This window comes from Lactuca serriola, chromosome 4 (assembly GCF_051521515.1).
Source record: "Lactuca serriola cultivar US96UC23 chromosome 4, Lser_US96UC23_V15, whole genome shotgun sequence".
Taxonomy (NCBI): Eukaryota; Viridiplantae; Streptophyta; class Magnoliopsida; order Asterales; family Asteraceae; genus Lactuca; species Lactuca serriola.
Genome location: NC_136411.1, coordinates 99799207 through 99871295, shown reverse-complemented (window position 1 = coordinate 99871295; position 72089 = coordinate 99799207).

The following is a 72089-nucleotide window of genomic DNA, read 5'->3' as shown; positions in this document are numbered from 1 at the left end:
ATGACATTTGTCACCCCAGACCTGCAGGTATAACTGTAGCTAACAGTTTAGGTGTGGGATTGTCAGTCCCGTATAGATCTATACACAAGTATCATGCTATCCCTCCAAGAGATTATGGTTTATAATACAGGACTTGAAATACGTACTTGAGAGTACGTTGAAGGCGAATGTCTCACAACACTTAGTATTAATGAAAGAAAAGTCTATATTTCATGTAGATGAAAGTATTTCATTTTCACAATGTTTACGTAAAGATGTAACGAATAACTTGTAAACTATATCCATTATAGTTTTTCCGAAAGTGTGTACCATTTGGTGATAAAAAAAACTCGATGTGATACTAACTTTGTATATAGTTTGTACGCTGATATCAAAGTTGTTTAACATTTATAAAAATTTAGGTGGTGTATTTGAATCTGTATAAAACGATAAGTTTTTCTCGTATTACACTTGTATTTCCCCCCTCCCCTCCCTAAAATATGAAAAAAGACGTGAAAAGAAAGTAGGGGTATGAACTCACTTGGAAAGTGTGACGACTCGAAGGAAGCGAGCGTTTTCTCGGGCGACACTTCGACCGGAAGGTGGCGAGATTCTCGGGAATCTCGGGGCTTCGGACCTTCGTCGGGGCTGGGGTATGAAACTGGGTGTCACACCCCAAAACCATGAATGACGGAAACGTTCTGGGGCGGAGGACGTCATGTATAGTATCACAACAATGAAAAGTAGTAAACAAGCAACAACATCATCCATTGCATTAATAATATAATTTTAATACAAGTGTGTTCTGTCAAATTCTGATAAACACTAAAGCATAAATCAAAATGAAAGATGCGTCTTGAACGAGCACCATCTTCCCTGAACCTTGCATCGGTACCTGTCTATGGTTGACCTGAGGATACAAGTTATTTTGAAAGCGAGTATCAGCATTAAAGCTGGTGAGATCATAAGTATTTTAGTGTCTTAATTTGTATATAAGTACTTGTATGTAAATGAACTGTAAATATTTGTATGTGAATGAACTGTAAGTATGTATATGTATATGAACATCCTAGAAAACCCTATGTTTCCTACTAACTGTATCCTTCTACCAAGGCATCTAGTATCTATGTGTGTGTCTCTTGTAAGAGTGTGTATTTTCCCAAATCCGGCTATCATTAACCAAAAATATAGCTACTACATTACTGTGCATCGTGTGAATGTTCACGAAGTGAATGTAATGAGAAAAAGAAATAGTACAATGGTGTAGTTTCGAACTACAACCGTACTAATTACCTTAAGTCTAGGGTAATCTTGTGAGTACTGTAGTATTTGTAATAAGGGACTACTTCTATACTCCTATTGCCTTATTTGAGGGATAAGGTATAATGTGATGGCTAGATCCCAGGCTAGACGCTCCCCTGTCAAAGGGATTTTGGGACCTTTACATGACCCCTGCCTATATGCAAGCCGTGAACATCCACATTACTATGATCATGTATACCCGATATAACTATCACAATGCGTTGTGATTCATCGGTATAGTTAGATCCTGAACTTGTTCTATGCTATAGCACCTAGTGATGTCTGTCCTACTAACGTATATGTAAGTGCACTCATGTAAAAGTATCTATTTATACGTACTCATGTAAGCGTAATCATGTAAAAGTATACGAACGTATGCCTTTGCTACCCAAAGGTACTGAACTGACTGAAAGGAACTATTATGTCCATATATGTACACATGATATATAACTAATATTTAAACGACCTTCGGACGGGTACCCGATATCCCACCAGACCACATCTCAAGCGCGAAAAGGAAATAGGGTGGATAGCCTTCCTAAGTCCTTTAAACATTACTTATATAACTATACATATATAGGCATGTGTATAACCGGGTATCTATGTAAACGTATCTATGTAAATGTACTCGTGTGAATGTAATCATGTAAACGTACTCATGTAAATGTTATCATGTAACGTACTCATGTAAATGTATAGTAGTGTACTGTAATGTTCTGCGTGTGCTAGCTGTAATGTGTGTTCTCTCTCTGTCTAGCATGTATAGTAATGTACTGTAATGTTCTGCGTGTGCTAGCTGAAATGTGTGTTCTCTCTCTATCTAGCCAGTATTGACTCATGAATGAACTGACTCATTGTATGATTTCGTGTTCTAGTAATAGTTCTAGTATATTCCTGAACTACCCCTATGGTAGCTTACTAGTAATGTAACTGGTACGTATGAACATGGATGTATACCTTGCTACCCAAGGGTATTGAATGAACTGGGAGAACCTTTATGACTATATATGTACACATGATATATAACTAATATTTAAACGACTTTCGGACGGGTACCCGATATCCCACCAGACCACATCTCAAGCACGAAAAGAAAATAGGGTGGATAGCCTTCCTAAGTCCTTTCAACATTTCTTATATAACTATACATATATAGGCATGTAATTTATAATATAAAAGCATAAAATAAGTTTTGTAAAACCTTTGAACATAATTATTATCTAAGAAAAGATCGACTTGATGTCAGTCTATAAAACGGGTTGAAAGCATTTATCTAACAAAACAGTTTTAATTACAAAGAAACATTTGTTTGAAACACAATTGTAGATGAGCTTGAATGAAACATACAGTGTATAATGAACAATTAAATCAGGAGTTTTAAACATATAAAACGTATATGAAAATCCTTTAAATAACAACTGTTTGGTAAAACAGCTAATGTGTAGTAAATCATTTGAATGCTGCTTATTAATCACATGTGATTAATATAATAACTAGCATGATTCTACTTGTACCCCCCCCCCCCCCCCCAATAAAACATTTAAAACATTGATTAAGGGTATGAACTCACCTGTTGTGGGTGATACGGATGAACTAAAGAGGTAGGACTACTAGGTGTCAAGTGAAATCTTGAACACTCTCTATGATCCTAGTTAACATATAATATCACATATATGTAACAAATTAGTCTAAAAACAACTAATAAACAAGTCAAGACACCCTAGGACATGCTAAACACGTTTATCAAGTGTTATTAGCCTCTAGGATTGCATCTAAGTGTTTGTACGGGAAGCTATTATGTGTAGGGCTCAAGAAAAACTCCACCATGAGGTTCACGGCCCTAATGACACTACCAAATGAGTTTAAATTCGTAAACTCATGAGTTTATGGCCGTAAGCTCATACTTAGGTTACCATTTGATGTTTGATGCTCTATAAGGCCCTAATAAGCATTTCTACTTAATGGCTTGGTCTATGGAAGAGTTTAGGGCATTATATAACTCCTTTTAAGAGTTTACGGCCCTGGGACCATATCCCAAGGAGATTACGGCCGTAACCTTCCTTGGATGGGTGTTCTTGGTGTTTTCAAGTCCCTAAATTTACTAGGAATTAAACTAAGCTAGTGTACAAGGATTTAGAAGAGTTTATAACACCATTTGGCACTATTGTTTGGAGTCCACGGCCCTAGAACTTCTTGGGCCGTGAACACCTTACTCTTGGTGTTCTAATGGTTTTTGCTAGTCCTAAACACATTATGGTACATGTCTAAACTAGTCTCTTGGCTTAAGGAAGGCTTTTAAGGCATTTTGACACCTGAAAATGGAGTTCACGGCCCAAGAACATCCTTGGCCGTGAACTCACTTCTAGCCATTGATTCTTAATGATTTTGTCGTCTAAACATGTAATGGTAGCTTCTAGGTTGAGTTCCAAGGCTTGGAGGGGCATTGGGCACACTTTGGCCCTTAAAAAGGAGTTTACTCCCCAAGGTGTTCTTGGGCGGTAAACTCACAGTTCTTAGTGTTTTCCTATGATTTCTAGTGTATTAAGCATATAAGAAGCTTTACAACAACACTAGATAGAAGTACTCACTTTCCAGAACGAAAGCCGAAGATCCTTGAGAGAGAATTCGGCTTTTCTCTAGTTGGAAATGTAACTAATGAATAAATATGGTTCAGAATTCTATATATAGTCCTGAGATTTTTTGCAGAAAATATTTTATTCCCGAAATGAACTCTAATATCATAGAGTTTTGGAATAACAGTGTTGCAGAAAACCCTAGTGCATCCACTCTCCTGATATCTCCTTAAGTGTAAATCCAAAAAAACTGTCAAACTTATACCCAAAAGTCTGGAAATTCACTGTAACTGTTCTAATCTTCTACTGACTTGATATGGTTTGTACAGAATGGAAATTTCGGGTTGTCACACTGGGGTGTCGGGGTCGTCTTGGGATGCTAAACAGGGAGAAATTGTGAGAGAGAATAGAGAAATGAGCAAGGAAAGTCGGAGGTCTCCCAAGGTATTTATAGGTGGGCTGCCAGGCTTCGTACGATGGGTGTACTCTGAAGTACGTTGGGCGTACCCTCGTACGCGGGGCATACGTCAGCAATGACGTCTCCGGTCTCTGGTCTTCGGATGGGACTGCCGTAGAGGGTGTAGGGGCGACGTGGCCGGTCCGAGTCCATGCATCGCGTACGCTGGGTGTATTCCGAAGTACGCTGGGCGTACTCCTTCAGATAAGCATTGAAATGCGTGCCAAAAACTTCAAAAATGCGTAAATTTCGCATACGTGCTCCGTTTTTGACGTTCTTTATATCCACGCGTAAGTGAGAAAATATTCTACAACTTTCATTTAGACTTCGTCGGCTAACTTTGACTTAAATTTTTAATATTTTATTTTAAATAGGTCAGGACAGGATAATTTCGTTAAAAATCCATAACTTCTTTATGTGATGTCCGTTTTCATCTGTCTTTTTACCATTGTACTACTATTGTAGAGACCTTCAACTCTCGTTTAGGTTGCGTCGACTAAAAATTGCTCGATCTTTATTTCGAGTTTTTAGCTGTCTACCACTGTTACGAAACTTAGAAAATTTGTAACTTCTTCATACGAAGTCAGATTTGGGCGTTCATTTTATGCACGCTCACGGTTTAACGTAATCTATGACTTTCGTTTAGGTGTATAGTGCTAAAAAGTATTTTATTGAAGTTTCACCTTTTACGTTTATCAGTGTTTTACTAGGTGTGTCGATTTTCGATTGGTCATAACTTCTTCGTTATAACCCGGATTTGAGTGTTCCTTATATTTTTGGAAACCTTGGCACGATATCTAACACTTTATGCATCCTAATTTAGATTTCAGAACACTTCATTTTTTACACTGATTTCTTTGATTCTAAATAGTTCATTATATTTGACTTTTTGAATGTTACATTGGTTTGAAAATATCGGGTTGTCACATCATCCCCCTGTTAGAGGGAATTTCGTCCCGAAATTTAAACTAAGATAGAGTGCTTGGAAAAAGACGCAGGTACTTCTGTTTCATCTGATCCTCACGTTCCCAGGTGTATTCTGGTCCTCGCTTGGCGTTCCAACGGACCTTCATAATGGGTATGCGACTTTGTTTAGTTCTTTTAATTTCCCAATCCATGATCTCTACCGGCTCTACTACGAATTCGAGATTCTCATTGATTGCAATTTCATCCAGAGGGATAACGAGGGTCTCATCGGACAAGCACTTCTTTAGGTTCGATACGTGAAAGGTAGGGTGTACGTTGTTGAGTTCCTGTGGTAATCGAAGATTGTAAGCCACCGGGCCGATCCTGGCAAGGATCTCGAATGCTCCGATGTACCTTGGGTTTAGCTTTCCATGCTTTCCGAAATGTATTAATCCCTTCCAGGGTGAGACTTTTAGTAGTACTCAGTCTCCAACCTGGAATTCCAAGGGTTTCCGTCTTTTATCCGCATAACTCTTTTGTCTGTCTCTTGAAGCCTTCAGTCACTCCCGGATCTGAACAATCTTCTCCGTAGTTTTTCTTATGATTTCTGGCCTAGTGAGACTGTTGTTCGTTGCCTGTCCTCTTGCTAGTTGTGTGTCACCCACTTCAGCCCAACATAGAGGTGATCTGCACTTTAGGCCGTAGAGGGCTTCGAATGGGGCAACCTTGATGCTAGTGTCGTAGCTATTGTTGTACGAAAACTTGACCAATGGTAGATGGGTGTCCCACGCCTTGCCAAAATCGATTACGAAAGCTCTCAGCATATCTTCTAAGGTTTGTATGGTTCTCTCACTCTGGCTATCAGTCTGCGGGTGATAAGCGGTACTCATGTCCAACCTTGTTCCTAGAGATCTTTATAGCGACTGCCAGAACCTCGAAGTGAATCTACTATCTCAGTCGGAGATAATGGATATTGGCACACCTTGCAGTCATACAATCTCCCTGATGTATGTTCTAGTTAGCTTCTCCAGTTTATCCGTTTCTTTGATTGGTAGGAAGTGCGCGAATTTAGTTAACCTATCAATGATCACCCAGATGGTGTCGAGTCCGCTTGCCATCTTGGGTAACTTGGTTATGAAGTCCATGGTAATACGCTCCCACTTTCATTCGGGTATTTCAGTTTTTTGCAACAGTCCCGAGGGCTTTTGGTATTCCACTTTGACTTTGGCACAGGTCAGACATTTGCCTATATAGGTAGCAATTTCGGCTTTCATGTTCGACCACCAATATAGTTTATTGAGGTCCAAATACATCTTATTTGAACTGGGATGTATGGAGTATCGTGTCTTATGGGCTTCGTCCATTACAACTTCTTTGAAACCGCCAAACTTCAGCGTCCAGATCCGATTCATGAAGTAACGAACTCTGTCATCCTTGACTTCAAGATTCTTATCCATTCTTCTTAAGGCTCCCCTGCCATATTTTCGAAATTCAAGGGTTCTATTTGATCTTCCTTGATTTTCTTGGACATGTGTGAATGGATTGTCATAGTTAATGATTTCACTCGGCGACCCGAGTATTCCTTCCGGCTGAGTGCATCAGCTACCACATTAGCCTTTCTGGGATGATAACGAGTTTCGCATTCATAATCGTTTAGTAGTTCTACCCACCGTCTTTGTATCATGTTGAGTTCTTTCTGGTTGAGGATATGCTGGAGGCTTTTATGATCGGTTAAGTTGTACACTTCGTGCCGTAGAGATAGTGCCTCCAGATCTTTAGAGCGAAAATAACTGCTCCTAGCTCGAGATCGTGCGTCGTGTAGTTTACCTCATGCGTCTTCAGTTGTCTTGAGGTGTAGGCGATGACCTTGCCTCGCTGCATTAGAACACATCAAAGTCCTTGGTTTGATGCATCATAGTAGACCACAAAGTCTTCTGTTCCTTCTGGTAAGGTTAAAATAGGTGCACTGCATAAAACTCGCTTTAGTGTTTGGAATGCGATGTCTTGTTTTTCTCCATAGTCGAAGTTTATACTCTTCTGAGGCAGGGTGGTAAGCGGCTTAGAAATCTCTGAGAAGTTTTGTATGAACCTTCGGTAATACCCGGCGAGGCCCAAGAATTGTCGGATTTCCAATGGAGTCCTCGGAGTTGTCCAGTTCTCGATTGCCTTGGTTTTGGATGGGTCCACGTGTATCCCCTCCTTGCTAACCACGTGACCTAGGAAATCTACTTCCCGAATCCAAAATTCGCACTTTTAAAGGTGTTGGCTATGTTCTTCCTTGCTCCTTGAATAGATGAGTATATCATCTATGAACACGATCACAAATTTATCTAGGAAGGGACGACATACTCGGTTCATCAAGTCCATGAACACCGCTGGTGCATTTGTCAATCCAAAGGCATCACTACAAACTCGTAGTGACCATAGCGATTCCGGAATGCCATTTTGGGAATGTCTCCTTCCAGGACTCGCAGCTGGTAATACCCAGATCTTAGATCGATCTTTGAGAAGTAGCTTGCTCCTTGTAGTTAGTAGAATAGATCGTTTATGCGTGGTAAGGGATATCAGTTCTTGATCGTCAGTTTGTTCAGTTCCCGGTAATTGATGCACATGCGAAAAGATCCGTCCTTCTTCTTTACGAACAGGACTGGTGATCCCCATGGTGAGAAGCTCGGTCTGATGAAGCCTTTGCTCAACAGCTCGTTTAGTTGACTGGACAGTTCCTGCATCTCTGCTGGGGCTAGACGGTATGGCGATTTTGCTACTGGGGTAGCTCCGGGAATCAAGTCGATCCTGAAATCGACTTGGCGCTCCGGTGGGACTCCTGAAAGATCTTCTGGGAGGACGTTTGGGAAATTGCAGACTTCCGGAATGTCTTTAATGTCTTTCGATTCTCATTTCTTGTCTACCACGTGGGCTAGAAAGGCATGATATTCCTTGCGATGGTATTTTTGGGCTTTGACGCAAGAGATGATTTGTAAATTCGTACTGGGTTTGTCACCATAAATGACAAGAGTTTTGCCGCTTGGCAGATTGAGGCGAACGACCCTTTCGTGACAAATTATATCGGCATGGTGAAGGCTTAACCAGTCCATACCGATGATGACATCAAAACTTCCTATAGTAATTGGAATAAGATCGATTTGGAACAAGTGCTCATTTAAATTTATTGTACAACCTATGTACATATCGTTTGCGCTTTCCGTTTTACCGTTTGCCATTTCTACTGTGAATATTTATTGAGTTCTTGGGGTTTTTGATTAAGTAAGTGTTTAAATTTATGACTCACGAAGCTTCTCTCTACACCACAGTCAAAGAGTATGCATGCATAAATGTTGTTGAGGAGAAACGTACCCGTAACCACTATGGGATTAGCTATTGCCTCGTTCTGCCCTATTGCCAGCACTCTTCCTACACTGCTAGCATTCTTTGCTTTATGGTAGTCCATCTTGTAGTGTCCAGCTTCCCCACACCCATAACATGTTTGGCTCACTCCATTTCCAGGAACTTGGGTGATTGGTCGCGCCGGTGCCTTACAAAAACGGGCAGTGTGCCCTCTCCTGTCGTATTTTTTACAGTGCATCTCCCTGCAATTACCGTGGTGATGGTAATTACATTTCTTGCACTTTGGCAGGTTCCCAGCATATTGCTTCGTTGGCGCGGGGGTAGCGGGAATAGCAGTGGGGGCAGTAGCGGCATGGACCGCCACTATTTGTTTCTTTCTAGGTTCCTGTGAAGTTTGACCTTTCCTCTTGTTCCAAAACTTCTTCTTCTTGTTGTTGTTGTTGGCATTACTGTTGTTGTTGTTGCTCCCTTTGGTTGGTTCCGGGATGACGGTTGTGACACTTTGGAAGACTCCATGATCAACGAGAGATTGTGCCAGTTCCTTGGCATTGTCGAACGTTATGGGTTTGGAAGCTAGCACACTTCCTCGAAGCTGTGGTGACAGCCCCCAGATGTACCTTTCCACCTTCTGGCTTTCCAGAATCATCATTGCTAGACAAAGTATCGTCAAGTCACTGAATCTATTTGTATAACTTGTGATGTCTGAGCCTACCATCGTAAGGCCCCAAAGCTTCTGTTCGAGCTTCTGAATCTCGCCCCTTGGGCAGTACTCTTTTAGTAGCAGTCGTTTCAGGTTCTCCCAACCCATGGAGTTTGCCACCACCAGAGTTAGTGACTAAATGTGGCCGTTCCACCACGTTAGGGCTCGCTCGGAGAAGGTACATGCAACAAATTTTACTTTGCTTTCTTCGGGGCATGAGCCTATCTCGAACACGGCTTCTGTTTCTCTATCCATTAGTATGGAGCCATCACTCCCCTAGTTCCATTAAAGGGGGTGGGATTGCTGTTGGAGAAGTATTTATAGGTACATTCCACGGAACGGCCTTGGGTTTGGCCATTTGTAAAGCTATTTATCCCTCCTCCTGATTCGTTGTTACTCATTTGTGCCATTGATGCGGTTACGGCGGCTGTTACAGCAGCCTGAAAGGTAGCAGCATCCATCGATGGAAGGGGTGGTGGAGGTGGTGCTGGCACTTCGTTTGTATTGAAACGTCGGGGATTCCTTCTTGGTGGCATGATTCTGCCACAAGTTAAGAGACGAATACTTGATAAGTCATTTGAAATGATTAAGGAAGGTTTATAAATTTTAGTTATGAACATTTCTGGTTTTTGTATGTTAACGGAAACTTTCAAAAGAAAACAAGCGTAGGATTAATGGGATACTCAAGGAAGTAATAAATGCGTGTCAATTTCATTGATATTAGTATATGATACAACGATCAGGAAAATTTGACCTTTAATAGGTCTAGGGTACATAATGAAAATGGAAAAATTTGACAGCATTCAAGCCTCCGAATTGTGTATTCACAACCCGTCGGGTTTACATTTATACAAGAAAAGGTAACACCAACACTTAGCCGATAGATATAAATATAGCATCAGAAGTACGCGTTCTATTCCGAACGGGTAGGGCGCTGCGGTCCATGGTAGGTAGTTGTGGAAGTCTTAGCTCGGGCTACTTGACGTTCAACCTCGATGATACGCCTTTCCATTGCGGCTTGTTGCTCACGGAACTCCCTTACTTCGGCTCTAGTAGCAGTAATGTCTTTCTGAAGGGAAAAGGTGTGCTCTATTTTCCGATCGTGTTCTTCGTCCAGACGACAAAGACGTACCGCAATGACAACAGCGGTAGCCCCAATGTCCAAGAGTTGGTTGGCATTTGCTCTTGCTTGCTCGCCTTGGTTGGCAATGTGACGAACCATGACAGGGAGTGCCCTGTCAGCCGAACCCCCGTTGCGAGGTTATAAAAGCTTCGCGCCATGCCGTAGGGTGGGCGTTGCCCTTGTTCCCTACTCCATTGCTTCAGATCCATAGCCCAGCGGGGCGTCGGGCCCTGAAAGTCTCGTTGGGGAACTGCTGCTCGGGGAGGGTTGTAGATCTTAGGCTCCGAGTCTGTGCTCCAATGTCCAAGAGTTGGTTGGCATTTGCTCTTGCTTGCTCGCCTTGGTTGGCAATGCGACGAACCATGACAGGGAGTGCCCTGTCAGCCGAACCCCCGTTGCGGAGGTTATAAAGGCTTCGCGCCATGCCGTAGGGTGGGCGTTTCCCTTGTTTCCTGCTCCATTGCTTCAGATCCATAGCCCAGCGGGGCGTCGGGCCCTGAAAGTCTCGTTGGGGAACTGCTCCTCGGGGAGGGTTGTAGATCTTAGGCTCCGAGTCTGTGCTCCCACCATCTCCTTCCTCTTCTGATTCTTCGTTTGGTTCTTCCTCAGGATCCTCTTCGGATTCCTCTTCTGGTTCTTCCTCGGGAATTTCCTCTTCGGAATCCTCCGCTGGGTCGTCCTCAATCCAACCTCCATTTCCTTGGTTGGGATAGTAGGGGTCCCCAGGAATGTGAAATCCTGCCATTTTGTCTGGTCGAGAAGTAGAGGGAAGAAAAATTGGGAGAAAAAGTAATTTTTGATAAGAAAATATTTATTTAACGATTTCCTAATTTTAACTAAATATTGGGGTTTGCACGATTTTTGTAGCTCTTATGGTTCTATAGAATACTCCTATAGTATTTCAAATTTGTAAGTTTGATTCTAGTAATTACTTTGGTAAGTTTTTGACTTGTTACTCACTACGACCATTTCTCGACATATGTTGGTCACATCCAGGATAAATATAGTTGATCAAGCTATATTTATTCTTGATTTGATTACATATCCCGAGGCCTAGTTGTAGTGTCGCAACTTGTCTTAATACTTTTATAAAATTTTGTTATGATACGAGACCGATGCATGCGTGTACTTATACTTTTATATAAAAAATGTATATCACTATAATTTATTAAAAGTATCGTTTATGAAAACGTTTGTCAGAGGATATTCGACCCCTTTACATTTATAGTTTGTATATCTTATGTGGTTCGATATACTTAGTTCACTATAAACAATGCTCTGATACCAATCTGTCACACTTCCAAACCAGAATGCCGGAAACATTCGGGAGTGGGTGACTTCACGTAGTATCATAACAGTTGAATATTGTAAAGAAAGTAAACACAACCATCATATATATAACAAAAACTTACATTGTTGCATGTAATACATGTTTCAAAAGTATATTACAAATATGATGATTTAAAATGTTTTGATGATAGGCGCCTTAGTGTTCCTTCCCAAAAGCTGATGGTTACCTGTATTACTGATTCCCTGAGAAATACAAGTAGTTTTGAAGAAGTGTCAACATTTAAGTTGGTGAGTTCATAAGTGTTTTTGTACTGAAATTTATATGTCTTCTAGTAAGTATAAATGAATGTGTTTTCCAGAAAATCCAATATTTCCTTTCCATAGTTTGAAAAGGCTCCAAAGGTTGGAGTGTATTAGTATCTTTCGTGCTCAAATGATGAAAGTGAATTTATACTCAAAAATAATGTATTCACTGAATGCATTCAAGAGTCTCATAAATCAAACTTATTTAATACTTTCTTGTGAGTTTTATAACCATGCTAATGACCCAGACTTCCTGTAACAACGTTCTTCAGGCGTTGTAGTGTTATGACGTTTGTCACCCCAGACCTACCGGTCTAACTGTAGCTAACAGTTTAGGTGCGAGATTGTCAGTCCCGTATATATCTATACACAAGTATCATGCTCTCCCTTCAAGAGATTATGGTTTATAATACAGGGCTTGAAATACGTACATAAGAGTACGTAGAAGTCGAATGTCTCACAACACTTAGTATTAATGAAAGAAAAGTCTATATTTCATGTAGATGAAAGTATTTCATTTTCACAATGTTTACATAAAGATGTAACGAATAACTTGTAAACTATATCCATTATAGTTTTTCCGAAAGTGTACCATTTGGTGATAACAAAACTCGATGTGATACTAACTTTGTATATAGTTTATACGCTGATATCAAAGTTGTTTAACATTTATAAAAGTATAGGTGGTGTATTGATGTGCACAAAAGTACCCACTAATTTTAATATTTATAACCTAACAAACTTAGACTAACAATGCACTTATAGGCAGTGTACCAAGTCAGATTACAGTATAGCTTAGGTAAGTCGGGTGTCGATCACAGGGAACAGTGGTGAATTAATTTAAAATATTTGGTTATAGGTTACAGGTCACGCGAAAAGAATAAAGAAACAGTTTAATAAATCTCAAACGAACAATTAATTAACAACTTTCGATAAACTAACAGGAAAGCAAATCTGTTCAGGTACTTTGGTTTAGATAAATTACACCTTAAAAACATAGACAATTGCATACACAAATTCATTTATTCATGCTCACCGATTCCTAAAATGATTAGATTCGCGTTCACTATAACTAATCCTTTAGCAAACAGGTCAATTCAAACAGTGATCAGTTGATTAAACTAACATGCATCCTACTGTTCAGCTCGTATCAAGCAAGACTTGTAAATATAGTTAATCAAATTGGTCGTTCAATTAACCTCTTGTTGATGGTCATCAGACTAGGCTCACACATTAACTTACTTATTCCCAAGTTAATCCTAGTTTCACATTCGTTATTCCTAGACTTATAATCTCGATGGTCATCAAAATCATAAGAGACAAGCAATCAAGCAGATGTTCATACAACTCAATTTACTTAATAATTAACAGCAAATAATTATCATTAACACGTAAGGATCTTTTAACAAGCTTGGCAAGATAAATTAAACATAAACAAACAATTTAATATAGCAATTAGTCTAATAATCAAAGTTTCATTCAATCATAAACGCAAAGTAAAAGGTTTTTACACCTAAATCAGAAACTAAATACAGAATAGTAACACAATGGAATGTTAAACATGGTCACGTTAACAACCCATATGATTACCAACATCTATCCGCTCTCCAATCCTTCCGATCTTCGCTCCCGTTAGCCTAACGGCCTTCCGGCCGCCTTCTAGACCCTCAAAACGGCTTAACAGAAGTTTAATATCGACTAAATTAGGTTGGAAGTCGAATCCCCCCTTCTGGTTAGCTGATAATCGACTTTTATAACCCTTGTAACCAACTTACGTACGCTGGGCGTATGTCGGATTACGCTGGGCGTAGTGAAGATTATTACGCGATTGGAGTTATCTGATGCCAGCCATTACGCGGGGCGTAATCATATATTAGGCTGGGCGTAACTTGAATTTAGTCATTACGCTTGGCGTACATGCAACTTACGCGGGGCGTAATCGGATCTCCAACATTTTTCCTTCCCTTTAGCTTCTAAGCCCGATTTCCGCTTTAGTCTTTTCTTTTGTGCTTTATCGACAACGAATAGTTGCAAATCATAATTCAAAGCATTATGAGTACTTTTTAGTTCTAAAAGAGAATAATAAAGGCCAAAATATTAAGATATAATGTATAATATATATATATATATATATATATATATATATATATAAATACACATATCAAAATACCCCACATTTAGGCTTTGCTTGCCCCCAAGCAAATTTACTTTTATTTTACCAATATCGCACTAAACAATCCATTTAAAACTCAGCCATTATGCCAAGACCGCAACACATGCATTTGTGTCTAAAATTTTCCTAAAGTACCCCCCATACTTTAAATACTCCCAATCTGCATAAACACTCGCCCACTTTTTCCGAACAATGCTCATTTTATGCAACCCTCCGAATCCATCCGCAAAAAACCTCCTTATCCTCAAGGTATTTTTAGTTGAGCAACCTAAGCATACATAGTCTAGAATTACAATTTATGATACCACTATGGAGCTCTTTTGGAATTCTTCACTTCCTTGATAATTTGATATTTGATTTCTTTGAATTCACCACCTTATTGTTGATTTTTGGTATCTTCAACTTTTGAATTTCTTGGAATTTTGATCTTTTGATCTCCACTTTATTTGCTCCAAAATTCTTCAAACTTTTCATGCAATTCTCTCTCTCTCTTTTTTTTACATGTACCTCACTTTTTTCACTCAAAACCTACATGCTTAAGCAGAGGCGCTCAACCTCAACCTTTATTGGTTAATGATAATAATTTTCCTGGATACATTTCAGGTTTAGGCTGCTAAACATATTGCATCCCTCAAACCAAGCAGGGTTATGTTTTTGTTCCATGATTTCACTAAAATAAGGGAGGCCACAAATGCATTATAATGTATATTGGCTCAACTAAACATTTGAGTTCTCATCGGATCATCTCATACAATCTTAGCAAAATTTATCACTAGATTTTTCTAAATTAAACTATTATTTCAAGTTTTAAAATTTTAAAATTTGCTAAATCTAGCAATTTCATTTTTCTTTTAATTTTAATTTACTTTTACCGACCCCTACCCCACACTTATTTTATACAATGTCCTCATTGTATGCTAAAACGAATTAAGAACATAAAAAGGGAGAAAAAGGAACAGACTCCCCTGGGTAGTTGTGGCGAGATCGAATGGGGCTGCTACAAGTTGCTTCAAATATTGTTGAAAGACTGAAAACTGGAACTGCTGCTTCAGAATTTGCCGAAAAATAAAATCAAGACTGCCGACTTCGAAAAAAAATGTGGTGCAAAAGATTGCAAACAAATGCAATGTGTAATAACCATGACGTGGGAAAGTGTCGATCACGTCTTCTCGTCAAGAATGACATCCTCTTCTCGCGATGAAAAATCCCCCACAACATAGGAAAGTGTCAACCATGTCGTGGCAGTCGGGATGATACTTCTTCGTCGCGTCGAAATAAAACTCTATGGTGTGGGAACAGCTCATCGATATCATAAGAGTCAAAATATAGTAAAAATGCCAATTTTCTAAACAATCGCTCATGAAATCAATATGCACCCCACACTTATGACAGATTGTGGGTCTTTTCTATACTCTTCGAACTTTCACACGGCTCTCTCTAGCAACATTCAGACCTAGCTGCTGAACTTATTGCCAGCTTTCTAAGGGCGAAAATTCTGCAAAGATCTAAACAACCAAAGAGCATCAACATGGAAAACAAAAGTAAAACACCCTAAATTAAAGTTTAATTACATACCAAATAAAAAATACTAGTACTAGCAACACAAAAATAAAATAACATAAAAATAAAAAGGATAACTAAATCACTCATCGTCTCCGTCATCATGTTGTTGTGTCCCAGAAGTACCGGCCCCATCATGTCGTGGCTGGAATGGTGGAGGGTAGGGAACCAAGTATTAAAACCCCTGGGGGCAAAGAATGCGGTCAACGCATCCCCATACCACTGCTGTTGCCTGTCCACATGTGCAACATACTCACTAAGGTTCTGAACCCTCATGTCAAGACAGTCAATGCCCTGAGCTAGCTAGCGCATATCAATCTCCGACTCAGGTCCCTACTGCGCTCCCCGAGGAGTAGGTCTACGCCGTTGGACCCGTCTCGGCGGTGGCTCGGCGGCACCCTCCTTGTCCGCCACATCATCTGCTCGTACTCGCAATACACCATCTTCGCCCCGCTCGAGTACACGCATTGAATCTAACAACTGAAGGCTCATCGGCCTCATATCATGCAACAACAACGATCTCATGATCTCACGCGTCAACAACTGATATGATCGGGCTAATCGCGTGATAAAATGCCCTCCGCAAATCGGTCTATCCTCCCGAAGTCCCCTGGCCCTCCGTCGCAAATATGCAGCTAAAGCAACTGGAAGGTTCAGGTGCCTCACTGGAGTAACAAGTGCCCATAAGAAATACAAGTTTGTCGAAGGCACTCTCTCACTGTTCTTATGATGTGTGAGAGACATAGAAATCAAACAGTGCAGCAATCTGTATGTAGTAAACCGAATCATCCTCCCCCGTACAGTAGATGGCATATATACTCCCCTTATAATCTCAGCCCAAAAAGTGTTCTCGTTATAGTCATCTAGCCGGTTCATGAGACGATCAGCAAGGAATGCCGGGAAGTGGACACTCCTCGTCTCATCTACTGTGTATATACCCACTCGAGTCGCAAGCTCTATGACACTGCACTCCCGGCTCACACCCCCCAGTCTGAAGGCAAAGGATGTCCTATCATCGGGTGCCTTCCTAGGGTCATAGGAAACTGTAGCGTAAAAGTCCAGCAAAAATTCCCGATAAACAGGCTCCTGGATCCTGAACAATCGTGCCCATCCCTGACTTACGAACAAATGCACTCCACTCGCGTCCGAGTGCGTGTATTGCAAAAAATCCTGGATCAGTGCATCAAGTCCAGTCCGGGTCGCCAATTCCCAGTCGAATGATGGTGCTATATCGATCTCCTTTGTGAGAAGTAGACTCGGATTGGTGACATATCATGCCCGGGTTGCATCGTTCAGAGTTTGCGGAAATTGTAAGAAACGGTGATCGGTTACGTCCTCGGGTGGGTTGGTCCTTTGAGTTCTTCGGGCCATAATCTGCACAAATAAACACAAAACCAAACAAAATATAAAGCATTAACAACTTTTTAAACCAAAAAAAGATGGTGTTGGGTATGGACAGTACGTTGGGCGTACATCCAACGTATGCTGGGCGTACGTCTAGGGGTTCACGAATATGTGTCGGGTTCCCTTGCTTGTTCTAAAGTCATAACCCATATCAAAATTTTCAAATTAAGCACATCTAAAAGCAATAAACACAGCAGGGGCAAACACATGGGGGCATATCGAGCATACAGCTTCGTGGTCCATGACAGTAGAAAAAAAAACGGGACCACCTTTAAACTTATGTCCAAAAATTACGAATCAATCCCATGTTCGTTCCTTATCTATTAAAGATTAGCAAACACTACACAAGAAAAACTTCATTGGGGCAGTAAAAGATCGAGGCCGAGTATAGGCGTACGCTTGGCGTCCGTCCCCAAGCACAAATCGGTGGTCATGGGACGGGATTAAGACCAAATTAGGGCCTAGGGTTTAGTCTATTGATTGAAATCGGCCTATTTAAGCTAGAATCAGTCATACATTTGTGACATCGGCCCCTAATTCGAGAACTACATGAACCCTAGATTTTGAACAAAGTCATAATGCAGCTAATTTCATCGATTTAAACACAAATCAAAGCCATTGAGTAACCGAATAACATACCTGTGTGTCGAATTTTACAAGAAACGAAGAAAAAAAATCGAGATTTTGTGAGAGCTCGTCCGTCACAGCGTATGCGGCGAAAATAAAAAGTTTGAAAGAATAACAAAGAAGTCAAAGGGTAAATAGATAAAACCTGGTTGCGGACTTACGCTGGGCGTAACGCGAAGTTACGTTGGGTGTAAACCCAACTTCGTGAAAAGGCCATCCGCAATCAATGGTTTATTACGCTTGGCTTAATTAAAATTTACGCTGGGCGTAATTTTAAATGAAACATTTCCTTTTCCTTATTTGACATTCCTTTTTCCTAATTAATTTAGGGACTTCTAATTACAATTAATTATTTTTCTTTTTAATTGCTTCAACAACTGATGGCTTTCCGATGAGTGACATAAAAAAAAGAGACGTCATAATCACTTGTCTTTGTCGAGATCAAACAACAACGGTTGATCAAAAACCTTTGCACGCGAGAATTGGTTTGCGAAAACAACCACTTTCCGGACCCGTTAGAATATTTCCTTTGTTTTCTTTGCACTTTTAACTAATAGCAGAACAAGAAATGACCTAACTAGTCAAGAACAGCAAGAGCTCGGTCTTCCACTTAACCACCACAATACGTCTTGCTATACTATGCCTCATGGATTGAGTTGGACAAATCAACAAAGTAGTAGGCTAACCAGGTCAAGATTTCCCTAATCGCTTGCATTCTCGAAACCCATGCAAAAAGTAAAGTCAAGCAATGTGTACAATCCCAAATTCCTGCAATTAACAACAAGAACCTTCCCAACAATTAAAATGATATCAACGAAAATTTATAACCTAACAAACTTAGACTAACTATGCACTTATAGGCAGTGTACCTAGTCAGATTACAGTATAGCTTAGGTAAGTCGGGTGTCGATCACAGGGAACGGTGGTGAATTAATTTAAAATATTGGATTATAGGTTACAGGTCACACGAAAAGAATAAAGAAACAGTTTAATAAATCTCAAACGAACAATTAATTAACAACTTTCGATAAACTAACAGGAAAGCAAATCTCTTCAGGTACTTTGGTTTAGATAAATTACACCTTAAAAACATAGATAATTGCATACACAAATTAATTTATTCATGTTCACCGATTCCTAAAATGATTAGATTCGCGTTCACTATAACTAATCCTTTAGCAAACAGGTCAATTCAAACAGCGACCAGTTGATTAAACTAACAAGCTTTCTAGTGTTCAGCTCGTATCAAGCAAGACTTGTAAATATAGTTAATCAAATTGGTCGTTCAATTAACCTCTTGTTGATGGTCATCAGACTAGGCTCACACATTAACTTACTTATCCTAGTTTCACATTCGTTATTCCTAGACTTATAATCTCGATGGTCATCAAAATCATAAGAGACAAGCAATCAAGCAGATGTTCATACAACTCAATTTACTTAATAATTAACAGCAAATAATTATCATTAACACGTAAGGATCTTTTAACAAGCTTGGCAAGATAAATTAAACATAAACAAACAATTTAATATAGCAATTAGTCTAATAATCAAAGTTTAATTCAATCATAAACGCAAAGTAAAAGGTTTTTACACATAAATCAGAAACTAAATACAGAATAGTAACACAATCGAATGCTAAACATGGTCACGTTATCAACCCATATGATTACCGACATGTATCCGCTCTCCAATCCTTCCGATCTTCGCTCCGGTTAGCTTAACAGCCTTCTGGCCGCCTTCTAGACCCTTCAAACGGCTTAACAGAAGTTTAATATCGACTAAATTAAGTTGGAAGTTGAATCCCCCCTTCTGGTTAGCTGATAATCGACTTTTATAACCCTTGTAATCGACTTACGTACGCTGGGCGTAAGTCGTATTACGCTGGGCGTAGTGAAGATTATTACGTGATTGGAGTTATCTGATGCCAGCCATTACGCGGGGCGTAATCATATATTACGTTGGGCATAACTTGAATTAGTCATTACGCTTGGCGTACATGCAACTTACGCGGGGCGTAATCGGCTCTCCAACATTTTTCCTTCCTTTTAGCTTCTAAGCCCGATATCCGCTTCAGTCTTTTCTTTTGTGCTTTATCGACAACGAATAGCTGCAAATCATAATTCAAAGCATTATGAGTACTTTTTAGTTCTAAAAGAGAATAATAAATGCCAAAATATTAAGATATAATATATAAAAAATATATATAAAAATACACATATCATGTATTTGAATCTGTATAAAACGATAAGTTTTTCTCGTATTACACTTGTATTCCTCCCTCCCCCCTAAAATATGAAAAAAAAGACGTGAAAAGAAAGTAGGGGTATGAACTCACTTGGAAAGTGTGACGACTCGAAAGAAGCGAGCTTTTTCTCAGGCGGCACTTCGACCGGAAAGTTGCGAGATTTCCGGGAATCTCGGGGCTTTGAACCTTCGTCGGGGCTGGGGTATGAAACCGAGGTGTCGGGGTCGTCTTGGGATGCTAAACGAGGAGTAATTGTGAGAGAGAATAGAAAAATGAGCAAGGAAAGTCGAAGGTCTCGCAAGGTATTTATCGATGGGTTGTCAGGCTTCATACGCTGGGCGTACTCCGAAGTACGCTGGGCGTACCTCGTACGTTGGGCGTACCCTCGTACGCGGGGCGTACATCAGCAATGACGTCTCCGGTCTCTGGTCTTCGGATGGAACTTCCGTAGAGGATGTAGGGGCGACGTGGCCGCTCCGAGTTCGTGCATTACGTATGCTGGGCGTACTCCTTCAGATAAGCTTTGAAATGCGTGCCAAAAACATCAAAAATGCGTAACTTTCGCATACGAGCTCCATTTTTAACGTTCTTTATATCCACACGTAGGTGAGAAAATATTCTACAACTTTCATTTAGACTTCGTCGGCTAATTTTGCCTTTAATTTTTAATATTTTATTTTAAATAGGCTGGGACAGGATAATTTCGTTAAAAAGCCATAACTTCTCTATCTGATGTCCGTTTTCGTCTGTCTTTTAACATTTTACTACTATTGTAGAGACCTTCAACTCTCATTTAGGTTGCGTCGGCTAAAAATCGATCGATCATTATTCCGAGTGTTTAGCTGTCTACCGCTGTTACGAAATTTAGAAAATTCGTAACTTCTTCATACGAAGTCAGATTTGGACGTTCTTTTTATGCACGCTCACGGTTTAACGTAATCTACGACTTTCGTTTAGGTGTCTAGGGCTAAAAAGTATTTTATTGAAGTTTCACTTTTTACGTTTATCAGTGTTTTAGTGGGTGTGTCGTGGATTTTCGATTGGTCATAACTTCTTCGTTATAACTCGGATTTGAGTGTTCCTTATATTTTTGGAAACCTTGGCACGATATCTAAAACTTTATGCATCCCAATTTAGATTTCAGAACACTTCATTTTTGACACTGATTTCTTTGATTCTAAATAGTTCATTATATTTGACTTTTTGAATGTAACATTGGTTTGAAAATATCAGGTTGTCACACTCGAAGTGTGAGTTTTGGTTACGAGAGGTACAGTTCCTTAGGCACCTCATTAGCCAGGATGGGATTTTGGTTGATCCAACCAAGATCGAGGTTTTGATGCAGTAGGAGGGTTCCGAAATCTCCCTTAGAGATCGGTCGTTCTTGGGTTTGGCAGGGTACTATCAGAGATTTATTCAGGACTTCTCCAAGATTATGGTATCCCGCACTCGTCTGACAAGGAAGGGGGAGGATTTCCTATGGGGCCTTGAGTAACAGTCAGCGTTTGAGACTCTTTGATAGAGGCTATGTGAGTCATGGATTTTCTGGTATTTTGTGATGCATCCATCACCGGTTTGGTGGCGGTCCTTATGTAGAGAGGACGAGTGATTTATTAAGCTTCACGGAAGCCGAAGCCAAAGCCGCATGAGATGTGATATCCTACTCATGATCTGGAGTTGGGGGTAGTGGTATTTGCCCTCAAGATTTGGAGAGATTGTCTATATGGGCTCTGTTGTACTGTCTACATGCATCATAAAAGTTTGAGACATCTTATGGACTAGCCAAACCTAAACATGAGGCAGCGCATGTGGCTGGACGTTGTCAAGGATTATGACTATGAGATCCCTTACCATTCAGGTAAAGCAAATGTGGTAGTGGATGCTTTGAGCCGCAAGTTGGCTGGGTCTTTGGTTGAGGAGATGTGTATGAGGATATATATTGATTCTCCACTTTTGGGGTTGATCAGAGAGGCTCAAGCAGAGGGAGTTCGGAAAGAGAAAGTGAAATCCACAAGTTTGTCACTAATAGTCGAGGGTTATTAACCTGGTGTGTTCGGGTTTAGGTTCTGGTTTCTGGTGGGATCAAGCAGACACTGTTGGAGGAGACTCATAAGTCTCGCTTTTCTATACACTCGGGAGCCACCAAGATATATCGGGATTTGAAATTGAGTTACTGGTGGCTGTGTATGAAGAGGGGGATACCCTAGTATGTCGAGAAGTTTTTGACCTGTAGGATGTTCAAGGTCGAGCATCAAAGGTTGCATGACAAGCTGCAACCTCTAGTGGTTCCCATGTGGAAGTGGGAACAGATTACCATGGATATTATCACCAAGTTGCCAAATAAATCCAAGGGGTTTGATGCTATATGTGTCATGGTGGATCGATTGACCAAGAGTGCCCACTTTTTGGCTATACAGGTGAGCTCTTCGACTGAAAATTAGCCAATGTGTATGTCCGGGAGATTAGTGCTCGTCATGGGGTTCTAGTATCTATTGTTTCTAACCGATATATTCGGTTCACTTCTCGTTTATGGTAGTAGTTCCACGAGGAATTGGACACGAGATTACATTTCAGCACCGCATATCATCCGCAGACTGACGCTGAGAGTGAGCGGACTATATAGACCCTTAAGGATATGTTGCGGTTTCGTGTTATTAAAGTTGGTGGGAGTTGGAATTCCTACCTACCACTTGTGAATTTCTTCTACAACAATAGTTATGACTCCAACATTGGTACTCTGCCATTTGAGCTCTTGTATTGTCGGAGATGTCGTACTCTGGTTTGTTGGGGAGAGGTTGGTCATAGGATCATGGGAAGAACCGAAGTAGTCCTTCAGACCACAAAGCTTATTCAGTAGATAAGACAGAGACAACAGACCGCTCAGAGTACACATAAGAGATATGTTGATCGGTGTCGATAAGTGTTGGAATTACAGGTCGGCGATATGGTGTTCCTGAAGGTCTCGCCCTAGAAGGGTGTGATACGTTTCAGGAAGAGGGGGAAATTGGAACCCCGGTTTATTGGACCGTTTCGGGTGACTCCTAGGGTTGGCAATGTATCTTATAGGTTGGATTTGTCGAGTGATCTCATTTAGATCCATAAGACTTTCCATGTCTCTCAGTTGCAAAAGTGTGTATTGGACAGCAAGGTAGTGCTTCCGTTGGATGAGATTCAGGTCTATGAGCTCCTGGCCTATGTTGAGAGACTGGTGGTTATCTTGGAAAGGAAGATTAGGGTCATACGCAACAAGGAGTTACCTTTGGTAAAGGTACAGTGCAGACATTGAAAAGGCTCCGAGTGGTCCTGGGAGCCGGAGGCTGAGATGTGGGAGCATTATCCAGAGTTATTCTGAAACATCCCAAAAATACAAGCCAAAAATTTCGTTTGAAAACATTACTAAAACCATAATATCCAAATACCATATAAGAAAACCATAAGTCGTGTGTCTCAAAATGTCATAAAATATGTCTCATATCAAAACTGATGTTAAGATCATGTCAAAAATATCAGAGTCTAACTCCCAGGCTAAAACTGTGGTGTGTGTCATGCCATCATCCCGAGCCCTTCCCCTTGCTAGCTGAAGTACGTGAAACCAAACCTGAAACTGTAAGCACAAAGCTTAGTGAGCTCCCCCAAACTACTACATACCAAACAATAACATATAAAGCACATACTGGGTCTTGCCCACTGCATCGGACCAAAGTCCGGAACTAACTAGGGCCTTGCCCACTGCATCAGACCAAAGTCCAGAACTGACTAGGGCCTTGCCCACTGCATTGGACCAAACTCCATAACTAACTAGGGCCTTTCCCACTGCATCGGACCGAACTCCGGAACTAACTAGGCCTTGCCCACTACATCATACCGAAGTCCAGAAGTAACTAGGGCCTTGCCCAATACATCAGACCGAAGTCCGGAACTGACTGAACATAGCATAAGATAATCATAACATATAACAATAACACATATACTACATACTGCATTGGACCGCGGTCCGGAACACATAACACATAGACATGCCTGAATCACAAAGACATCAAGAATACTGAACTACTTCTCAGGACCACCCCGACATCGGACCGCAATCTGGAACTACGCTATCTAAACGGTTCGGCATTGTGGCCATAGACCCGTTCCCACTGGAAGGAAACTCACCTCGAAGAACTGACTGCTGAAAGCCCGAGTAAAGAATCCCTGACTGTTGTTCCGGCTGCTCCCTGACTATCATGACCAATGAAAATACTTAATCAGAATCATGATCCTTCTATGGGTAAAATGACTCTTTTACCCCTTCTATGGTGTGGGTCATAACCAAGGACCAAACCCGTTAATTCTTTCTAAGTCCACCAATGGCCCACTAATGGCCTAATTTTCTAAATTAGGCCTAACTCCTCATATGGGCCCTACTTAAGCCTAAAAATGCCCTTGGCCCATAATCTGACTTCTGAAAGCCCAATAAGGCCCAAAGTCCAAAATACAGCCCACAACGAGGCCCAAATACCCAAGTTCCAAACTGACCGTGTTACGGAGGGTGTACTCCAACATATGCTTAGCGTAATGGCTTGATGACGAGTACGCTAGGCATACCTACATGTACGCTCAATGTAATACCCTGTTAAGTCCTTTCTCTATTAATTTCTTAATATTCCGAGTTAAAAGCTACAGACTCGGATCCAAGTCTTATTCCATGTCTTAAACCATAAAGTTGCTTACTTGATGGCTTGCATGACTCACATAAGCTCAAACTCAAAAAAACAATTATTTATTTCCATGGAAATGGCTAGGTCTCATGCATGGCTTCATGAAAACCTCAAAGATTGAAACTTTATTGCTAAGAAAATGTTTTGAGCCTCAAGGGTGGCAATCCCAAGCTCAAAAACGGATTCACATGATCAAGGTCCAACCTTTGGACCTAAATAGGTCCAAAACTCCCATAACCCTAGATCTAGGATGCGAGGAAGAAATTTAAGTGCTTTATACCTTCTTTTTATAACAAAGGGTGAGTTTAGTCCAGATCCTTGAGCTCAAGCTTCTTCTCCGACCTTTCCTTTCCTACTTCACAACTTTTATTAACTAAATGAAGTCACAAAAAGCAATTTCTCACAATAAAGAGGGTAAGAACGTATTAGGGTTTTCTCTTGGGTGAGGAGGCTGATAAGAAACCAGGGCGGATATAATGGGGTTTATATACCTCTTAAACCCTAAAATTAGGGTTTAGTGTCTGTTCGCATATGTTGGGCGTACCTTATGGTACGCAGCGCGTACACTTCTCATGTCCCGCGCATCCAATGACACTACGCCCCGCATATGGCTTATGGGCTGCCTACATCTCAGTCCAAGATTCCTAAAGTCCAATCCAAAATGCCAATACCAACCATAGTCCAATATCTTCTTAAGTTGCATGATTGATTAATTGATACCTCGAGAGACGGATGTTACAATTCACCCCCACTTGGATCAGACTTCGTCCTCGAAGTCTGCTACTACTGAATCTGAAAACAACTCCGGATAATGCTCTATTATTTCCTCTTCGGACTCCCACGTCCACTCTGAACCCTTCTAGTGCTGCCATTGCACCTTTTCTAGCTGAACTACCTTGTTCCTTAAGGTCTTTGTCTTCCGATCCAAGATCGTAATGGGTCTCTCAATGTAATTCAGGCTGCTATCAACCTGAATATCCTCCAATGGTACAACTGCTGACTCGTCCACCAAACACTTCCGCAACTAAGATACATGGAACGTGTTGTGGATATGGTTGAGCTCTGCTGGAAGGTCCAAACGGTAAGCAACCCGACCCACCCGGGCCAAAACCCTGAACGAACCTATGAATCTAGGGCCCAACTAGCCTCGCTTCCGGAATCTGATGACACCCTTCCAGAGTGACACCTTCAGAAGGACCATATCACCCACCTGGAACTCCAAGTCCGAACGCCTCCTATCGGCGTAACTCTTCTGCCGACTCTGAGCGACCTGGAGCCTGCTACGGACCTACTGTATCAACTCCGTGGTCTTGAGTACTACCTCCGTACTTCCCATGACTCTCTGACCGACCTCACCCCAACAGATTGGGGTCCTACACTTCCTCCCATAAATCATCTTAAAGGGAGGTCGATCAATACTGGCGTGGTAACTGTTGTTATACGAAAATTCCACTAACGGAAGATACGTTTCCCAACCACCACCTGCTACATCCCGAATTCAGGTGTGTCTCTTAAACCCTTCTCCTTTTCCCAAGTTGTAAAGTTAATTCCGTAAAAAGAATTGTTAGGCTAGTGAGTACGCTGGGCGTACTGAAGAGTATGTTGCACGTACTCGCGAGCTTAATTTGGACACAGACTCGCCTAGGTACGCTGGGCGTACCTAGGGTTACGCTGGGCGTAGCGAGCCCATATGTACACCCAAATCTATGGATTGTGCACTATAAAAGGAATGCTAAGGCCTTATCCTCATCCACCATTTCAGAGAGTGAAACCCTAAAACAGAGTCCTCCTTCGTTTCTAGCTAATATGTTGTGTTCAAAGCATCAAAGTGCCATTTCAAGGTGGTAATAGAGGAGAGTAGGCCATTTTGGAAGCTAGGAGTTTGTGGACAAGAGTAGATCCGAGGTTTTCAGAGGTTGGAGCTTCTTTCAAAGGTAAAAAGCTCAAAACTTTCCTTGTCATTTGTGTTGTGTGCTTCTTCTACCAATTTCTAGAGTTTTTGGTCCCAAGGTGGAGACTTTATGAGCGAATGGTCTCCATTGGCCTAGATCTATCATATTTCAGGACTATAAGAGTTGTATGTTCATAAAAATGCAATCTTGGACGTGAATATTGAGCCATGCATGAGATCTAGACCTTTTGAGGAATAAGGAAAGGTGTTAGAGTGTGTAGGGACCTTTGCAGCCCTGCAAAGGCTTAAAGGTTTTGACTTTATGGGATAAGAGGCTTAGGGAAAGTCAGATGTGAAACTTGATTGAGTGTCTTAACCGTTTAAGACTAAAATCCAAGGAAAGGCTGAAACTGAGACTTACGCTGGGCCTAACTCTTAGTACGCGCAACATAAGGGGCTGAGACCCCGATTCTGGTTCGCCGGCGTACGCCCCGCGTACAGAGAAGGTACGCGCCGCGTACTGCCTCTTGTTGACTTCCATTGATTTTTAGGGTTTTGGTCAACCTTTGGACTTTTGGGTCAGGTATGGGTAAAATGGTCTTTTACCCTTTTGTGGAATTGTAGGAGTGGATTTAATCTAGTCTTTGAGAGCCATTATTTATTTGAGAGTGATGTTTATGTGTTTAGGCGGGGGCTAGACCAGTGTGTTCGTGTGCGAGATACCCAAGGTGAGTATTCTCATTATACATTACCTAAAGTGGTATTATGTGTAGACCGAAGGATCTTGTATGCTATGTGTATGTTTGAGATTATGTGCATTTTGGTTGTATGTATGCGGTATGTTGTATAGACCGGATCGGAGGGTCCAACGATATAGACCGGACCGAAGGGTCCAACGATACGGACTAGATCGAAGGGTCCGATGAGCTATGACCAGACCAGAGGGTACAACGAGCTACGGGACTAGAGGGTCCCGCTGAGACACATCGCCCGGAGGGTCATACTGTAGCCTCGAGTGGCATATGTGTTGTATGTGGTATTTTGAGGAACTCACTAAGCCTTTGTGTTTACAGTGTTTGTGTGATGTGTTTCAGGTACCAATGAGGATCGCGGGAAGGCGTCGACATGACCAGTACACACTATTGGAATTTCATATATTTGATCTTGGCATGTGATTTTATGGATTTGTTATGTGATACATTGAGAATTGGGAATTTTTATGAATGAAATTGGCTTATTAAAAAGTGAAAAATTGTTTTGAAATTTACGTTGTTACACCACCGAAATCTAGGACACAGGCTCGAAGCATGTCCTCGAGAGTCTGAATCGTCCTCTCGCTCTGCCCGTCCGTCTGAGGATGGAAAGCGGTGCTGAAATGAAGACGAGTACCTATCTCATCGTGAAACCGCTTCCAAAACATGGAATTAACTAGATATCTCGATGTGACACTAACGAAACAGGCACTCCATGCTGTGCCACTATCTCTCGCATGTAAATATTGGCTAGCTTCTCGGCCGATATGCTCTCCTGAATCGGTATAAAATGCGCACTCTTGGTCAACCGATCCACGATGACCCAAATCAAATCCACTCCTTGTGCGGTCCTGGGAAGCTTAGTAATGAAATCCATGATGATATCCTCCCATTTCCACACGAGAATATCTAACAGTTGCATCTTGTCGTGGGGTCTCTGGTGCTCTTCCTTGACCTTCCTGCAGGTCAGGAATCTCTCCACGTACCTAGCTACGTCCTGCTTCATGCAGGGCAACCAGTAATCGGGTCGAAGATCTCAGTACATCTTCATCGCCCCTGGGTGGATGGAGAACCGAGACTTGTGGGCCTTGTCCATCAACACATGTCGTACTCCACCCAGTACGGTACCCATACTCTCTCATGCGGGATCAAAATTTCTCGATTGTCATAATCGAAGGAAGCTACCTGGCCCACGATCCTCTCACACTTCTGACACTCCTCCTTCAGGCCCTCAGCCTGTGCCCCCCTAATCTGCTCCAGCAGTTGGGTAATCATTGTCATCCTCAGACATATATTTCTGATCGGGGCCGCTACCGGCTTGCGGCTCAGAGCGTCGGCCACTACATTGGCCTTGCCCAGATGGTAAAGAATCTCACAGTCGTAATCCTTTACCACGTCTGACCACCAATGCTGCCTCATACTATACTTCTCTTATCACCACTGTCCTTGTCTTAAGATTTTGTTGTCCCTTATCCGCCCTCGGGATGAACCAAGACCACCCTAGTCCGAACTGATTCTGCCGATAACTGAGTTACCGAACTCCCACCGGTTACTACACCCAACGCAATCTCTTAGTCGCTCCTAGTGACTTCCGAAGAAACTTTGGCTATCTTAAACTGCTCTATTACTCTGCCACTCTGGCGCTACAATTCATGGGATCCTTGATCCCCTATCTTGACCCTAAGGTCCGTACCAGGTCCCATCTACGCTGCTATAATCTCACGGGCCTCTCCCACGGGTCTCACCTGACTATATCCTAGAGCAGTCTATCCCTCTAGTCTCACTTGCCTAACTACTGTCGTACGGGCCTCGCCCATGGGTCTCACCCAAACCATAGTACTGAGTAATCCTACTCCCAGGTCTCACCTACATTGCTACTAACATACGGGCCTCCCCCATGGGTCTCACTCGACTGTATTCTGAGGCGGCCTCTCCCAAGGTCTCACCTCTCTAGGGCTATGCAGGCCAACTCCATACTACATCTCGATGAACTACCCTTTCCTACTCCCTACCTTGCTGACTAGTAGATACGGGCCTCCACCCATACTCCGCGAACCAGAAGATACGGTCCCCTACCCACACTCTGCTAACTAAACTGCTAATGAATGCCACGGCTTACCCGTAGTCTTACATCACTCCCCTCACTAACTCACTGCTAGGGAAAGTTGCGGCTATCCCGTAGTCCTTTCACTCTCTCCATGCTGTCTTTACCATTGACCACTATTCCGAAGGCATCCTGACTCACTAGAGTCCTACTGGCGATCCTCCAAACCAGCCCTCAGTTATCAAATGCTACAACTATCTTGTAGCCTTATATCCTTCCTACACTCACGTTCTGTCGAGAAAATCTTCAGCTTGGTTTCCCAAACCAATCGTCTCTAATCCCAATTACATGAACCCAATGTTGGGAAGTTTCTAAACTCCCAACTCTTGCACTCCTCCACTTACACGCCCCTCAGACTACTTTCCTTTCATTCACGAATATCACTAACACTTCTAAGTTTAGCATGCTATCGACTCTAAATACTTGAAGGGTTCTCCCCCACTTTGATCCGACTAATCCCTTATAGCTCACAACTTGGGAGAATTCCCAATCCTCCCTATCATCCTCTGGCTACTCCACTGGAAACCCAAGCTTACCACCGCTGGGGATATAACCAATCTATACCTAAGCGACGCCTTCCCGAAACTAGCGAGACACTACCGAGTCTCACACATACATGCTGCAGTTACTGCATCCGAAGTAACCTACTCTAAAGGAGATGACCTCGTACTATTATTCTAGCATCCAAGGTATGCAAATGGCATATAACTCAATCACAAGCAGGTAATATAATACTCCAATATATATACTTACTAACATCGATGCAGTACCATAACAATAAAATCATCATAGAAGGGAGAATTCGAATTACACACCAGTGACCTATTGCGGCTCGATCTTGACTTCCTGCGGAATCATGGACGTTGGAACCTGAACTCCCTCTCTCTGCCGGAATATCTGTGATGAAACCTGGGCTGCTTTAACCGCTCTACGGGGGAAATTTGTTTTGATGTGTCCAGGCTGATGACAACGATAGCACAACTCTTCCTCCATCGAGCATTCTTGACGCTTGTGACCCTTCCACCCGCACCTTCCGTACTTAGACCTGCTACAAACATCTTTTTGTACCCATTCGTCCTTTTTGGAACCGCCATGATCCTTTGGGTTTTTGACTCCTGCTACGGCCGAACTCAACTGCTCGGTTGGTTATCGAGTTCGAGTATGCTCGATCGGATCTCTGATATATTGTGTTGTATTTCAGAGAGACATCATGGTTGGGACACGCCATACACCTGAGAGTAGTGGTGTTAGTGATGACGAGATCCGCAGGTTAATTCATGAGGAGGTGGCTGCTGCCATCCGAGCCGAGATACTGGAGATGTTTGGGTCTATCAAGACCACCCTGATCGAGACTTTTGACGAGCGTTACGCTGCTCTTACTAATGCTGCTGTTGCTGCGGCCGCCACATCCGTCGCTGCTGCGAGGACGTAGGGGGTGACTCGTTGCTGTACCGAGAGTTCAGCAACATGAAGCCACCAGAGTTCGACAAGACGCAGGATCCGATCGCTGTGATGAGATGGATTTTTATGATACTGAGGGGTGGTTCTGTACTTGCTCGTGTCCGGAGCATTTGAGAGTTCAGTTTGCACTGAACCAGCTTCGCTTGGGGGAGAAGGACTAGTGCAAGTTTGTGACGGCAGACTTCACTACGACAGAGCTTACTACGGTGACCTGGGAGAGGTTCACCACGGTGTTTCGAGATGAGTATGTTCCCCCTATGGAGAGAGAAATTCTAGCCCAGGAGTTCTTGTCCCTCAAGTAGGCAGCTGAGTCTGTTACGGTGATTATGAGGATGTTTCATGAAAGGGAGTTGTTTAGCCCTGAGCACGTGTCAACTGAGTAGGCACGTATGAGTCGATACTTGAGCATATTGAGGAGGGATATCCGTGAGTTCGTGGAGAACTCGTTATACCAGACATTTGCCAAGCTCTAAGCAAATGCCCGGAAGAGAGATTGAGCTGAAGACTCAGGTCAGGGAGGAGGCCGAGTCTCAGAGGAGGGACAGGTGACCGGCACAGGCGCAGCCGACAGCCATGCGGGCAAGTCCCGCTGATTCAAGATCTTGGGGTCCGAAGGGCCATACGTGTGGGAAGTGCGGCAAGAGCCATGAGGGAGTGTGCAAAGCTGGGGTGTGTTACAAGTGTAGGAAGGAGGGGCACTATGCGATGGATTGTCCCCAGGGATTCATGGTTTGCGTCCTTTGCAACCAGACCGGCCATCGGAAGGCCGAGTGCCCACAGCTACGGCAGGGATTGGCACAGGGATCTGCACCTGTTGCCCGAGCTACTGAGGTTCTGCCGGTGAAGGCCGAGGCACCGAAGGCTCGCGGGAGAGCCTTCTAGTTGACAGCGGAGGAGGTCCGCGCAGCGCCCGCTGTCGTGGCTGGTATGTATTCTTTCTTTTATTTATGCTGAGTTATGAGATATTATGCTTATATTACGATATGCGTAGGTACTTTACTTGTGAGTTTTGTACCTGCTTTGGTGTTATTTGACTCGGGTGCGAGTCGGTCATTTGTATCTTTAGCATTTAGTCAGCACATCAATACCTAGCGGGAGGCGTTGAGTCGACCTCTACGAGTTTCCATAGCTAATGAGCGAGCAGTGTATGCCACTGATGTGATTTGACTATGTGTGCTCGAGATTCTCGGCCTTGAGTTTCTGATTGATTTGGTCCCGATTGCGATGGGAGATGTCTGTGTCATCGTGGGCATTGACTAGTTGAGCACGTTTGGAGCGGTTATCGACTGTGAGCGACAACTGCTGACCATACGAGACCCTAGTAGGAGAGTTCTTACGATTTATGGCGAGGGTACCCATTCTGGGTCAGCATTTTGTTCGGCTTCTAGAGCGAGACAGAGTTTATAGCAGGGCTGCAGTGAGTTTGTAGCCTATGTTATGGATACGCGAGTGGCTGCCGAGAGGCTGAGTTTGATTGATGATGTTCCGATAGTGCGCGAGTTCCTGAATGTTTTTCCCAAGGAGTTTTCAAGTGTGCCTCCCGAGAGGCAGGTTGAGTTCCACATCGATTTGGTTCTGGGGGCAGCGCCTATCACCAAGACGCCTTATCGCCTTGAGCCGCCAAAGATGCAAGAGTTATCCTTGCAGCTTCAGGAGCTACTGGGGAAGGGGTTTATTAGACCGAGTAGCCGTGGGGAGCACCGATCCTTTTTGTTAATAAAAAGGATGGTTCACACCGGATGTGCATTAATCACCGGGAGTTGAACAAGTTGACGGTCAAGAACCGTTGCCCGCTACCGAGGATCGACGATTTGTTCGATCAGTTGCAGGGAGCGTCTTGGTTCTGCAAGATTGATCTGAGGTCAGGATATCATCAGATGAGAGTACGAGATGAGGATATCCAGAAGACAACGTTCAAAACTCGTTATGGGCATTACGAGTGTGTGGTGATGCCTTTCGGGCTCACCAATGCACCGGCGGCGTTCATGGATCTCATGAACAGGATGTCCAGGCCGATGTTGGATCGTTCGGTGATTGTGTTCATTGATGATATATTGGTGTATTCGAGATCCAGAGAGCAGCATGAGGAGCATTTGAGGGAGATCCTCGGAGTTCTGAGTTCGGAGAGGCTTTATGCTAAATTCTCCTAGTGTGATTTCTGGTTACGAGAGGTCCAGTTCCTAGGACACCTCGTCAACCAGAATGGGATATTAGTCGATCCGGCCAAGATTGAGGCGGTTGTGAGGTGGGAGGTGCCGAGATCACCCACCGAGATCAGGAGTTTCCTAGGGTTGGCGGGCTATTATCAGAGATTTATCAGGTATTTCTCCAAGATCGTCGTGCCACTCACCAGGTTGACCCGGAAGGGTGTTGCTTTTTCATGGGGTCCAGAGCAGCAGACCTTGTTTGAGACGCTTCGCCAGAGATTATGCGAAGCCCCAGTGTTAGCCCTCCCGGAAGGGATGGAGGATTTTGTGGTATACTATGACGCATCGATATCGGGGTTGGGTGTAGTACTTATGCAGAGGGGGCATGTGATAGCATGTGCATTGAGGCAGCTAAATCCTCATGAGAAGAGATATCCCACCCACGATCTGGAGTTGGGGGCAGTAGTGTTCGCCCTCAAGATTTGGCATCACTATTTGTATGGGGTTCGGTGTACCATATACCCGGACCACAAGAGCTGGAAGTATTTGATGGATCAGCCCAATCTGAATATGCGCCAGAGGAGATGGTTGGACGTGGTAATGGATTACGATTATGAGATCTTGTACCACCCGGGTAAGGCTAATGTTGTAGCTGATGCCCTGAGCCGTAGGGTGGAGAGTGCCCCGATTCGATACATCTGTATGCAGTTGACAGTGATGACTCCGGTGTTGGACACCATTCGGGAGGCCCAGGCAGAGGCCGTGAGGCTGGAGAACCGTAAGAGAGAGCGGGTGATTGCGCAGGTACCAAAGTTCGTTACCGATAGTCGCAGGCTTATGACCTTTTAGGTTCGGATTTGGGTGTCGTATGCAGGAGGGACGCGCTCCACATTGATGGAGGAGGTGCATAGATCAAGATTCTCGATCCATCCTGAGGCCACTAAGATGTATTTGGATCTGAAGAAAGATTATTGGTGGACCTGTATGAAGAGGGATGTAGCATGGTTTGTTGAGAGGTGCTTGACCTGTCGCAGGGTTAAGGCCAAGCACTAGCGCCCGCATGGCAAGTTTCAGCCACTAGAGGTTCCCCAATGGAAGTAGGAACAAATTTCTATGGATTTCATCACCAAATTGCTGAGGACCGCGAGGGGTGTCGATGCAATTTGGCTGATCGTCGACCAGCTGACGAAGAGCGCTCACTTTCTCGTTATCAGTGAGAGCTCTTCTGCAGAGAGACTGGCAGAGTTGTATATGAGGGAGGTGGTATCACAGCATGGAGTGCCGATCTTGATTGTGTCAAATCAGGATGTACATTTCACTTCCAGATTCTGGAAGAAGTTCCATGAGGAGTTGGGAACGAGGTTGCATTTCAGTACCGCCTACCACCCACAGACAGACGAGCAGAGTGAGCGGACAATCCAGACGCTCGAGGACATGCTCCGAGCATGTGTGTTGGACTTTGGAGGAATTTGGGACACACACTTGCCGTTGTCTGAGTTTTCTTATAACAACAGCCACCATTCAAGTATCGGTATGCCTCCCTTTGTGTTGTTGTATGGGAGGAGGTGTTGGACTCCCATCTGCTGGGGAGAGGTTGGGCAGCGAGTGTTGGGTAGCACTGAGTTAGTGCTTCAGACGGTGGAGCAGATATAGTAGGTCAGCCAGAGGTTGTTGACAGCTCAAAGTCACCAGAAGAGTTACGCAGATAGGCGATAATCCGAGCTCTAGTTTCAGGTCGGAGATTTTGTACTCCTGAAGGTGTCTCCTTGGAAAGGAGTGATCCGATTCAGGAAGAGGGGCAAGTTGGGTCCCCGGTACATCGTTCCATTCAGAGTGTCCACGAGGATGGGCAAGGTAGCATATCATTTGGAGCAACCTGCGGAATTGAGCTAGATTCATGATATATTCCACATGTCTCAGCTGAGGAAGTGTATAGCCGACGAGTCGGCAGTGGTACCGCTGGAGGATATTCAGGTGGATGCGAGCCTGAATTATGTTGACAGACTGATCATGATCTTGGACTAGAAGTTCAAGGTTCTGAGGAACAAGGAGGTGCCTCTGGTTCAGGTCTAGTGGAAACATCGGAGAGCGTCCGAGCTGACTTGGGAGTCAGAGTCAGAGAGGCGGGAGCAGCATCCGGAGTTGTTTGCGGCATGAGACTTCGAGGGCGAAGTCTAGTTCTAGTAGGGGAGAATTGTAACACCCCGAATTCAGGTGTGTCTCTTAAACCCTTCTCCTTTTCCCAAGTTATCAAGTTAAGCCCCTAAAATGAATTGTTAGGCTAGTGAGTACGCTCGGCGTACTCGCGCACTTAATTTGGACGCGGACTCGCCTAGGTACGTTGGACGTACCCAGGGTTATGTTAGGCGTAGCGAACCCTAATGTAAACCCTAATATGTGGCTTGTGCACTATAAAAGTAATGCTAAGGCCTTATCCTCAGCCACCATTTCACAGAGTGAAACCCTAATAGAGAGTCCTCCTTCGTTTCTAGCTATTGTGTTGTGTTCTAAGCTTCAACGTTCCATTTCAAGGTGGTGATAGAGGAGACGAGGCCATTTTGGAAGCTAGGAGTTTGTGGACAAGAGCAGATTCGAGCTTTTCAGAGGTTGGAGCTTCTTTCTGAGGTAAACAACTCAAAACTTTCCTTGTCATTTGTGTTGTGTGCTTTTTGGACCAATTTCTAGGGTTTTTGGTCCCAAGGTGGAGACTTTATGAGCGAATGGTCTCCATTGGCCTAGATCTATCATATTTCAGGACTATAAGAGTTGTACGTTCATAAAAATGCAATCTTGGACGTGAATATTGAGCCATGCATGAGATCTAGATGTTTTGAGGAAGAAGGAAAGGTGTTAGAGTGTGTAGGGACCTTTACAGCCATGCAAAGGCTTAAAGGTTCCGAATTTATGGGATAAGAGGCTTAGGGAAAGTCAGATCTGAAAGTTGATTGAGTGTCTTAACCGTTTAAGACCAAAATCCAAGGAAAGGCTGAAACTGAGACTTACGCTGGGCGTAACTCTCAGTACGCGTAGCGTAAGGGGTTGAGACCCCGATTCTGGTTCGCCGGCCTACGCCCTGCATACAGAGAAGGTACGCGCCGCGTACTGCCTCCTGTTGACTTCCGTTGATTTTTAGGGTTTTGGTCAACCTTTGGACTTTTGGGTCAGGTATGGGTAAAATGGTCTTTTACCCTTTTGTGGAATTTTAGGAGTGGATTTAATCTAGTCTTTGAGAACCATTATTTGTTTGAGAGTGATGTTTATGTGTTTAGGTGGGGGCTAGACCAGTGTGTTCGTGTGCGAGATACCCAAGGTGAGTATTCTCACTATACATTACCTAGAGTGGTATTATGTGTAGACCGAAGGATCTTGTATGCTATGTGTATGTTTGAGATTATGTGCCTTGACCTTCGTGCAGGTCAGGCATCTCTCCACGTTCCAAGCTACGTCCTGCTTCATGCAGGGCCACCAGTAATCGGGTTGATGATCTCTGTACATCTTTGTCGCCCTGGGTGGATGGAGAACCGAGACTTGTGGGCCTTGTCCATCAACACCTGCCATACTCAACCCCAGTACGGTACCTATACTATCTCATGCGGGATCAACAATCCTCGGCCGTCATAATCGAAGGAAGCTACTCGGCCCACGATCCTCTCACACTTCTGACACTCCTCCTTCAGGCCCTCAGCCTGTGCCTCCCTAATCTGCCCCAGCAGTGGGGTAATCACCGTCATCCTCAGACATATATCTCTAATCGGGGCCACTACCGCCTTGCGTCACAGGGCGTCGTCCACTATGTTGGCCTTGCCCGGATGGTAAAGAATCTCACAGTCGTAATCCTTTACCATGTTTAACCACCGACGCTGCCTCATACCATACTTCTCTTATCACCACTGTCCTTGTCTTAAGATTTTGTTGTCCCTTATCCGCCCTCCAGATGAACCAAGACCACCCTGGCCCCAACTGATTCCACCGATAACTGGGTCACCGAACTCCCACCGGTTACTACACCTAACACAATCTCTTAGTCGCTCCCAGCGACTTCCGAAGAAACTTCGGCTATCTAAAACCGCTCTATTACTCTGCCACTCTGGCACTACAAGTTATGGGATCCTTGAACCCCTATCTTGACCCTAAGGTCCCTACTAGGTCCCATATACGCTGCTATAATCTCACGGGCCCCGCCCACGGGTCTCACCTGACTATATCCTAGAGCGGTCTATCCCTCTAGTCTCATTTGCCAAACTACTGTAGTACGGGCTTCGTCTACGGGTCTCACCCAAACCATACTACTGAGTAATCCTACTCCTAGGTCTCACCTATAGTGCTACTAACATATGGGCCTCGCCCATGGGTCTCACTTGACTGTATTCTAAAGCGGCCTCTCCCAAGGTCTCACCTCTCTAGGGCTATGCAGGCCAACTCCATACTACATCTCGACGAACTACTCTTTCTTGCTCCCTACCTTGCTAACTAGGAGATACGGGCTTCCGCCCATACTCCGCGAACCAAGAGATACGGCCCCCACCCACACTCCACTAACTAAACTGCTACTGAATGCTACGACTTACCCACAGTCTTACATCACTCCCTCACTAACTCACTGCTGGGGAAGATGCGGCTATCCCGTAGTCCTACCTCACTCTCCAAGCTGTCTCTACCACTGACCACTATTCCGAAGGCATGCTGACTCACTCGAGTTCTGCTGGCGATCCACCAACTTGATTTTCTAAACCAGCCCTCAGTTCTCAAATGCTACAACTATCTTGTAGCCTTACGTCCTTGCTACACTCGCGTTCTATCAAGAAAATCTTTATCTTGGTTTACCAAACCAATCGTCTCTAATCCCAATTACATGAACCCAACGTTGGAAGTTCCAAACTCCCAACTCTTGCACTCCTCCATTTACACACCCCTCAGACTCCTTTCCTTTCTAAGCGACGCCTTCCCGAAACTAGCGAGACACTACCGAGTCTCACACATACATGCTACAGTTATTGGATATGAGGTAACCTACTCTAAAGGAGACGAACTCCTACTATTATTCTAGCATCCAAGGTATGCAAATGGCATATAACTCAATCATAAGCAGGTAATATAATACTCCAATAAATATACTTACTAACATCGATGCAGTACCATAACAATAAAATCATCACAGAAGGGAGAATTTGAATTACACACCGGTGACCTATTGCGGCTCGATCTTGACTTCCTGCGGAATCATGGACGTTGGAACCTGAACTCCCTCTCTCTGCTGGAATATCTGTGATAAAACCTGAGCTGCTTTAACCGCTCTACGGGGGCAATTTTCTTTCATGTGTCTAGGCTGATGACAACGATGGCACAACTCTTCCTCCATCGAGCATTCTTGACGCTTGTGACCCTTCCACCCACACCTTCCGCACTTAGACCTGCTACAAACATCTTTTTGTACCCCTTCGTCCTTTTTGTAACCGCCATGACCCTTTGGATTTTTGACTCCTGCTACGGCCGATCTCAACTGCTCGGTTGGTTGACTCAGACCATGTTCCTGCTTCCTCTATCCTAGGTGCACATCCAAACCCAACTATTGCTCCCGAGTTGCCTCGACTACCCCATCAACCGCCTGAACAGTCGCCGTCTGACTTTGAACCCTAATGGTTACTCTATCTGTAACACGCTCAATAATGTCGGGTAACTCCTCGCGTACAGCTCGCATAACCTCCATATCGATCCAATCATGAAGTGAACTCTCTTAGAGACAAGGTGAGTAACCCACCTCCGATCCCTGATGACAAGAGCTAATAACAGGACCCTCCATTCCGAGGGATCCCAGAGAACCATAAACATTAGGCCCTAGAGGAATGCCTAACATGGCTACCATCTCAGTGCGAAAGGCTCCTAGCCTCTCATCCAAAATCTTCAATATACCCTCCTTGACCATACCAAAGATCACAGGAGTCTGGTCAATGATACTATGTGTAAGCTCCACTGAAATGAACTCTCTTATCCGATCACCACACTGCCCGACTCCAGAGCCTGAGCTAGACCCCTCCCCTGCACCTGAACTGCCAACTGGTATCTCTCGCAACGCCACCATACTGAAAACCTACCGTAACAACCGTCAAAACACATATCACTTCTGAGGGATCACACACACACACTACAAGTTCCCTGATTTTGTCTTGGCCCCTCTTGAATCGAGTGTGGATCTTCTGCTTTCAGTAGTACGGGCCTATACTACCTTCCACATCTATCCGTACTTTCCTCAAGAGGTACCTCGACTCCACCAAGTCCGTCTCACTACTACTATTGCTCCCAACACTAAACTTATCCTTGCCCTAGGGTAATTCTCAACCCGAACTCAGTCCTCACCTACTGAAGGTATCTTCAAAATTCCAATTAGACATTACCTAAATACTATCACATGTGACGAGGCTCAGATAATCCTTCGAGTAAAGGACTCGTCCCTACAACGGTTAGACTCATACGAGAGTTGCGCAATAAAGCCAAATCCAGCACTCCGAGATTATTCAACCCTGATCACATGTGACTTGACGTATTCACCTAATGGCTAACTCCCATCACTCAGAGTCCCAAAAAGCACAAAGCAAGTAGCATTTAGAAAAAGGGAAAATCTAACCACATAATCCAATCATATTGTTCTATCCCCTACTCAGGAATCTGTATTGGCATGTAATTCATAAAGCTAATACACATATAACAGGCACATAAGGCATCCTTCCTAGATCCTTAGTCCTAATCAAGTATGCAGTTCTCATACTCATATCATAATATAACATAAACTTATATGGGTAAATTGGGGTACTTACTTGAGCTCAGTTGATCGCATGCACCACACCCTTTTCTCTTTTTTCAAAAACTCTTTTCTTTTTAAGTTTCTTTTTCAAAAATTTCTTTCGAAAATGTTTTTCTTTTGAAAACCTTATACCATTTCCTTAGTTAGTTTAGACACACCCGAAAATGTGTCTGAATCCCTCAAACCAAGGCTCTGATACCAACTTGAAACATCCCAAAACTACAAGCCAAAAATTTCGTTTGAAAACATTACTAAAACCATAATATCCAAATATCATATAAGAAAACCATAAGTCGAGTGTCTCAAAATGTCATAAAATATTTCTCATATCAAAACTGATGTCAAGATCATGTGAAAAATATCAGAGTCTAACTCACAGGCTAAAACTGTGGTGTATGCTAAGCCATCATCCCGAGCCCTTCCCCTTACTAGTTGAAGTACCTGAAACCAAGACTGAAACTGTAAGCACGAAGCTTACTGAGCTCCCCCCCAAACTACCACATACCATACAATAACATATAAAGCACATATTGGGCCTTGCCCACTGCATCGGACCGAAATCCGGAACTGACTAGGGCCTTGCCCACTACATCAGACCGAAGTCCAGAACTGACTAGGGCCTTGCCCACTGCATCAGACCGAAGTCCGGAACTGACTAGGGCCTTGCCCACTGCATCGGACTGAAGTACGAAACTAACTAGGGCCTTGCCCACTACATCAGACCGAAGTCCAGAACTGACTGAACATAGCATAACATAATCATAACATATAACAAGAACACATATACTGCATACTGCATCGGACCGCAGTCCGGAACACATAACACATAGACATGCCTGAATCACAAAGACATCAAGCATACTGAACTACTTCTCAGGAACACCCTGACATCGGATCGCAGTCCGGAACTACGCTATCTAAAAGGGTCGGCATTGTGGCCGTAGACCCGTTCCTACTGGAAGGAAACTCACCTCGAAGACCTGACTACTGAAAGCATGAGTAAAGAGTCCCTGACTGCTGTTTCGGCTGCTCCCCGGCTATCATGACCAATTAAAACACTTAATCCGAATCAGGATTTTTCTATGGGTAAAATGACTATTTTACCCCTGCTATGGTGTGGGTCACAACCAAGCCCCAAACCCGTTAATTCTTTCTAAGTCCACCAGTGGCCCACTAATGGCCCAATTTTCTAAATTGGACCTAACTCCTCATATGTGCCGTACTTAAGCCCAAAAATGCCCTTGGCCCATAATCTGACTTCTGAAGGCCCAATAAGGCCCAAAGTCCAAAATACAGCCCACACCGAGGCCCAAATACCCAAGGTCCAAACTGACCGCGTTACGCGGGGCGTACTCCAAAGTACGCTTAATGTAATGGCTTGATGACGAGTACGCTGGGCGTAACTACACGTAAGCTCAGCTTAATACCCTGTTAAGTCCTTTCTCTATTAATTGCTTAATATTCCGAGTCAGAAGCTACATACTCAGATCCAAGTCTTATTCCATGTCTTAAACCATAAAGTTGCTTACTTGATGGCTTGCTTGACTCACATAAGCTCAAACTCTAAAAAACAATAATATATTTCCATGGAAATGGCTAGGTCTTATGTATGGCTTCATGAAAGCCTCAAAGATTGAAACTTTATTGCTAAGAAAGTGTTTTGAGCCTCAAGGGTGGCAATCCCAAGCTCAAAAACGGATTCACATGATGAAGGTCCAACCTTTGGACCTAAAGAGGTCCAAAACTCCTATAACCCTAGATCTAGGATGTGAGGAAGAAAGTTAAGTGCTTTATACCTTCTTTTTATGACAAAGGGTGAGTTTAGTCCAGATCCTTGAGCTCAAACTTCTTCTCCAACCTTTCCTTTCATTCTTCATAACTTTCTTTAACTAAATGCACTCACAAAAAGCAATTTCACACAATAAAGAGGGTAAGAACATATTAGGGTTTTCTTGTGGGTGAGGAGGTTGATAAGAAACCAGGGGGGGCTATAATGGGGTTTATATACCTCTTAAACCCTAAAATTAGGGTTTAGTGTCTGTTCGCATACGTTGGGCGTACCTTATGGTGCGCAGCGCATACGCTTCTCATGTCCCACACATCCAATCACACTACGCCCCGCGTACGGCTTATGGGCAGCCTACATCTCAGTCCAAGATTCCTAAAGTCCAATCCAAAATGCCAAGACAACCCATAGTCCAATATCTTCTTAAGTTGCATAATTGATTAATTAATACCTCGAGAGACGAATGTTACAATTCGTCGCAGCCGAGTTCGAGGATGAAGTCTAGTTCCATTAGGGGAGAATTGTAACATGCCGATGATGAGGTACTTCTAAATTTGACCCTATAATTGAATTATATTGCATTTTGGTCTTAAGTGTATGAAAGAGTGCAAAAGGGGCCTCAGAGTCATTTGGGTAAAATTAGGATTGGGAAATCTACATACGTGTGTATGCTAAGCGTATTATGGCAAGCCTTAGTATGTTGGGCGTACACAAAGTGTACATGCAAAGCATGCAAACCCTAATTTTATATTTTTGGCTCATATTTAAGCAACCTTATGGACTCATATCCTTTTCTTATCTAGCCTCCTTCTATAATTTCAACCGTTAAGCCACGCTTAGAGCAAGAGAGCTAGTTTTGAGCCTTTAAATCAGTTTTGGACTGGTTTTGAAGAAAGAAGAAGGTGGTGAGAAGCTCTTGGAGTTGAGAGCACTTTGGATCTGGGATTTCTACTTGATTTGCAACATCTTGAAGGTATAAAGCTTGCATCTTTACTACTCCATCTTGTAGATCTAGATTTTTGCTCTTTTTAAGTCACTTTTTGGTCCCAAAATGATGATTTATGAACATAGCATGTTCTTGACCCGTAAATCTGTCCTTTCAGACCACTGGAAGGGTCTTGAGTCATAAAAATGGGCTCCAAATGGTTGGTTTTGCTCCATGCATCATTTAGAAGGTCTTAATGGATAAAGAACTTGATTTAAGCACTTAATAGACATGCAAAGTCATAAAGTTGGAAACTTTATGACTCTTGTGGGTATTTTAGCCATGGATCTGAAAAATAGACGTGAGTGCTTAACCCATTAAGCACTTCATGAGATTTTGGGCTTCTGGGAGTACGCCCCGTGCACGAGGTCAACCACCCCATTGGTGGTCAACATGCGAGTAGGCCTAACTTGCCTTTGGCATACGCCCCGCGTACTCACTCTATGGTCACTCGACTGAGTTGACTCAACTAGGTTGACTTAGTTGGTTTAACTTTGACTTTGACCAAGTTTGACCTAAGGGTATTTTGGGATGTTGATTGTGATTGGTCAATTGGTTAGATTGGTGATGATTAGAGATGAGATTAGAAGTCGAGACCTCATCAGCTTTTGTCAAGTTTGTGAGGTGTGTTTTCCTCACTGTACTTATGGTTTGAAGGAACCAAATCCGACTCATTAGATTATATATCATTTTATGTGATAGTATGTTATTGTATTGTAGTGATCTGTTGGATCGGTATCCTGGCATATAGGATGATGTTATGCTTGGTGATCTGTAAGATCTGCCTGATTGTTTGTTGACTGGTTAAATGTATGTTCATATGTTATTAAGATGTCGACATGGTATAGGTGGTTGGGTTGAGGTAGACCAGTATAGACTGAAGGCGAAGAAACCCAAGGCGCCCTGGATAAACTGTAGGCCTGAGAGGCATACCAATTAGGTCGAAGGCCTAGAGAATGATCCAGATAGTATGAAGGCCCAGTGAGGTGTTCCAGTTACGCTGAAGGTTTTATGAGCGTTCCAGATAATCTGTAGGCCGGTGCGGCGTTCCAGTCAGGCTGGAGACTCTGATGTTTGGAAAACTATGTTTTGTAAACACTTTATGAAATTTGGTTTGTTTTAAAAGTTTAAATTCCTTGTGATCTTTATGGTTGTTACAATAAACTGTTTTAGAACCAGAACTTTAAGGCGAACTATTATGAAATTTTGGATTTTTGAAATTAGGCGAAATGCAGGGGGAACCAAGGTACCAATGAACATGTCATACTCCCACTTTTACTATATTATTTTTTCATGGTTTGGTAGCCTTCGTTGACTATAGGGATTTATAATTAGCGTTGGCCAATCTTTGTTATGTTGCATAAATTTAAATTTATATTTTTATATACTATGTTCTATTATTTGCAAACAAAAAGTTCCAAAAGCAAATGTTCAAATGAACAATTCCCTCTTAATCTGCAAGGTAAGAGTATATTGTTAACAATATCTTCTACCTTATGTAACCTAATTGGTCTTGAAAGATTCATAATATTGCATAATATCTAGTAAATTGATTCCTACATAACATATTAAAAAAGTGATGATTAAGGCTTTATAATACAGATTCTTTACCAAATTCATATGATTCGAAATCTCTATTCTTAATGCTTTTATTTTTTTAGTTTTATATGGTCGTCATCTTGATCTGATGACGATGGCTTTAGCATTATGACCTACCCTTGCAAAGGTTTCAGTCTTGGTTAAATAGAATTTTTTGCTTTGCTTCTAAAACAAAACATACAATCTGTTAAATTTATAAATACATGTTGTGGGCTATAATTCTTTACATGAGAAATAATTAAGCTCTAATAAACATAAATATCTTCAAGCCTATACATGTTTGATTCTTTGGGATTAGTTTAAAACACATACAATAGCCTTAGTATACATATGATTTGAAACTTATAGATTTATGTTTGTATTTTTTAAGTTATGATGATGTAGATGCTTGAAGACTGTTAAAGGACAAGCTCACAACACAAGCTACAATCCAAGAAGAAAGAGCTTCAAGCCTATACATGTTTTCTTCTTTGTGATTATTTTGTAGGAATGACTCTTTATGAGTTGTATCCTTTATGTTTGTATGTCATAGAGAGAGAGAGAGAGAGTGAGGGAGAGATAAAATACTATGCTATTCTTTTTGTTTCTTGGCAGGGCAGGGTTGTAAAGTACGAATTTATGGATCAAATTGACCTCATTGGATTGCATCAACGCCTGGAGGTATGTATATGTCATATATATATATATATATACAAAAAGGGAGAGAGAGAGAGAGAGAGAGAGAGAAAGAAAGAGAGAGAGAAGATCAAATGAGAACCCCTAAAGGTTAAGAACCATTTAAGAAACCCTTTGATTAAGAGAATTTTTTACACAGACTCTCATACTCTCTCAAACCTTTCTACCAACCTTCAAGAACACACACTTAACACCAGCTACCGCTGCAGCCGGAGTGACCATCATCGCTTCCGCCACCACCGTCGTTGATGTCAGTGTAACACATGTCTCCTCCTTCCTTTGTCGCTACACTGGTATCGCCACCTCTCTTCTCTGTGGTGGTTCCAAATCTAAAAAAATAAGCGGACTGCCACCTCCGTCGATGTTGCCACCACAGTTAGCGACTAGAACACCAATGACAACCACCACCATCTTTGCTCACACCAGATCTGGCCATATCTGATGTAGATCCAAGTATTTGGTGCTATTTAAAAAAATTGTTATTATTTGTGAAATCCCCAATTTCATGGCCTTTTTAAAACTTTTTTGTTTATACTTATTTAAAACATTTGTTATTTCAGAATTGGTCCAAAAATCTGCTTGATACGATATAATATCAAATCAAGGTATTTTAGAAGATATGTTTTTCACTTATATTTTGAAAACACGTGATGTCATAACGGATACAAGAAACATAAGTATAAACGAAGATTTACAAAATCTCAATATACTAAGGATCTACATCTCCTTGAATCTCTGAGTAGATAATTACATTATCTATTAGTATCTTCGTATCGCTACCTGTGATACAAGGAAACTGAATGTGTCAGGTTGGGAAACCTGGTTAACACATAGGGTTTTCAACCCACAATATTATAGCTTATTTGTTATAATTATATAATTCGCGTCAAACAAATAACTCGATTACCCATTCTCGTTATTCTCACTTTTCCTGGTCCTAACTGATAATCTCAAAGCATTTATCCTAAAGGATCTCTAAGTGAATGATGTTACCTTGGGGATTCCTTAGTGACATGTGCTAATAATACGATCATGGGGCGAACAAAGTACCCACATGAATAAGTCATTCATACATATAGTTCGTAGATTTTACGAGGTTCCTTAACATCTATAGGTCAAGGACATGCACATGTATAGTTCAGTAACACCTACAAGTCGTAGACCTGCCCTTGTACAACTCGCCAATGCCTACAAGTTGTAGACATCCCCGTAAAATGATTTATTAACACCTAGAGGTTGTAAGCTTGCCCATGCAAGATTGACTAACACCTATAGGTGCTAAACCTGCTCGTGAATAACTTATAAACATCTACAGGTTGTGTACCTGCACATGTTTGACCTGACTTGACTTAGAAAAGTTTGTGGTCGATGTCAATACCCTCTACTAGGTGCCTATATTGCTAGTCTGATAGTACTATAAAAATATCGCCCTCTTATCATTATGTTCATTTCTCTTTACCCTTCACTACCCCGTATATTATAATTATGGAATATATATATATATATATTATAATTATGGAATATATATATATATATATATATATATATATATATATATATATATATATATATATATATATATATATGCTTAAATAATAATCGGATCGTTTAGATTTATCTAACATAGAAGGTTTCAATCACAGATAATAGGCACATATAACACTTTAATTATCTAAATACTTCATATTTATGTATAAGATGAAAGTAACTATTCCCTCAATTAGGTGGGTGACTGGAGAATTCGACAGCGCTCCGCCAAACTCCTTGACTTTTTATTTGACGTGACCTAGATACGAATGTCACTAAGTCTTAGTCTAGTATTCCTGGTGACTAATAATAGTCCAAATTCGTCACTAATCTGAATGTCTGCATTAAGATCTCTCAAGTAAGGAACAACGAGGTACGATGATACCGGAGGTAGGGTCCATTTGATATAAATAGTATACTGTTTGGAAATCTCACTTAAAACACCTCGCTAAATCCAGCCTAGATATCACTCCCGTAAGTACATCAATTAGTATAATGACTTGGAATCACTGATAAATCTTAATTATATGTTAATAATAACAACTACGACTATAATTAAAAGTTACACTTGAATAAAATAAGTGTAGCTTAACTTACAGAGTACACTGATAAAAACTAGCAATTAAGTGGGCACAACTCTAAATCGATATCTCCTAATTGCTAGAAATCAAACACCGCAGGGCTTTGCTGACTAAAAACATAAGGGAGAAAGGGATTAAAATTGAATGAAATCGAGCGGAAAATATTTGGAGGGTGTGAGAATGGTACGAGATTCGACTCGTATTTATAGCTAAATTTGGACTGCAAGCCATGCACCTAGTCCCCTGTGCATCACATGTTTGGTCGGAAGTGATGACATTTCATTTTCTGCATGGTGCCATGTGTCAAGCATCTAGTGGACTGTCAGTGCGTTCCACACATGCTTTCTGTGCATGCGAGTGCACGCAGAAAAATATCAATTCTTAAAAAATTCATAACTAATTCATACGAGCTATGTTTTCGATGGTTTTCTATCCACGCGTAGCTATCGGCAAAATATGCAACTTTCATTTAGACTTCGTCGGTTAATTTTAACTTTATTTTTGAATTTCTATCTTTAAAAGATTTAGACTATTACAGTTTTTTAAAAATTCATAAATCTCTCATATGATATCTGTCCTCGACTTTCTTTATATTGGTAGATTGGTGTTGACGAGATCTTCAACTCTCGTTCAGATTGTTTTTCCCAACAATCAACCGATTTCAATTTCGGTTTCTGAGCCATGTACTGCTACACTGAAATATTAGAAAAAACATAACTTCCCCTCACGAAGTTAGATTTGGGTGTTTTTTATATGTACGAAATCCTTGTCATATATACCATAACTTCGATTAAGATTATTTATCCTAAATAATCTTCTATCAAAATATTATTTTATTGTCTTTTGACTGGCCTGTATATGTGAGTGTTACATTATTTCACCATGTCATCATTGGATCCACATCAGAAATGTTCTCATATCGTTTTTGTCATTGCTGGAGCATCATAAATCACAAATCGCAGTCATCATAGCAACTTACATGTGTTATTCTACTCATGTTTGTACTAGAATTCTTGAACTCGTTTTTTTCTCTGGTAGTTCCATCATCGGCAAAATCTCAGCTGGATTTGTACCAGATCTATTTTGTGACCACCTATTCGTTCTCTCTAACTCTCTACTATTTATTTTCTCATATATTTAGTCAAACAGCACCAGATCATGATCATATCTGATGTGTTTGTGTATTTTCAGGTTAGATTTGGTGTTTGTATGTGTGGTGTATCTCACGGTGGCTAGCGGCACATCACAATATCAAATCTGGTCTCTTGTGATGGTGTTTACATAAAAAGTTCTACAAAAAAAGATGCACATAAGTTCTTGATGAAACGTCTCAATGAAATTAGGTAAGTTATTAAGTTGTAAATTTAGTTGTGAATGCTATTGGTGAAGTTTTTTTAGAGTTTAAATAGTGAATAAGTTGTTAATATAACGTCTCATTATATATTTGTTCAGATCTTCTGTTTTATGGTGATTATGGATCTGATGTATATGGTGCACACAACGTGTTTGATGAAATGTCTCAATGAAATTCGGTAATTTATTAAGCTATGAATATGTGTTTTTTATATATTAATTTGTAAATATGTAAATTATTAAACCGTGAATATGTATTTTTTATTCACTAAATTATTAGTTAGTGTTTGGATGATTGAATTAAGTTGTGAATTCGTGTCTCAAATGTTGAATTAAACTGTGAATTCGATTTTTTTTATAGGTAACTTATGAAGTTGTAAATTTAGTTGTGAAAGCTATTGGTGAAGTTTTTTTAGAGTTTAAATAGTGAATAATTTGTTAATAAAACGTCTATTTGTATATTGGTTTAGATCTTCTGTTTGATGGTAATTATGGATCTGATGTATGTGATGCATACAACATGTTTGATGAAATGCATCAACGAAATTCACTAAGCTATTAAGTTGTGAGTATGTGCTTTTTATATATTAATTTGTGAATATGTAAGTTATTAAATTCTGAATATGTATTTTCTGATTCACTAAATTGTGAGTTAGTGTCTGGATAATTGAGTTACGTTGTGAATTATTGTCTCAAATGTTGAATTAAACTGTGAATTCAGATTTTTTTTTATCTAGATCTGATTTTTGAGGGAAATACGTTAGCGGTATTGACATCGATGGTTGGCGGTGGTGATGGTTAATGTCAATGTATGGTAGTTGGCAGTGTTGATGCTGGTGGTGGTAGAGTAAAGTTATGTTCTATTTCTCACTTATCTTCTTCACCGATTTCAGATAAATTATTCTATTTTGTGATTCATGTATATGTTTTTCTTTTGATGTTTGGTTAGAAATATGAGATAACTTATGTATGCATTAAACTCTGAATGAGTTGTTTAATACAGTTACATATGATATTATACTTGTAAATGAGCTATAAATATATTATATTAAACTGTGAATTTTGTGTATTAAGTTGTAGTTTTTTTTCTTCAAAACGTAATATAATAAATTCACAATTTAATAGATAGAAATGTTGCTAGATATGAACGTATAAATGTAATTTGCAAGTTGATAATATGGATGTGAATAAATAATTGTGTGTATTAAACTGTGAACAGACTATATGTGAATTAACTGTATTATGTTGTGATTTTTTTTTGAATTTTGTGTTTGCTTCTGAAATATGAGAATAAATAATCATTATACTCAGATATATATATATATATATTTTTTCTAAATTTAAATAAATTTTACTAAAATTTAAATTAAGAATATTTTGTAAACTAAACTTTGAAAATAATACTAGCCTTCAGATCTAAAAGTATAAATGTAAGTTTTAAGTTAAGAATATCACACTTAAATGTATTAAGTTGTTAATTTATTATATTAAACTGTGAATTTTAAGTATTAAACGGTAATCGGCTATATTATGTTGTGAACTGACTGCAATGAACTGTGATTTTTTTTTTATAGATTTTGTGTTAAAATATAAATGATGTATGAATTTTTGTATTAATGTTCTTGGGAATATATTTATTTATTGTTTTGTAAAAGTAAGTAAGAATGCATTAGTTTTTTAATTTTTTGTATTAAATTCAAAATGAGTGAATTAATAGGCTTATCAAAATATGAATTTTGTATTTACCCTCTCATTGCATGAATTTATATACAAATCTGATTTGCAAAAAAAGATGGTTGCGATGTTAGCACATGTGGTTGGTGGCAGCGTGTAGTGGTGGTAGAATTTGGGTTTGACTTCTTTGAATTTGTGAATTTGTGTAAAATATATTGTATTAAGTTATGAATTTTGTGTATTAAATTGTAAATAGACAATATAAAGTTTTATTTTACATAAATATTATGTTAAAAATATGGAATGATAGTATAAATGAAAATATTAGATTAAAAGAAGTATGATTTTTCACTTTTCTTACCATAAAGACAAAAATTAAGATTTTAACATATTTAATAATATCCACAATACATATTTACTTATTAAATGGGGGTTCTTAGGGTTCTTAATCGTTTGTGATTCTTATTTGAATCACTCCATATATATATATATATATATATATATATATATATATATATATTAAATTAATCATGTTTACGGATACATAGACTTTTCTAATGTTTGAATACAAAATGAGGGTGGTTAAGTGTAAATATTCTTAAAGTTCAATATATCAACTTCGTGCAATAAAGAAACTGTCAAAAGCCTCGAAGAGTCGACTTAGGATACTAGTGGGTTCGAGATTTGGAACCGTCGCCGATTTGAACCATCCCTCCACCTACGATCCCGAAAAAGGCTCGAAATGGTCCTTAGGTGTACCAAACTGACGGCGAAAAAAGGGTTCTCTTTTATCTAATTTATAAACTTTTTTTCATGACAAATTCTCATTGCTACTGTATCTCATAATTTGAATTCTTGTTTAAGAATCAGTATATTAAGGACTATCATATGTTATGAGTTGTAAGTTGATAACATTGGACTACATTCAAATTTAGTAGTAGTGATCAACTGACAATATCCTATTTAGCTGTATAGATTTAGCAAGCGTCATAGTTGGTAACATTGGATTGCATTCTTATATGTTTGAGCACAAAATAGCTTCGATATGTGAAATTATGATTTTGTGTACGTTCTAAGTCAAGCTTCACATCCAATAACTAAATGAGAGTTCTACTATGGAATGCTTTTTGATATTGTGTCTATCACCATTGATTTGTCTTCTTCATGTACATTCACTTGGGTTAGTTGGAGCTTTATTTATCTTATATAAAATCCATTTATCCTTGTTGATCTTGTGTAAGCTATAAGTTTTGGTGTTGTTAGTAGATTCTAAAAGAAGGTTGCTATATGTGAATGTTCTTTAGAGAAGTGATCTCAAGAACTTCAAAAAATAAGGTGAAAATGTTGTTTAATAAAAGAAGGTGGAGTTAGATGTTTTATGCATCAATAGTTCTTCAAGGCTACATTCATTTATTTGTAAATCATGGAATCTTACTTCCACTTTTTGTATTACAACATTATACCTTGAAAAATTTAACAATTATTTGTTGATTTTTCAGAGTATAAAAAGATTAAATGAAGGTACAGTATTATAATTGGATAGATTTTCAAACTACAATACCTTAATAAGAAATACAATTGAAAGTATAATGTTGTCTTAGAACAAAATGTAAGTAGGATGGTTTAATACACAAATAACTAAAAACTCATTGCTATTTCTTTTTCTTGCATTGAGTTAAGAATCTTTTTTTTTCATATGGAATAAGGTTGCGAGCTTCTAAAATAATTTTAAGCACTTATTTTGGTCCTTTTTTATGTTTAAACCTCTTGAAACATTAATGTCTTGTGATCCAACAAGAGATGGCAACGGGGGCGGGGAAAACAGGGGACCCCAATCCCTATCCCCATCCCCAAATCCTCATTCCAATCCCCATCTCCATCCCCATCCCCATCAGGGAATATAAATAAACCCCCATCCCCACCCCCAAAGGGGACCGGGGATCCCCAACGGGGAAACGATGATTTCTTTTTCTCTTTTAACATGCAAACTTTTACGTAAGAAAAAACTCTATATTTCAATTTTACCAGCATAAGTTTAAAGATTTTATAAAATATATAAGTACTCATAAATTGCAGAAAAATATAAATAAATTTTCTACCAAATTTAAATACATAAATGAAAAATCAAGCAGAAAAAAATTATCAGATTGATATTTAAGGTAAAATAGATCAACCAAATAGAATATATATATATATATATATATATATATATATATATATATATATATATATATATATATATATATATATATATACGAGTTTAAATTAGATAAAAGAAAAAACAAAAAGTATAATTTCAACCAAGTAATTACTAATGAGTTAAGTTACTTAGATCAAATTTTATGTATTTATAAACTATACTATAAATATATTTTATGTATTATTTTTATATATTAGTATATGTTGGGGGCAGGTCCAGGGTCGAGGATTAAGGGTATCCCCATCTCCATCCCCATCCCCACTTTTTTTATTCAGGTATTCCCCATCCCCATCCCCATCCCCGGTCAACCTGGGGATTCCCAAGTCAAAACGGGTGCGGGTTTCGGGTTCCCCATTAGGTATGGAGCTTTTTGCCATCCGTAGATCCAACCTTCAACTTATAGTGTTTTTTGTTATAATCAAAATGCCCACAAGTACTTAAGTCTGGAGACACAAGGTTCTCCATTTATGTCTTATGGGCCCTATGTGTTACACGAGACAAAATATAATAGCTTGTATTGCATATGACAGAGATTGATGTCGATGAGACAATAACAGACACCTTAGCCAAATACCTCTAATGCACCAATCTTTTCAAGCGATGACAAGACATAACTTAATAACTTTGTACTGTGTTTACTATACATTGGACTATTATTAAGCTAATGTAAAACAATGCAATTATTGACCCATGCAAAAAGATGGCCAGACCGATATGACTAAAATTGCAATTATTGTCACACACAAAAATGTAGGACGTGGATTCACTCTTAATTTTCTATCTATTCAAATGATGTAAACGGTCTTCTCGTACTTCTCACTAAAAAAAACTCAAATAGAATTTTTCTAATGTTGTCTTGTCTTGTCTAATCCATTAGGGTCTGGTCTTATACAGTTGAATGATGTTTTAGAATACTATTGATATTTGTATTTGTTGGATTAGTGTCTAAACCCGTAACCATATTTGGTAAGTACTTGACCCGGTTGTGCATGGTCCTTTTGGGTTGCCTTCACCAAAACAACTTGACTGGAGAAATTAAATAGAGAGAGAGGTTATTGTGATTTATTAATATGTTATAAGAATAATATATTAAAGGAAAAATCATATTTGTTTAATTAATATTGGTCAATAATTAATTAGGAATTAATTTTGTGATCAAGTGTAATTAATTAAACTAGAGGGGCTGAATTGTAATTATAAGATAGTTGCAAGATAGGGCAATATTTATCCTTGTTAAAGGATGGACGAATTCAAGGATAAGGATATCCTTAAAATCGTCCAAGGATAAGAGGATAAGGGTTTTTCAAGGCTTATCTTGTGGTTGTTTGGTGGGCAAGCAACTGGATAAGGATAAAGACTGAAACCCTAATCTAAACCCTATATAAAGACCCCTAGGCCTTTAGAATTCGTGTACATGCTCCTAAGAGGTCCCAAGGACGAATTCCATCTCCTCCCTCCTCTATCTTAAGCCTCTCCAATTGCTTGTGGTGTTTGTGAGCCATTAGAGGCACTACACTTGTGGTGCTTGCTTTCAAGACTTAGGATTTGAAGATTTAAGTTGTTATTGCAATATAACAACAAGAGGTATGTAATCCAACCTTGTATGTTAATTTCGAAAATAGCAATGCACATTAGGGTTTTATTCTTGTGTTCATGAGGTTGTGTATTTAATAGTGAAAACATAGATCCAAACTAGGGTTGCATGCACACTTAGGATTGTTTGTATAAAACCCATCAGTGGTGTCAGAGCCTTTGGTTAACTTGTTTTCAATTAGTTTTATTCAATTGTATGAACTTGACAAATTAGGGTTTATAGCCAATAAACCCTAGGAGGCCATAGATTTCGAGATTAGGGTTTCCTAACCCTAATTTGCGAAAGTCTTGAAAGGGTTTTTGAATCCTTTCCTTTCAATCCAAGATTTCAAAATCTAGGGTTTGCAAACCCTTAGATTTCGAGATTTGCCTCCTTCCCCAAGATAAGATCCTAAATTTTAGGGATATGGATAATCCCATATCTTGTAATTATCCTTTAATAGTTAAATATGGTAATTAAAGATCATGAATTATCCCATCCCTATTTTCGAAATTTATAGAGGGATTTAAGGGATTAGGATAACTTAAATGTTTAAATGGTAATTATCTTTTAGATTTAGATAATCCCTTATGATTTGATAATTTAAATTAATAGTTTAATTTAAGATAATTATTAAATCAAGAGTTTTAATAATTAAAATTTTAATTTAAGTGAAATTAAATTTTGAAATTTTAATTGAAGATTAAAACCCTAGTATTTTTGAAATGTTTAAAATACACCCTATACTATTATATTATTACAAGCCTAATATATATATATATATATATATATATATATATATATATATATATATATATATGTATAATTAAAATGAGAGTCTTACCGTTAGTAGGCTTCATTCACGAAGTCGGTCTATAAGGTGGGTATAAGGTTGCGGCCTATAAAATGGCGCTTAATGGGTGTACACTCACACCCACCGCTTGCTTGATCGGTGGAGGGTCGTTAGCCGAACGGGTAGGATAGGGCAACCTCATTCTCTCATTAAAAGTATAATAAGAAATACAAAGTAGCTACATGTTTTCTAAAATTTCCCAATCTTAGTTACTTTAGGAAAAGTGAATTTGATGCAATCCCATGAAATTACACTTTGCACCTTGCTAAGAAGTTAGTAGAGCATGCGTGGTTTACCGGCACACTAATTGGTTCTAAGCGGAGGTGGCAAAGGGTGATTCATTGTTTATCATAGTTCGATGGAGCGTGTGTGGTTTACCGGCACATCGAATAGGTGATCGTTACAACGAAGGCACCATGTGAATTTGCATGGTAATTCACACCCACTTTGTGATCCTCGGTATCTCAGTCACAAACGAGAGGGGCATATCGAGATTTAAACATGCCATTTAAAAGTTTCAATGAATCTCATCCGAACCTAGGAATTCTCAATACATTTAGAACTTAGAGTTAGGTTTTTCATGATGGAGAATTAGTGAATCGTCATTCACTTACCTTCAAATTATTTGCATTTAGATTACGGCATCCCTTTTCTAAGATGTAAATATTGTTGTTGGATCCTAGCCCTAATTTTTCTTATTGGTTGATAATTAGGGATTCATATTCTAATCTATCTTTCTCCTTTTCCTTTGTAGATGTCGAAATCAAACAACGCTGCCGATAGTTCCTTCTCATTGATGAGCCTTTGCCAAAAGGTTACTTTCGATGGAACGAACTTTAGCGAATTGATAAGATACATTCGCACAGTTGCTCGCTACGAGGACAAGGAGTATGTCCTTGATGAAAAGCTTGAGAAGATCAATCCAGAAATCGCTACTCCGGCTGAAATGAGTGCTTTTGAGACTCATGAGCGTGATGCAACGAAGGTTCACTGCATCATGATAGCCACAATGAACTCCGAATTCCAAAAGTCCTATGAGGACATGTATCCATACGAGATGCACCAAGACTTATTGGAGAGATACCACCAAAACGCGAGACAAGAGTGTTATGAGATTTTCACTAACATGATTTCCGCTAAGATGGGTCATGGAGAGTCTCTTACCGTGCACCTGCAAAAGATGCAAAGGTATGTCGATCGTCTTCCCAAGTTGAATGTTGACTTTGGGGAAGACTTGGCGATCGACATGGTGCTTCACTCTTTGCCTCCAATGTACAATCAATTTAGGATGACCTACCACATGAACAAAGAAGAGGCCACCCTAAGCAAACTCCAAGGTCTCTTGAGGGTCGCTGAGAGCAACTTCAAGGACAAGTCTGTTGCACCAACTCCCAATCCACCCGCTGCTCCTGTCTTGGCTATTGGTCAAGGAAAGGGATTGAAGAGGAAGGCTTTGTCTAAAAACTATCGCAAGGTTAAAGCCCGAGATGGTACCTCTTCTAGTGGGACCAAAGTTGATCCCGCTAAGCCCTGCCCTAACCCTAAGAAGGCAAAGTGCCACCACTGCCACAAGATAGGACATTGGAAGAGAAGCTGCCCAGAGTACCTGCAACCCATCAAAGAAGGAAAGATCAAGCCATCTTTCGCAGGTATATACACAATTAAATCTAACGATTCTAGTCATGCTATTTCTTGGGTTCTTGATACCGGTTGTGGTTACCACATTTGTTCTAATGTGCAGGGACTAAGAAGAAGTAGGGATGTGGAGCAAGGAAGAATCAATCTAATCATGGGGAACAGAAGATCGTCACCTGTGACCAAGATTGGAGTGTATTCTTTAGTGGTTAGGAATAATTTATGTTTAGATTTGAACAATTGTTTCTATTTGCCAGAAATGGCTAGAAACATCATTTCATTTCATGGTTTATATAGACAAGGTTTTAGATTTTCTTTTAATAATGAGAATGGTTCTATTTTAGCTTATCTAAATGGTGTCTTTTACTTTGAAGCTATACCATGTAATGGAATTTATGAAACTGTTATGATTATTGATAACTTAGGAAATGATGTTTTGAGTATAGATTCTTCCAATAGTTTGGATAAAGCATCCTTGTGGCATAGTCGTCTTGGACATGTTAACAAGAAATGCATAGCCCAACTCCAAAAGGATGGAGTGTTGGAGTCATTCGACCTTAGGGAAGATGACACGTGCGAGTCTTGTTTGCTTGGAAAAATGACTAAGTCACCCTTCGCTGGTACGTGCGAAAGGGGTGAAGGTTTATTGGACCTAATACATACCGATGTATGTGGACCGTTTAGATCAACCACGAAGGATGGGAACCGCTTCTACGTAACTTTTACCGATGACTATAGTAGATATGGGTATATCTATTTAATCAAGCAAAAGTCAGAAACTTTTGAAAAGTTCAAAGAGTTTAAGAATGAAGTGGAGAATCAATTGGGCTGGAAGATCAAGATGCTTCGATCTGATCGAGGAGGAGAGTACCTAAGTCTTGAATTCCACGATTATCTCAAGGAGTGTGGAATAGTTTCACAATTGACGCCTCCTAGGACACCGCAGTTGAATGGTGTGGCAGAAAGTCGTAATCGAACCTTATTGGATATGGTTCGCTCTATGATGAGTCGTGCTTCACTACCAATCTCTTTTTGGGGGTATGCCTTAGAGACTGCCGCTCATATCCTTAACCGAGTCCCTACTAAGAAGGTTGCCAAAACACCTCACGAGATGTGGACGGGGAAAGCTCCTTCGTTGGCACATATCAAGGTTTGGGGTTGCGAGGCTTTCGTAAGACGAGATACTCACGACAAACATGAACCCCGAAGTGAGCGATGTATTTTCATCGGCTACCCGCAGAAATCGTTTGGATATCTCTTCTATAGACCGAAGGACAATGTTGTCTTTGTTGCGAGGAGAGGAGTTTTCCGAGAGCGAGAACTCATAGGCCAAGAGGACAGTGGGAGGCAAATCGAGCTTGAAGAGATTCAAGAGTCGATAGATGAAGGAACCTCTACCGCTGGAACTCAACCCGAGGAGGAAACTCCGGTTGAACCAATTGACGAGTCCTTACCTCTTAGACGTTCCGATAGAGTTAGAGTTCAACCCCAGTTTTATGGTTTTCATATTACTACCGAAGGGGACACGTATATTAGTGATGGTACACTAGTAAATATTGATGAACCTAATAACTATAAGGAAGCCATGGCAGGCCCGGAGTCTGTGAAATGGAAAGAGGCAATGGATAGCGAGATCCAATCCATGTATGATAACCAAGTTTGGAATTTGGTTGATCATGTGCCCGGACGTAAGACCGTTGGGTGTAAGTGGATCTTCAAGAAGAAGACCGACGTGGATGGAAAGGTACACACATATAAAGCGCGATTGGTTGTGAAGGGCTTTACTCAAACTCCCGGAGTTGACTATGAAGAGACCTTCTCACCAGTTGCGAAGATAAAATCTATTAGAGTGATGCTAGCTATTGCCGCATTTCATGATTATGAGATTTGGCAAATGGATGTCAAGACAGCTTTCCTTAATGGAAAGTTGGCTGAGGATGTTTACATGGCTCAGCCAGAAGGGTTTGTGGATCCGAAGCATCCGAATAGAGTGTGTAAGCTTGAGAAGTCCATTTATGTACTTAAGCAAGCATCTTGCAGATGGAATCTCTGCTTCGATGAGAAAGTCAAAGAGTTTGGATTTGTACGAAGCGAAGAAGAGTTATGTGTATATGTCAAAGCCAGTGGGAGTATAGTAAGCTTTCTAGTTTTATATGTCGATGACATATTACTCATAGGAAACGACATCCCGACTTTGCAGGAGGTTAAGTCCTGGCTCGGGAAGTGCTTCGCTATGAAGGACCTCGGAGAAGCTTCTTACATTTTGGGAATAAGGATAGTAAGAGAAAGAAGTAAGAGACTAATTGGACTTAGTCAGAACACTTACTTAGAGAAAGTACTAAAACGTTTTAGTATGGAAAACTCGAAGAAGGGAGAATTACCGATACAAAGCAATGCCAAATTGAGTAAGACTCAAAGTCCGAGTACCGAAGCTGAGATAGATGAAATGAGCCGAGTTCCATACGCTTCCACAGTTGGCTCAATCATGTACGCTATGACTTGTACTCGCCCTGATGTAGCCTTTGCTTTGAGCATGGTTAGTAGAGATCAAGGGAACCCTGGCAGAGCACATTGGATTGCTGTGAAGAATATCCTTAAGTACCTTCGGAGGACGAAGGAATGGTTTTTAGTCCTCGGAGGGAGTGATGACTTGAAGGTGTGAGGGTACAGGGACACCAGCTTCCAAACCGATAGGGACAACTATCGTTCGCAATCGGGCTGGGTCTTTACCCTAAATGGAGGAGCAGTGACTTGGAAGAGTTCCAAACAGGAAACAGTAGCTGATTCAACGTGCGAATCAGAGTACATAGCAGCGAGCGAAGCGTCAAAGGAGGCAATATGGATGAAGAACTTCATTGGTGACCTTGGAGTTGTACCCGCCATAAAGGAGCCCATGGAGATTTTCTGTGATAATGAAGGAGCGGTTGCCTTGACCAAGGAACCGAGGGATCATGGTAGATCTCGACATATCGACATAAAATATCACTTCATTAGACATCGTGTAGAAGAAGGACAACTCGTAGTGAAGAGGATATCATCAGAAGATAACCCAGCAAATCCGCTTACGAAGGGACTGAGTAGGGTTAAGCACTTGCAGCATGCTAGGAGTATTGGGCTGAAGGATGGTATTAGCATAGATTAGATAGTTTTAGAAACGTGTAATAGATAAATGTAATTGACATTTGATGATTAAATAAAGGAGTTTTATTTATAAGTAAAGCTACTGTCATATGTTAATTGTTTAACTATTGTTTCAATTTTTGCATGTTTTGACTTCCAGAATAATTGACTTTATTAGGAATAATCGAATTATTCAAATTATCCACAATCATTCATGTGTTGGAAGTAGATATGAATGAAGATTGTCATGAATTGGTGCGTAGATTGTCTAAATGGTATTAGACATAGCAAAGGGTTGCTGCGACGTTCATGAGTGCTTATGAACTGGTTTTGGGCATTGGAATAAACCCGCGCTTGCTGGAATCACCGTATGGAATATGATATATAAGAGGTGATCGCAAGACGATAATATCATATAGTCTTAAAACCTAGATATATGGTTTATTATTTGCTAATTGATTGTACATTGATAATGCGAAAACGCATTGGTAACTCAATGTTATAAAACGCGTTGTTGTGTATAGTTGATTATTGAATAAGTAAATGCATATAAGTCAAAGTTTATCTATAAATTTTATCCTAAGAGGGTAGAAGACATATCTCGGCCGATCGATGATTTGATTTGACTTATGTGTCGGGCCCGGTCAGAATGAAATTGATGTGTTCGATTAAGTTCTATGTCAAATAAATTGGAGATCGAGAAACCTAAATGCTTGACTAATCATTCCATAGAATTGTCAGCATGATATCTAACAGAGGACTGTACGATCCCTTATCTAGAGGACAGGTTACTGATAAGATCAGAGTTTGACAGCGTCTTTGAGAGCTACGATTGCAAATCGGGTTGCACGTTACATTTGTGGTTACTAGACTTATCCAAGTGGGAGACTGTTGGATTAGTGTCTAAGCCCTTAACCATATTTGGTAAGTACTTGACCCGGTTGTGCATGGTCCTTTTGGGTTGCCTTCACCAAAGCAACTTGACTGGAGAAATTAAATAGAGAGAGAGGTTATTGTGATTTATTAATATGTTATAAGAATAATATATTAAAGGAAAAATTATATTTGTTTAATTAATATTGGTCAATAATTAATTAGGAATTAATTTTGTGATCAAGTGTAATTAATTAAACTAGAGTGGCTGAATTGTAATTATAAGATAGTTGCAAGATAGGGCAATATTTATCCTTGTTAAAGGATGGACGAATTCAAGGATAAGGATATCCTTAAAATCATCCAAGGATAAGAGGATAAGGGTTTTTCAAGGCTTATCTTGTGGTTGCTTGGTGGGCAAGCAACTGGATAAGGATAAGGACTGAAACCCTAATCTAAACCCTATATAAAGACCCCTAGGCCTTTAGAATTCGTGTACATGCTCCTAAGAGGTCCCAAGGACGAATTCCATCTCCTCCCTCCTCTATCTTAAGCCTCTCCAATTGCTTGTGGTGTTTGTGAGCCATTAGAGGCACTACACTTGTGGTGCTTGCTTTCAAGACTTAGGATTCGAAGATTTAAGTTGTTATTGCAATATAACAACAAGAGGTATGTAATCCAACCTTGTATGTTAATTTCGAAAATAGCAATGCACATTAGGGTTTTATTCTTGTGTTCATAATGTTGTGTATCTAATAGTGAAAACATAGATCCAAACTAGGGTTGCATGCACACTTAGGATTGTTTGTATAAAACCCATCAGTATTTTCATTAACTCACTAGACTTTATGGTTTGGATGAGTTTTTTTAATGTTTTTTCCCATTAAATTTTATCTATCTATATATATATATATATATATATATATATATATATATATATATATATATACACACACACACACACGAGAACATCGCGACATACTTTTGGGACAATTTTGCTTCATTTCATGTGAAGATACACACAATACTGTCAAGATAAAGACAATACTCGTCTACAATCTTGAAATACAAATATAAATAACCACTCATTATATGCTTTTAATGATCACATGTAGCAAAAAAGCGGGTATATATCCATTTGAAATATCCCTATTCTAATAAAACAATAGTTTTATTCTCCTTTTTGACATGTGTTAATATATTAAGCATCCTAATTAATGCATATTTTTTTTGCCATGTGTCACTTTATTATGTCTCCTAATTAATACATGTCATTTGTAAACCTATTAATTCTCCATTTCAAATTTCAAAATTTAAATTTCCCCTCTAATTACATAAAATTAATAACATTAGAATAAAAATTAAAATAAATTTAATACAAATTAAAAAGTTATATAATTTTACATATTTATTTAAATCAATTATTATAATTTTATATAACTAAAAAATCTCTTGATTAATGATTTATTTAAAATAAGTGAATAATAATTTTGAGTTTTTCCTATAAAAGATTAATTAATTTTGTAACCGTGGTTTCCACGGATGATAAACTAATAAAATAGATAAATAAATAAATCGAATTCTAAGCATTACTAATCAGGTGTGTAAGTAAAAAATTTGTACATTAATTAAAATATTGTTTGAATAATTATAATGGTTAATTAGTTGAAAGTTAAAAATTGACGGGAAATTTTGGTTTAAGATATGCGTTAAAGAAACTTGGTTGTTTTTAATTATTTGGATTATTAAAAATTATGTCGAAAGTCATCGAATTAAAGTTAGCTAAAATTAATTTAATCAATTTAGCCCCAAGAATATAACTTATTATTTTAACGTCCCAAAATTTTCAATTTTGAATATAGGTAAGCTGTCAAAATATTTTTCTCCAGGAATATGAAAACAACCATTGGTTCTAAAATATGTCACATTGTTTTCAAAATCATAGTAATAATAAAAGTAGTGAAATCAAATCAGCAAAATTCTTCAAAATAACTCCATGGATGCGATGCAGTCCCGCTGCACCATTCCTATTGCTACGGATCTTGTATACTCCATCTTCTCCAAAAGTAATATAAAAATAAGAGATGGATCTTGTATACTCCATCTTCTCCAAAGTGCTGCACCTGTACTTGTCTATCTTTGACCTGAGGATACAAGTTATTTTGAAAATGAGTATCAGCATAAAGCTGGTGAGTTCATAAGAATTTAGTGTGAATTTTGTATAAAATGTATTAGAACATATAGTGTGAAAAACTGCAATTTACATTTATGAGTAGTAGAAAACTCTAGAAAATCCTATATTTTCCAGAAAATACATCGTAAGTGAAAGACTCTAAGTTACATGTAAGTTTTATCATTGAAAAATGTTTGTTGTAAAAGTGTGGTACTAAATCTCCAGTATATAGTGTAGGTAAAAGAAAAGTTATGCATGTTGACAGTGATAGTGGTGCGAACTTCCATTAGTAATAGATACTTATTTTACTTTGAGATATTAATTGAGACTTTAGTCTTAGTATTTTAATGTGGATATAGTGTATTCATTTTATGTGACCAATAGTGTGAGTAATAGAGGATCCCATGACCTTCCCGGTCATGCACAGTGTAGTGAAGTAGTGCCATCCCTGGGCCTGCTCGGCTCGGACTGAAGTTAACAGTCAGGATCTAATAGTGTCTGCCTCGTATAGATCTATACATGTAGCGTTGCCTTCCTTACGGAAAGCTCTGGTCATAGTATGTAGCGCGTAGAGTATCTTGTAGAGAGTTAGTGTGTTATCTTCCGGATTAGTGCTTTCTCTTGTAATATAGTGTAGTAGACTTTTATGTAGTTCATAGTGTGTTCTTTTATTCGTTTATCGTTTTATAATAGTATGAATTATAGTATGTATAGTAGTAGCGGTAGCAAGTAGTAGTGACCTTAACTATACCTATTATAGTTAACTTAGTGTGTATGATTCTTGGCAATTAAGTAATATATGCATCGAATGAGATGAAAATGCTCGTATCTAACACCAATATACATGATATATAACTAAGAAATCGACGACAGTCGGACGGATAACAAATACCCTAAGCCCATATCAAACAAGAACAGGAAATAAGGCGAGCTATTGGTCCTAAGTCCTTCAAGTCTTACTTATATAATAATATTAGTGTAGATACATTTTATAAGAAAAGTAATTTAATAAAAATCTTGACCAAAGAAAGCATTTAGAAAATAGTTTATTTGTCCAAAGTAGTTTTGAAAGCGTAAACTTCTTTTATAAAGCATAGTGATAAATCACATGTGATTTGAACTACGGGTAGTAAATCACATGTGATTGGTTTTCATAAAAATGTATATTTGACTTGTATCCCCCCCCCCCTAAAACATATGAAAACATTAGAAAGGTTCATTAAGGGGTATGAACTCATCTGAAATCGAGTAAATCGGGTAAATCGGGTAAAAGTGTCGGTTGCGCGTTTGGTGTCAATTTAGGACTTGTACACCTTTTAAGTTCCTATTAACATGTGATATATATGTTTTTCAAGAAATTAGCCAATTATACTTTTATTTAAAGACTTTTACATATTCTAAATTGATTCGAGGTCTTATGGATTAAAAGTGGTTCTCGGGGATTGTACAAGGCCAAAAGGGGTACTAAGGGGGTCCAAGAGTTTACTCCCTTGGAGTTTACGGCCCAAAGGCAACTCCTTGGGAGGTTACGGCCGTAAGCCTCATGGCTTGGTCGTGAACTCTTGTTCACTCCCCAATTTTGATGTTAAAGCCCTTAAATCAATCCCTTTAATTTTCTAGTGAAGCCCTAGGGCTAATTAGGGGGTTTAAACCCTCATTTGGTGAGGTTTTGGGGAGTTTATGGTCCTAGCTTGTGCTTGGGCCGTAAAATCTAAATTACCCCTCAAAATGTGATGTTTAATAGCCCCAAACTCGAAATGGTATTTCCTAAAATCATATCTCAAGCCTAAACATGCATTGGAAGGGTTTTGGGGTATTTTTACATGGAAGAAGGGTGTTTACGGCCTAAGCTTGTGCTTGGGCCATAAACTCTCTTTAATGCCCTAAATGTCATGGTTTTGATGCTCAAACACTCCTAGGTAAAATCCCTAACTAGTATCCAAGCTTAAAAGAAGGAAAATCGGGACTTTTGGCAACTTTTTGGGTGTTTACGACCTAAGGAGCTTCTTAGGCCGTAAACTCCTTGTTCATGTTCCATTCACACGATTTTTGAGCTATAATCAGTATGGTGCATGTTTAGAACAAGTTAGGGAGGAAGATCTTACGTTTGGAAGCCGGAATTTGGGGTTTTGGAGCCGAAAACAAGCTAGAGAGAGAAAGTAGTGAGAGAGAGAGAGAGTGTGTGTGTTTGAGTGGTAAAAGAGTTCAAAGAGGTGTTCACTCTTCTTATATATGCCTCAGGTATTGCACCCGGTACACGACTACCCGATGCTAAAGTTTAACGGGGTTTAAACTTTTTACCCGGGTTAAGTGGTTGAATAATATAACTTTATTCCATTAAATGTAAATAACATTAACGGGTTATATTTAATTTACTATGGTAATGATCACATGAAATATAATTAAATAAATGAATATTTATTTATTTGACGACTCCAAATTATGGGACTTTTTATAGAACGACATATTCCGTTAGCGAAAACGGAATTATATAACGGAATAACGTTGGGTTGTTACATCATCCCCCCGTTAGGGGAATTTCGTTCCGAAATTTAGAATTCAACAGATAAGTTATTACAGTACTACTAAGCGAAGAGATGGGGATGTTTGAGTTTCATTTGATCCTCGCGCTCCCAAGTGAATTCCGGTCCCCGCTTGGCGTTCCACCGAACTTTCACAATTAGGATGCGGCTTTGTTTCGTTCGTTTTACTTCTCGATCCATAATCTTTGCAGGCTCTTCCAAGAAGTTGAGGCTCTCGTTGACCTCGATCTCGTCAAGCGGAATCACCAGAGTCTCGTCGGACAGGCATTTCTTTAGGTTTGAGACGTGGAAGGTAGGATGTATGTTACTTAGCTCGTGGGGTAGGTTGAGTTTGTAAGCTACAGGGTCGATTCTGGAGAGAATCTCAAAAGGCCCTATGTACCTTGGGTTCAGCTTTCCACACTTTCCGAAGCGTATCGTGCCCTTCCAGGGCGAGACCTTCAAAAGGACTCGGTCTCCCACCTGGAATTCCAAGGGTTTTCTTCGCTTGTCTGCGTAGCTTTTCTGTCGATCCCTAGTGGCTTTTAATCTTTCGCGAATCTGAACAATCTTCTCGGTTGTTTCTCGAATGATCTCCGAACTAGTGAGAGCACTATCAGGAACTCGTCATTTAGCCAACTGAGTGCCACCCACTTCAGCCCATCACAAAGGGGATCTGCACTTCCGGCCATACAGGGCTTCGAATGGAGCTTCCTTGATGCTCGTATGATAACTATTGTTGTAGGAAAACTCCACAAGAGGTAAGTGTGTATCCCACGATTTTCTGAAGTCGATCACACAAGCTCGCAGCATATCTTCTAAGGTTTGGATCGTCCTCTCACTTTGCCCGTCAGTCTGCGGATGGTAGGTTGTACTCATATCCAACCTCGTCCCTAGTGCCTTTTGTAGTGATTGCCAAAATCTCGAGGTAAACCTACTATCTCTATCTGAGATAATAGATATAGGGACGCCATGCAGCCGTACTATTTCCTTAATGTATGTTCTTGTGAGTTTCTCCATCTTGTCCGTTTCTTTGATGGGTAGGAAGTGTGCAGACTTGGTCAATCTGTCGACGATTACCCAAATGGTATCCAACCCAGCCGTTGTCTTGGGCAGCTTGGTTATGAAATCCATCGTAATCCGCTCCCACTTCCATTCCGGTATCTCCGATTGTTGAAGGAGACCTGATGGCTTCTGGTATTCGACCTTAACCTTCGCGCAAGTAAGGCACTTACTCATGAAGGTAGCTATCTCTGCTTTCATGTTAGGCCACCAATATAGCTTTTTGAGATCCAGATACATCTTATCCGAACCTGGGTGGACGGAGTATCGAGTGTTGTGTGCTTCCTTCATGACCAAATCTCTGAAACCTCCGTGGCGTGGAGTACAGATTCGGTCCATGAGATAGTAGGCTCCGTCACCCTTGATCTCCAAACTCTTATCCATTCCACGCAGGGATTCTCCCGTCACATTCTCAGGCTTTAAGGCTTCAAGTTGAGCCTCCTTGATCTGTGCGGATAGATGCGAATGGATAGTCATTGTTAACGACTTGGTTCTTCGACCAGAATACTCTTTCCTACTTAGGGCGTCTGCTACCACGTTGGCTTTCCCCGGGTGATATCGAATTTCGCAGTCGTAATCGTTGAGTAGCTCGACCTAACGGCGTTGTCTCATGTTGAGCTCTTTCTGGTTCAGTATGTGTTGGAGGCTTTTATGATCAGTGTACACTACGCTCTTCGTTCCATACAAGTAGTGTCTCCAGATTTTTAATGCGAAGACGACCGCTCCTAACTCGAGATCGTGAGTAGTGTAGTTTACCTCATGTGTCTTTAGCTGCCTCGAGGCATAGGCGATGACCTTACCTCGTTGCATCAAGACACAACCGAGCCCCTGATTCGATGCATCGCAATATACAACAAAATCTTATGTTCCTTCGGGAAGGGATAATACTGGTGCAGTGCATAGGGCTCGCTTCAGGGTCTGGAAGGCCTTCTCTTGTTTCTCCTTCCAGTCGAATGTTACGCCCTTCTGTGTCAACATGGTGAGAGGTTTCGCAATCTGAGAGAAGTTTTGAATGAATCTGCGGTAGTAGCCAGCGAGGCCTAGAAATTGACGAATTTTTGTAGGCGTCTTCGGTGCTGACCAGTTCTCAATAGCTTTAATTTTGGAGGGATCCACGTGGATTCCGTCTTCACTAACCATGTGTCCTAAGAGTTCAACTCTTCGGATCCAAAATTCACACTTAGAGAACTCCGCATATAACTTCTTTGATCGTCGGGTTTGCAGGACTCGTTGTAAATGATCCCTGTGTTCTTCTTCGCTCCGAGAGTAGACGAGTATATCATCAATAAAGATGATGAAGAACTGATCCAACTACGGACGACACACCCTATTCATCAAGTCCATGAACACTACGGGTACGTTAGTCAGTCCAAAGGGCATAACCACGAACTCGTAGTGTCCATAACGGGTTCGGAAGGTTGTCTTCGGAACATCCTCCCCAAGCACCCGTAACTGGTGGTACCCGGACCTAAGATCGATCTTGGAAAAATAACTCGCCCCTTGAAGCTGGTCGAATAGGTCGTCGATGCGAGGGAGGGGGTAGCGATCTTTGACCGTGAGTTTGTTGAGTTCCCTATAATCGATGCACATACGGAACGATTTGTCTTTCTTCTTTACGAATAGGACCGGAGCTCCCCAGGGTGAGAAGCTCGGCCTTATAAAATCCTTGCTGAGCAGCTCGTTAAGTTGACCGGATAGTTCTTGCATCTCGGCAGGCGCTAAACGATAGGGCGACTTAGCTACAGGGGTAGCCCCTGGGACTAGGTCGATTCTGAACTCAACCTGACGTTTGGGAGGTAGACCTGGAAGATCCTCCGGGAAGACATTAGGGAAATCGCATACAACGGGGATGTCTTTTGGATCTTTCACTTTCTGACTTGTGTCGACGATGTGAGCAAGAAAGGCGCGATATTCCTTACGCAAATATTTCTGGGCCTGAATACTAGAGATGATACGAAGGTTCGTACCGGGTTTGTCTCCATAGATCAATAGAGTTTCGTGATTCGAGAGATTCAGGCGAATGGCTTTGTCAAAGCATAGGATATCGGCGCAATGAAGACTCAACCAGTCCATACCAACAATGACATTGAAATTCTTGATTGAGACTGGTATAAGGTCGATTGGAAATGAGTTATCGTCTAACGTGAGGGTACAACCTACGTAGATTTCGTTAGAGCTTTCGGTATTCTCATTAGCCATTTCTACGACGAATGTTTCTTTTAGTGGTTGTGGGGTTTGTTTAAGTAAGTGCTTAAAGTTTTGGTTTATGAAGCTTCTTTCTGCACCACTATCGAATAAGACACAGGCATAAGAGTTGTTGAGAAGAAACGTACCCGTGACTACTGTGGGATCCGCCACTGCTTCATTGTGACCAATAGCGAGTAGTCTTCCAGTTCCCCTAGCATTCCCAGCCTTCGGACAGTTTTTCTTGAAATGACCAGCTTCACCGCAGCCATAACAAGTCTGGGTCACTCCCGAACCGGGAACTTGCGAGATGGGTTTGGGAGGGGCCCTACAAAATCGGACAGTATGGCCCTTCCGGCCGCAGTTGGAGCACTGTAACTCGCGGCAGGGGCCGTGGTGGTGGTAAGGGCACTTAGGACATTTAGGCAGATTCCTAACATAAGCTTTTGTCGGTGTAGGAGTGGCTGGAGTAGTGGCAGCATGGACCACCACAATTTGCTGGTCCTTGGAGGGGATTTGAGTTTTCCTGCCTTTCTTCTTATCCAAACGCTTCCTCTTTCTGTTAGATGAATCGGGTGGTTCAGTGGTAGTTGTGGTTGCTATTGCTGGAGTAGAAGAGACTTCATGGTTGATTAGACTCTGGGCCAATTCCTTGGCGCTGTCGAAGGTGGTAGGGCGTGAGGCTAGAACATTTCCTCGAGACGGGGGCATTAAACCCCAGATGTATCGTTCAATCTTCTTGCTTTCGGATGGGATCATGTTAGGACACATAGCCGCCAAGTCGCAGAACCTGGCCGTGTAAGCGGTTATGTCAGTCCCTTTCATCTTGAGGTTCCAGAGTTCCTCCTTAAGTTTCTAAATTTCGCCCCTAGGGTAGTACTCTCCCCTCATGAGATCTTTCAGAGTGTCCCAGCCCATGGCATTGGCTGTTACCAAGGAGAGTGCACTGACATGGCCGTTCCACCATGTCAAGGCCTGTTAGTGAGGGTGGCAGTAGCGAACTTGATTTTGCTCTCTTCGGGGCAAGAGCACATTTCAAAGACAACTTCGGTTCTTTCAAACCAATGAGACAACGCTAGAACTCCTCCGGTACCGTCGAAGAAGGTAGGTTTGTAGTTCATGAAGTCCTTATAAGTGCATCCCTGCACTCTTGGATGGGCTTCACCAAATCTAGAATTTCCACCTCTCGCATCACCCGAGTTCATTTGGGCCATGGCTGCAGTCACAGCCGTTTGGAACAGCACTGGATCGAACTGCGGAGGAGGAGGTGGCGGAGGAGGGGTTTGAGTTTTCGGTCTTCCTTTGTTTGGACGCTTTCGTGGAGGCATCTTTCACTGGAAGATCATAGAAATGATAGCAATAGTAAGAGTCTATTGCGAATATGAATAGTGTGTTTCATGGGTTAAATCAACATAACCCAAAGATCAGAATGAGAGTCATAGTAATAGATTAGTTAACTGCCAATTTACTAGTATTAATGATGTAATACAAGTTCATGAAAAATGACCTAACAGTAGGTGTTACATCAAACCATAAGGAAAATGTTGGCAGTCTAGAGGCTTAATTAGAGTACTTTAAAGCTAGGAATGTTTACAGACAAGTGATCTATGAAACATAGAGAGGGAAGGTTAGTCCTTTAAAAAAAAGAGTGAGGTAACTAGACGTCTTCTACTGGCGATGGTTACTTGTTGGGCGAATCCTCAGATCCGCTAGCTGACGCATAACTTCCTGAAGGTGTCGTTCATGAGTCCTTTGGCGTGCTCGGAGTTCCCTAACTTTGGCTCGGGATGCAGCTAGCTAATGCTGTAGAGCCTCGTTTGTCCTCCTTGTCCTGTCCATGGCTTCTTCAAGTTGGCGGATGCAAACAGTGTTGAGATTCGAGTTGGCATCCACTTCTACAACTCGACCAATGGCTGCTTGACCCTGCTCGACATTCCTGGCAATCCTTCGGACCATGATGGGCAGAACCCGATCCGCTGATCCTCCTTCTCTTAAGTTGTAGAAGCTTTGGTCTCCATTGAAAGGTAAAGGCTGGCCCTACTCCTTGCTCCATTGGTGCAAGGATATGGCCCACATAGGAGTGGGACCCTGAAATGTCAGACGGGGGTTGCGGTTCGGAGCTTCAGGAGGTAGGTTGTTAACTTCTGGTTCGGAGCTGGAGCTATCCGAGAAGCCTTCAGCATGATGATCACCCAAAGGGATCGGGTGATCATCGTCTGACTCCTCATCAAGCCATCCTCCATTGCCCTGGTTCGGATAGTACGGATCGCGGGGAAGGTGGAAGCCAGCCATGATATCTATGCGAGAAAAGGGGAAAGGAAGATTAATAGACGTACTACTCTAAGATACTTATAAGATGAATCGTTATTAGTCGACCCAATACTTGTGTAGTGCATATTATTACATGCAACCGAAGCAAGATATTCCTTCGAATAAGCAACCCTAACTTCAGATCCCCAATCAAACAAGAACAGGAAATGAAGCAAAGGCCACAGATTCTGAGTCTATAGCGCCCAAGTCACATGTAACCGTGCTGTATCCACTTAGCAACTATTTGTTGGGTTTTGAGCATTCTAACACTCCTATGGTGTACATGCAACCCTATAAACCTTGGATCTATGTTTTCTCTATAATACACGCAAATAAGAACTTTCCAAGGCTTTAATCGTAACTCGCATATTATGAAGTTCTTATACTACAAAGTACTAGTTAGATGACATACCTTTTTGATGTAGCTTGATGTCTTCAAGCTTTAAGAGCTTAGCCCCAGTAGTGTGGATGCCTCAAGTGGAATCACAAATCACCAAGACACCTTGGAAGACTTTAGAGAATATGAATACTTGGTTCTCTCTTAGTGAAATCGGCTAGCCCTCATAGTGTATCCACACTCGTGCCAATTTCACCAACCAAGGACATCTTTATATAGTGTGGAGGATTAGGGTTAAACCCTAATACCCATGACCTTTCATTTCCTAGGATCCATGGGTTAAACACTCCATGGACTATCCATGAAAGCTTAGCCCAACCTAAATGAACTTGGCCCATTCCATATATATAAGAGTTCATATTTAATTAGTTCCTTTTGATCACTTAATTAATTATAAATTAATTCTTGATCAATACTAATTAAATAATATGATTCCATATTAATATATTAGAACTTATAATATATTAATATTAATCATAAACATACTATTCTCAAAAGATTATCCATATAAATTGTGTCGGTGAAGTGCAACCCGAATGGACCATGCCGGGTCGGGTCAAGTACATACCAAATATAGTTATGGACTTAGACATTAATCCAACAGTCTCCCACTTGGATAAGTCTAAAACTATTATTGCATATGACTTCAAACCTAACTGGCAATCGTAGCTCTTAAAGCCGCTGTCGAACTCTGATCTTGTCAACGAACTTGTCCATTAGATAAGGGATCATATATTCCTCCATTCTAGATATCATATGGACTGAGACATGGATTATAATCATTCTCTCTGTCCATTTGTTGTTTCCCGATTTCCGATTTATGACGACTGACTGATTGAACAAATCAAATCAGTCCTGGCCCGGCCAAGCACTTCCATTTGTCATCATCAAATCATCGAGGGGCCCACAGATATCGCTTTTATCCCGAAGGTAAAAGGAATGGATAAACTTCGACTCATACGGCTTGTTTACTACTTGTTGAATCATACACAAAGGCACGTTTTATAGCACCGAGTTACCAAATGCGTTTTCGTGCAATCAATGTACAACCAACTCATAGTAACAACTCATATCTCTAGGTTTGAAGAATATAAGATATTATCGTCTCATGATCACTCGTGATAAAATCCATGAAGTGATTCCAATGAGCACGGGTTGAATCC